General features: G+C 43.7%; 2 protein-coding genes and 2 long non-coding RNA genes across 4 annotated transcripts; all 4 read left to right on the top strand.

Moving 5' to 3' along the window:
- The first annotated feature begins 18,632 nt into the window (after positions 1–18,632).
- Positions 18,633–23,254, top strand: LOC136473920 (uncharacterized). Its single transcript, XM_066471545.1, has 7 exons — positions 18,633–18,751; positions 19,075–19,181; positions 20,781–20,889; positions 20,978–21,139; positions 21,374–21,547; positions 22,065–22,658; positions 22,778–23,254. The coding sequence occupies exons 2-6, from the start codon at positions 19,132–19,134 to the stop codon at positions 22,107–22,109; spliced, it is 540 nt and encodes a 179-aa protein (XP_066327642.1). The 5' UTR covers positions 18,633–18,751; positions 19,075–19,131; the 3' UTR covers positions 22,110–22,658; positions 22,778–23,254.
- A 15,993-nt stretch (positions 23,255–39,247) lies between these two features.
- Positions 39,248–39,918, top strand: LOC136475373 (uncharacterized). Its single transcript, XR_010763169.1, has 3 exons — positions 39,248–39,381; positions 39,472–39,669; positions 39,759–39,918. It is a non-coding gene; the product is annotated as an uncharacterized lncRNA (long non-coding RNA).
- A 6,053-nt stretch (positions 39,919–45,971) lies between these two features.
- On the top strand, positions 45,972–46,658 carry LOC136475335 (uncharacterized). The gene is made up of 3 exons (XR_010763157.1): positions 45,972–46,124; positions 46,212–46,461; positions 46,573–46,658. It is a non-coding gene; the product is annotated as an uncharacterized lncRNA (long non-coding RNA).
- Positions 46,659–66,110: 19,452 nt separating this feature from the next.
- Positions 66,111–68,520, top strand: LOC136470118 (phosphatidylinositol/phosphatidylcholine transfer protein SFH2-like). The gene is made up of 6 exons (XM_066468073.1): positions 66,111–66,140; positions 66,527–66,655; positions 67,199–67,252; positions 67,922–68,023; positions 68,115–68,195; positions 68,334–68,520. The coding sequence occupies exons 1-6, from the start codon at positions 66,111–66,113 to the stop codon at positions 68,382–68,384; spliced, it is 447 nt and encodes a 148-aa protein (XP_066324170.1). The 3' UTR covers positions 68,385–68,520.
- Positions 68,521–70,642: the final 2,122 nt, after the last annotated feature.

The following is a 70,642-nucleotide window of genomic DNA, read 5'->3' as shown; positions in this document are numbered from 1 at the left end:
ACTTGAAAACCAAGAAAGAATGTAAGCTCTCCAATCATAGACATCTCAAACTCCTTCGACATCTATTCAGCAAACTCTTTGTAAGAATAGTCATTTGATGATCCAAAGATGATATCATCACCATATACTTGACAAACGAAGATCTCTCCATCAAGCTTCTTGGTGAATAGTGTGGTGTAGACCTTCCCAATGGTGAAGCCCTTCTCAATGAGGAAATCCCGAAGGCGTTCATACCATGCTCTTGGGGCTTGCTTAAGCCCATATAGCGCCTTGGACAACCTATAAACATGATTAGGATATCTAGGGTCTTCAAACCCAGGAAGTTGATCAACATAGACTAGTTCATTAATAAAGCCATTTAAAAATAAACTTTTAACATCCATTTGATATAATTTCATTTCATGATGCGATGCATATGCAAGGAGGATACGAATGGCTTCAAGTCTTGCAACTGGTGCAAAGGTCTCTCCAAAATCCAACCCTTCAACTTGAGAGAACCCCTTTACAACTAGTCTTTCCTTGTTCTCACAACAACGCCTTGATCATCTTGCTTGTTGCGGAACACCCACTTTGTTCCAATGACTCTTGCACCTTGTGGTCGCTCTTCAAGAGTCCAAACTTCATTGCGGGCAAAGTTATTCAACTCTTCATGCATGGCATTTATCCAATCGGAATCTTGAAGAGCTTCTTCTACATTCTTAGGTTCAACACAAGAGACAAAAGAGTGATGTTCAATAAAAGAAGCAAGTTTTTTAGATCGAGTCATTACACCCTTTGATGGACTCCCTATGATGAGATCTTGTGGATGAGCTTGTAGTAGAGGTGAATTTCTTCTATCAACCACTTGAAGGGGAGGTTGTGGAGAATCAACATCTTGAGCTTGTGCCACCATTTGATCATGGGAGACATGAGTATCTTCATTTTGTACTCTCCCATCTTTATCACCATCTTGTGACACATTTGATGGAGAAGGTGGATCAATCACTTGTACATCATCTTTAGGCTTGATGTCTCCAACCAGAATGTTCTTCATAGCCTCCTTCAATGGTTCATCACCTACATCATCAAGATTCTCATGTGCTCCTTGGGAGCCATTAGATTCATCAAATTCCACATCATATGTTTCTTCAACCAAGCCGGTGGCATGATTAAATACTTGATATGCTTTGGACTTTGATGAGTAGCCAACAAGAAAACCAATATCACAATGTCTTTGAAACTTTCCTAGGTGTTGCCGCTTCTTGTAGATGTAGCTATCGACACATAATTTCATCATGTGCCGAGGACACACGCAGCAAGACAGAAGGGTCCGCTCGATGGAGCAGATCCGCCTAGCTTCAGCGTAGGGGTGGTCGATCCTACGCAATCCTCCCGAGGCGTGCCAGTCAATTTGACCCTGCAATTGACAAGGAGAGAAAGTTTATTAGTAATTAAGGGCGGAACTTGCCGGTGTTGCCAAACAGTTCCGAAAGTGTGGCTCTGAGAGCTGATATGGAAGGAAATCGGCTAAATAGCTGATCCCAGTATATTCATGAGAATAAGTCAGTTAGAGCTCATGGGGTCATGTGAAGAGAATTGGTTATCATTCAGGATAAACATCATTTAAACATCTATTAATCAATGGCAATAAGATATCAATGATGATCGATCCATACTGAGCCAATGATTACAGGTAACCGAACTCCTGTTTATGTAAAGAAACAATTCAACATCACTTAACCATCTAATAAAGATAAATCTAATGAACATGTTAGATCTCATCTATCGCCATGACCAGTGGGGCATGAGGCAGAATCATGCAGGCCGTAGAAACAATAGACTCGACGACCCTAACTCATCACTATATATCAGTGGGGCATGAGGTAGAATCATGCAGGCCATAATACAATAATAAGATCATGGGGCTAACACATCTTTCAACTTATCTGTACTTCAATGATCTCGTGATGTGAGCTGTTCGTGAAAGCATTCGATATCAGCTAAACAGTCGATTCAGGCATAGCGCACAGTTAAGGTCATGCCTTCTCAGGAACGGATCTATCAACTAACGATCTCCACTCCATGGTGCTAACAGTGGGGTGAGAGGCAGAATCCCACAGGCTATGATAACGGGCCATGGAACGGTTCTCGCTAACCAATAGATTTACTCAAGATCGAACATGCCTTAACCGCATGCTGTGCACGATTAAGATTGATATAAAACAGCCAATAAAAACATAACTCATCGTTTAAGATGTAGATTAGATCAGTTTAAGATTAGCAAACGATGGGTTAAATAAGATATAAGGCCGATCCAGATCAATCTCAATTGGACAGAGTGATATTGCTGTAATTAGATAAACAATGAAAGCAATAAGCAATATCGGTAACTTAATGAATCTACCAAAGACTGTCATTCAAAGGTAGAGCCGATAACTTGACCTCGATCTAGTTCAAGCAGTGGGGTGTGAGGTAGAATCACACAGGCCATACTTGAACTAGGCAAGAATCGATAACTAGCCTATACCAGAGTCATAGTGGGGGTCGATCGGATCGATGCAGCCATACGAACAGAGGTATAAACCATGACGGTACTTACAGACAAGCAGTGGAGGTCGACCGGATCGATGCAGCCGTACTCGCTGAAAAACTCATCGAGATCTACTCTACTCCTACTCCTAAGGGGTGGCCGGAGACAAAAAAAGTAATTGACTTGTATTTGATTGATTGGTTCCTCTCTACAATAGCCAGGGTTTGGTATTTATACCCAGAGCCTAAAATGAACCCTATTCGAGTATGACTTAATACAATCTTTGGCATAATGAAAACATTCCTAATTTAAGATAACTTGGACTCTAATCTTTCCCTTTTTGTAGAGTCCATCACAGTCCATCCTGGCGCTGATTGTAGCCTTTGTCCTTATCTACTAGCGCTATCTAAAGAAAGCCGATTATAATTCTTGCATCCGAATCGGCTTGTTCCGATCTACATGTAATTGATTCCTTGACGACATGATATTGGGAGCTTGAGTCACCACGACCTTCTTTCCAAATTTTGGTGTAAACACATGCCCCCCAATTTTAGGATAAAAGAAATTTTATTCCAAAATTACCATGCCTATGTTTCCAATAGGCCCATCGTCACGGGTGAAGAATCTTTGATTAGGGGTCTACTGTCTGTCGCCGCCTATGCCAGCTCATGATCCCACGCTTCAGAAACTTTTATGGAGCCTCATGGGCCTTCAGATTTACCTTCCTGGGCCGGTTATAAAACGCCCATCTGACTCTGGTGAGAGCAACTCAACAACTTAGCCATGCTTTGTTTCCATCTACTCTCTCGAGTGCCTCCAGTTCCGCCAGACCCTCCATGGTCTGCCCTCTTGTTATGAAGATCTTGAGCGGCTAGAAGAATTCTTGTGCATAGGGTGATTGCGTCACTTATCTTAGCGCCCCGTTGAGCAAGAAGACCAGTCATTGCATTTAGAAGAATCCTTGTGATATCACCTGAGTCTTTACTTCATGCTCACGAAGATGTTCTAGTGTTTGCGAGGGCTAGAATGTTTGATCACCTTCCCCTTGTTATTCCTCCAAATGCCCACCGGGAAAGCCTCAGGCTTTTTCCCATAGTTCCTCAATTTATTGAGAAATCTGTTGAGCATATGTTAGGCGGGTGATCTTTCTTTCTCCTAGATATAACTTTATTGATGGGCCGATGTGACTTGGTTCACAATGAATTTCGGCCTTGTGGAAATTTGGACTCCCTTCAATCTAAAGAAGTTCTGGTGAGTTAATCCCTGGTCAATGTATCCACCCCATGATATTTTGTAATTTGGGGAGGTAATAAATTTGAGTCCGTTATCTCTTCGTTATCCGTCCCCTAAATTCCTGGAGTGCTGTTCCGCCTCCGTTTCCAATTCACATCTTTGGCGACATCTATCTTTCCGCGTCCCAGGGCTATATATACGGGTTATGGTTGTGAATCTAACAACAACCCGCTTTGCCTCAAACCTTTTACATCCTTATACAGTTCCTGCTCTTCCGTAGGTTTGAGATTATGGAGAATAGCAAGATGCATGCTATGGAGGGTCTCGATGGATCTGTATCATTGTACCAGCGCATCCATCGTCAAGAGGGCGCATCTTGTGATGCCCTCACTGCCTCGGGGAATAGGGCTGATTCCGTTCGGCCTTTGGGGCCCTCTTCATCGACCGCTCATCGCCAGTTTCTTTGTTGTCAGAGGAGACGGATTGATAATGACGATCTGCTTGCCTCTATTGATCGACATGGCTAGAGTCTTGCTGAGTGTCTATCCCTCGTAGAATCGGCCCGAGCCATGGTTCGATGCCGATCACCTCCTGTGGTTGATTCAGTGGAGGATAGGTTGGCCAAGGCCGAGGCCAGAATTGCGGGTGAGATACTTGTCGTAACCTCTACTTCTTTTCAATTTTGTCTCCGAGACTCTGATCACCTTCCCTTGGAATCTTTTAGATCTATCTGCTCAACTGGAGAGCCTTCGATCAGCTGCGGATCATGTGGTGGGATTTGTCAATGCCAGGGGCGCCGTTCTGGTGGTTCATTTGCATGACATCCCGAATCATGTCAGGGAGGTTGCTCTCCATGGTGTTCGTCATGGTGCTGCCACGGCATTGGCTGCCGCCCAAGCCCATTCGGGCCAAAATCTTTAGCTTCTTCCCCATGGTTTTCTAGACACAGCATACCCTGGGGAGCAGGAGTGCTTGGTCGAGGATTTCATGAGTGCCGCCAATTCTATAGCTTTTAATACCTTGGCCGATGACATAGTGGATGCACACTTGCTACTCCCTTTTTGCTAATGAGGCCTTAATCTTGGATTCTCAAATCTCAATCACCTCACTAGGCTCTTGCTCTCCTTAGCACTATCAAGGGTGTTTCTTAGCTGTTCAAATGGGCAAGAGTGCTCCCTCAAATGAATAGAGGAAGTATTTATACACCCTCATTCAAAACGAACTGTTATGTGCCTCTGCAGGGTGACCGGATGCTCCGGTCAGTCAGTTCTCCCCGCCATAGAGTCGTTAAGTTGTGACCGAACTCTAACCAGAGTCCGGTGAGCACTGATCGGACATGTTCGGTTGCAAAAACTGCTCTCTAGAACCTTACTGATGTTGACCGAACTCTGGCACCTAGCGTTCGATCACTTTGCTGTTCAGTGTCCGGTCAGCAACTAGAACCTGACCAGCGTCCGGTCAGCATTGACCGGACATGTCCGATCAGGATTCTCCCTCTCTGGAACCTTACTGGAGTTGACCAAACTCTGGCACCCAGCGTCCGGTCACTTTTCACTCAGCGTCTGGTTGCATCCAGACGACTTCACTTGATCAAATGAACTGACCGGACTCTACTGCCAGCGTCCGGTCACACCGAAACCAGCGTCCAGTCAACATTTGACCCTCCATTCACTTTTAGCTCGAGATCATATGTGAATGAAGTTCGCTCCAATTGATCTTAGGGCTACTTCGGAGCTACCTAGTGCTAGATTTGACAAGTGTGCACCACACCTAACCTACTAGACTCACCTAGGTCATGCTACTAGTCCATACCCTCCTTAATAGTACGGCCAAAGGAAAAATAAAGTCCTAAACTACTCTAAGTGTCTCTTCAACACCAAACGACACTTAGAACTAGTCCATCCTTAACCTTGTCGTCCATCGTTTGAAAACCAAAATGATTTCTATCGTAGGGGCATGACAACCATGATTGTCAATCATTTGCCATTACCATGACCTAACTTAATTGCCTCTGCAACACACGCGTTAGTCATAGTAATCATGTATTGTCATTAATCACCGAAACCCAACTAGGGGCCTAGATGCTTTCAGCCATTCCTAGGCACCACTGCTCAATGGCGACACAGTCCGTACTCAGCTCTATGCAAGCGGCCACTCGCTGGCAGGAACAACTCTTGCTTTGTGCCAATGCACATCGCTGGCTTGTTGAGATCCTCTGTCGCCTCCCCGCTCAGTCCTTGTGCTGCTGAAAGTGTGTCTATCGCTCCTAGAGGTGCCTCATTTCCAACTCCCACCACCGTAAGGAGCTTTCCCATACTGTGGCCAGCTTCTTCTATGACAACTGGAATGCCGAGCGCCACTTCACCAGCATTATCGATGAACGGCCCTCCTTGTCCTTCTTGCCCTTCCCTCTTGACAAAGTCGTGGTCTGAGATTGCTACAAAGGCATCATCCTCTGTTGGTGTGTGGGATTTTTTTCGCTATGTTGTCTGCAATCCAGCGACCGAGAAATGGCATGTACTGCCGCATAGCATCCATTCTACTAGTGAAGCTCGCTTGGGTTTTGAGCTGATAGTCTCCTCACACTTCCATGTGACTGGATATGTGCAAGAGGAGGGTGCGTGCGTAAGTGTGGATCAGTGGCGGAGGATGAAAATAAATCAAGGTATGGCGAAGTTAAAAGGTAAAGGACCATAAATTTGCCAACTCAATTAAGTAATTATTATCAGAAACCTGAAGTGTCGTTGGGTTAAAGAAAGGAATTAACGAGCAGACCACACTGCAGTCAATGGCAGGGAATAACCAAACTAAGGCCCATATGCGTTCTAGCCCAAAGCCACGCGGTACACAAGGCCCAAAGTAACGGTTCGTTGAGTCAAGTCATAGTTATCTTCTTCCTCAATGCGTTCATCTTCAGATCGCTCGTGACCAGCGTCCATGGCTGCCAGCAGGAGGCAATTGGGTTGGGGACTCATGGCAGAGTCAAGGTATGGCGAGCGCCCTACCTTGCCCTACCGGGTCCTCCGCCCCGGGTGTGGATATCTACTCGTCTAAAGTTGTAACATGCATGGTTTTTTAAGGAATCTGAATAGGGTGAGGGTATTCTACTATGTTCAAAACCAAAAAATGTTTTTCTTAACGGTTTTATACACATGCTTGAGTATAAAGATGACAATGGGTCCCTGATCTCCGATTCCTTGTGGAGAATTCTCCTATTAAGGGACGAGAATGAGATCAATTCCCCCACGAGGATTTAATTGGTAGGAATTCAATCCACGTCGAGTCGGAATGGGATCCGTTCCCCAGTCCCTGATCCCCGCAAACCTGACCCGCTATGTAGTGTCGCAGGCTTAAAGTTAACACCAATTCGGCCCATGTAGGCCCATCAGTGGCTACAGTATATATATACAAACTTGTATCCTAATCCCTCAGTTGTCGAATTCCCCAGCTCCCAGCTAGTCCCGCAGACGCCGCCGCCGCCTGTTCCCCTGTTGGCGCGACCACGCGTCCTCGCCGGTCAACTGCCCGAGCCCCTCCGCCCTGCCCTCTCGTGGCGTGCTGCGTGCAGCTGGCCCTGCGCAGTCGCCACCCTCCCTGGCATCCTGCGCAGGAAACTGCTACTCGGTACCTCGATCTGCAGTGCAGGAAAGATGGTTGTTGCTGCTGTGCTGAATCTCCTTCTTGCTCATCCTGCTAGTGGACAACGGAGTTGTATCTTGCCGTTTTGCATCTATTTTCTCATCCTCCCCATCTACGTGTGTTTGTGTAGTGAGATTTTGTTTGTTATTTGTTTGTGATTTTGGCAGCAAAGGAGCTGTGATTTGTAAACTAAACAATCTCATTTCGTGCGCAATATGCGTTGTGGTGAATACATCTTCTAGATTGTTGATTTGCACAATTTTTTTTCAAGCTTGTATCGCGGCTATGATACTCATAAATAGCAGAAACTGTTTTGACAGGAAACTGTTTTGACAGAACAATATTGAATTTGGTTTTGAGCTTTGTCACGTAGACTATAGAGTGATTACAGTTCACTTAAAATGAAATTTGATTTTTTTTTGTCGGAAAGGAAGGAACACTCATTGCATATGACATGGACTATAGAGAGGTTCATGTCATCGATGCTCGTGTAATCCGCTATCGTAGGGCGTCTGTATATGAACAGACCTTACTATCTTCTTTATGTTCCATTGTTCTTAGGGTCATTAGTAGGGTCATTAGTAGAGTAGTAAAGGTTCATTTGTTGTATTTCAGGTACGGAGTTCCTTTGATTCTATATATAGGCGAATTTTGGCTTAGTAACTAAAGGAATGACATGTTGAATATTATTAATTTTGCTACTTTATGTAGGTCGTGGAGTCCGAGTGTTTTTTCAACAATTTTTCTGTAATGCCTAAGGAATGAAGAGGGGTTCCATGGTGCATCACCTACCAATCTGAAGGATGCACTAGTTATATTCACTTTGCCTTGTAAGCACGAGTGCCACATAGGAGGAGCAGAACTATCTCGTTTTCATTATGTAAGTCTGTAGAGATCAGCACCTTTTTGTGCAATCTATGTACCGCTTGTGTTAGGACATCAGTTCATAAAATTGTTATGTTAGCATCGATTGTTATTGTAAAAGTACTCTTTGTGGACATGATGTATGGATGCAATGATTATATCTATATGGTGTGTGTTCAGTAAGCTATTAAGGCCCAACTGAATTAGTAAATATATTGCGAAAATCGAATGCAATTTTGTCACCATCAGATATGCATTGAAGCGTAGTTGATTGTTTTGTCATCACCGCCGCAGCATCCCACTCGTTGTTGATGAGAAAATGGTTGTCACTGTCGGACTGTACCAATAAAATATGATGCGACGGGGATAAAAAGTTCATCATCGCCAAATTGTTCAGTAAGCCGACACCGACTATATTATCATCAAAGGCAGATTGTATTGTAAGACGACGGTGACCATGACCTTTAAACATATGGTTTATACACACAAGCGACTGTGATGTTAACCTGAACATAGATGAGTCGGACCTCAAAGCGATGGTGAACCCATAGTGTACACAGTCAGGTCGTAGTGCAAGGCGACAGTGACCATGACTAGTACATGGACGGATCATCGACCGTTGTGGTGGTGTTTAGCATCCATCACAGACCACTTATGAAACGGCAATGATGACCTGGACCATCACTATCAACAATTTACTGTCGAGGCCAAAAACTGGCTGTGATGGGGGTTATGAACTGGCTATGATAGGCATGTTGTAGTAGTGAATCACAGAAACAAGTCAGCGCCCATGGGTTTGACATCGATATTCCATTGGAGTCAATGGGAATCATTGAAACAAGTCAGTGTCCAAAATGTAATAGGTGTCGTGTCACTCTCACTCTCTTTTGGTCCGTTGGACTGTGTATTATATTAGAGCCCATTTTAGGGCACATCCAGAAGATGTGTAAGCCCCAAAGACAATATAATGAGTCATCATTGTCCAAGTTATATTTTGGGTTTTGCTTTAGCGCGTGTTCAGTTCCAAAAATAGTTCCAAAAAAGTGCTACAGTACCCGTCACATCGAATCTTGCGATACGTGCATGGAGCAGTAAATGTAGACGAAAAAAACTAATTGCATAGTTTGGTTGGAAATCGCGAGACGAACGTTTTGAGCCTAATTAGTCCATGATTGAACACTATTTACCAAATAAAAACGAAAGTGCTACAGTACCAAAATTCCAACTTTCCCTCCAACTAAACACAGCCTTAGATGAATATGTCATCGAAAAGTTGCCGTCATCAGTTGCGAAACCCCAACTTCGAGTGTGTAATCATTCATCTGCAATTCACTTCGGTTGAGTTGCGTACTTTTGAGTTCTTACTTGTGTTCTTTGTTTCGCAGGCAGGGATTAGCCTTCTTGGCAAGGTCAACCGGATCGTGACATGGTTGATAACTAGGGGAGTTATGGTGCTAAGGTTGTAAGGTTCGAGTTTTTTTTATCTGAAACCGTCTCGGTATGTCGTGCTCCAACCAAAATGAGTGTTATCTCCACCTAACGGAAGATTGGGAACCCCATCCCCATCAAGTGGTAATAAGATCTTTAGGTATACTTTCAAGTTCACATCTTACCCTAGTTTGAGCGTTTTGCCTTTGTCCCACAGTCCACTACCATACTCGCCTTTCCTATCCTAGAACCTTCAGTGCCATAGCCTCTGTATAGTTTAGTCTCAGAGTCTGTCGTGTTGAGTTTGTGTCATAGGTCGAGGTCTTGTTGCTAGTTAGATTGTGTTTGAGTCCAGCTTGTGTGTTTCTCCCACCGCTTCCATCAAACCTAGCCACCGCCTCCAATTTTCCGAACTTTCTTCATGTTTTGTCCTCTTTGGAGTCTATTGGTAAAATAGACATAACTTTCGCATACAGACTCAAAACGGGACCAACATTATATGTTTCAGAATTAGAAAAAAGTTCAGATCCGTCTATCCATCCCATTGGCGGGTTCGCGAATCTATTTTTCTGTAAATTAGCCTGAAAGACCGTCTTTGCAAGCGTGGGAGCTTTTTGTCAATTTTGTGTGCACCTTCTAAAAGTTCCACACGCCATGTTTTTCACTCGTTTGAGCTCAAATTTTCTATGGTTACTTCTTGTGTGCTCCTAAGTCAAGAAAAAAAATAAAAATAAAATAAAATAAATGGTCAAAATTTCCCAAACAAAACAACAACAATCCTAAAATAGAGAAAAAAAAGAGAGGAACAAAAGAGAAACAATATCTAGAGGAACACGTAGATAACACCAAATTGAGTTATGTTTCTCGTACTCTTGCTGCCCATCCTATTTGTTTCACCACCTTGTTTGCCACACTTCAGTGGCGGAGCCAAGGCCCTGCCGCCCTGGGCCGTTGGCCGGGCTCCCCTGCTGCTAGCGCTTTAGGCCCAAGTGTCCAACAAGGTCCAGTGCTGCACTGCTGCCTACCTACAGACGCAGGACGCCGCCGCGGCGGACGCGGAGAGCTAATGGACACCGATAATGCGGGGGCGGCGCCTAGGCCGAGGCGACGCCATCACTCCACGGGGAGCCGAAGCGATGCGTTGATCTCACCCCGATTACATAAACAGATCATACCCAACTCCCGTTCACGTACCTATGTCCCTCGCCTCCACTCCATCTCCATTCTACAGACCAAGCAAATTGTTCCTGCGAGATCCAGTCAGCTGACTGATGAGGAGCCGACGACTTCTGACCCCAAGTCCCCAACCCCACAAGTTCCATCTGCTTCATATCACCACGATCAGTGCTACCACGCCGCCACACCAGGCTTCTGAGTTGCACTTGCACTGAAAATCGCAAATGGCAGAGGAGAGGAAGGCTTTGCCAAACAGGTAAATGGGTTAAATTGTGTACCAATTAGCACTTGAATTTGTCTTTGTTTTTCTTAATTCCGGGTCGCTGTAAACTTGTGTACTAGAAGATTATGTTAGCTTAAAATTTAAACTATTGTGGCCGTCTAATTTTGCTTGTATGTTATATGTTTATATAAGCACTAGTATTTTACTTAGCGTTGTTATTATTAATATGGTATATATTTATATGTGTTCTTTTGCTAGCGTTGTTACTATTAGTATGATCTTCTGTCTCGCACGTGCTCCACAAAATAGTATGAAAATATGTCTCGCCCTGGCTCCATAAAATTCCTAGCTCCGCCACTGCCACACTTGGTACTTGTAACAACTTTAGGCTAGCAACATGGATAAGTATTTGTGACTATAATTCAGTATTGATATCTGTTACTGATTTATGTGCCCCGTACATATTTTTCTCTATGTGTCTTACTAGCTCCACATTTTCATTAGATCAGTACAGAAGAATACCCTTGCAATCTTGGTGCCACTTCCTAAGTATCACGAACCAGCCGCCGGTTGTACCATTCAATGCTTGCATTGATAAGAACTTGGCAAGAACTCGGTAAGATGTGTATGAGAGTGTGATTCTACTAACCTATAAATAAGTTATAGGGCTTTTATGGGATAACTAAACATGCTAGACAATGAGCCTGTTTTAGAAAAGTGAAATGCAGGAACTGCTGCGGCTGATGCTAGCAGAGGTGACCAAGCTAGTGATCTCGATCTGGGTGAAGTCGCAGTCGCCCTTGCAGTGGACGATGGCACCACCACCGGTGCATGGAGGAGGGCGCCGGTGTCGCTGTCGTGGAAGACGGCGCCGCCGCTAGATCCGCCATTTTCTTCGAGGTACACCACAGCCGGGTGAAGGAGAGGAGCCGTCGTGGCGCCGGGTTGTGGGGACGGGCCGACGCCGGGGGCCGCTGTGCCCACAGCTCGGGCTGTGTGCGCGCCGCCAGGGCGGTCCGGTGTTGGGGGCGGTGGTAGAGATGCCCGCCGCCGCCCTGTTGTCCGTGATGCAGACGGGGGAGGGGAGAGAATGAGGAAATGGGGAAGGAGGAGTTGGACTAGGGGCCTTTTGGTTTTGTTCAGCAGCTTTAATACCCTTTAGTCCCTTTTAGGGAAAAAAATTGCATGGGCGATGGGTGAAGCACACTCGCGTGCGACCCCCAGCTAGATTGTAGCCGCGTGGATGCGACTTGCATCGGACGGCAGCTGGATTCAACTCGGCCCTGTGCATCCCAATCGGCTTCAATTGGTAGATGGCTCGGCTCCCATCGACTCAGCCCTCGCTAAAGTCATGTTGAATACGAGACGATGCCCCAACAGATCGATGCCTTGAGCCCTAGACCAGTTGCTCGCCGCCGCTGCCGCTTCGTTGGATGAACCAGCAGCCGCCTCCATGGAAAACGTTCAAAGTTCGGCTAGTCGGCGACTACGCGCGCCTAGTCGCTGGGCGAAGCCTGTCGCCGCGACTAGGGGCATAGTCACGCATCGCGGCGCTAGGCGGCGCGGAGGCGGCGCTAGGAGATGGCTGCAGGGAGAAGGGGGCTAAGGGCACCGCTGGAGCTGCCGCCGGCCGGGCTAGGCGCTGCTGGGGCGGGCTCACGCGAGTGCGGGAGCGCCTGGGCGAACGCGAACAGTCGGCGGTCGCCGGCACACAGGGCGGCCCGCAGGCAGGGGGGTGACGCAGGGTGGCCCGGGCTCGCCCCAGGAATGGGTGGGACGGCACGCACGCTGGAGGTGCCGGCAGCGGCGCGAGAGGCTCGGTGGTGAACAGCGGCGGCGAGAGGGCGAGGCGACCCGGTGAGGAGCGGGGGAGTCCGCCGAGGACGCGTGGTGGGGGATTTTTCTTTCTTTTCTCTTTGCTATTCTGTCGGAGGGAGGTGGGATGGATGAGGGTGACATCCGAGAGTACTGGCCCTCTTTTTATAGTTAAAATGTGTTGCAAGAGTAATCCAGCTGGGAATAAGATATGTCTACTGGCCCTCTTTTTATACTTACTGTGAGTCTGTGACTCGTATATAGTAGTTATATACATATATATAGGTATATACATAATATATATATATAATTTATGGCTATATTGTCAAAACGCCTAGGAAAACGCCTAGGAGCACCTAGGACCGAGTACTTCCGACTAGGCGCTAGGCAATGGGTCAGCGCCTAGATTCTGCCTAGCGCCTAGCTGAACTTTGAAAATGTTGGAGGCCAAGAAGACGGAATCGCAATTGTTGACCTGATGGCATCTTCTTCTCTCATGGAGGATTCACGTGCACTAGAAATTGATGCTCTTGGTGATGGTCGTCGAGAAGACGAACAAACACAGGTTGGTTATCTGTTTAGATCGTTGTGCTTTTTTTTTGAACAAATGATGTTTCTTCTATGCTGTTTGGTTTCTGACATATATTGCGCATATCTCACAGAACACCGCGGTTACCATGGGAGTAGAGACCATCCATTTCACAGACGTCTGGATCAGTGGAGAATGAAGTACCTGATCAGGTAATAAAATATAAGTAACAAAATTTGACAGAATATATGATATTTTTCTTTATTATAGTACACCTTTAATTGAAAATTGATATGTACATACGGTGGTTGATAAAGCTAGGCAAAATTTGATCACTCTTGAAGTTGGAATGATTTTTCAATCCGAGGAACAGGCTTATGAGATGTACAACACCTATGCCGGCAAGGTTGGGTTCAGTATTAGAAAGAGCAAGACAAAGCGCCGCCAAGATGGTAGTATATGTCATAAATATATAGTTTGCAGTAGCCAAGGACATCGAGACAAAAAGTTATCACAAAATGACATTACAAGGACGGATTGTGATGCTCGTGTTCAGTTTAGTATCAGCAAAGATGGGATTTGGAGAGTGCAAAAGGTTGTACAGACTAGACCACAATCATTATCTTGCTAGTCCAAATAAGGCTCAGAAGCTGAGGTCCCAACGACTGGTTATAGAGGCAGATAGGAAATTAATTGGGCAGATACGGGAAGCTGGAATGAAGCTAGTCCAAGTTTATGAGTTCATGAAGGAGTTTTATGGAGGGGAAGAAAACACACCATTTGCTAAGATGGATTCCGATAATGAGATTGGTCGCGAGCGCAGACAGTATTTAGAAGCCAATGATGCACAAACACTGTCAGAATATCTGAGAAATAAACAGTTACGGGATTCTACATTTTTTTATGTATTTCCGGTAGACAAGGAAGATGGTCATATAGCAAATTTCTTTTGGACATATGGTCAGTCTATCATGGATTACAAATGCTTTAGTGATGCTGTGTCATTTGACACCATATTTCAAACTAATAAGTTTGAAATACCTTTTGCTCCGATTCTTGGCTGCAACCATCACAAGCAAACAGTAATTTTTGGGTGTGCGCTTCTATTTAATGAAACTATTAAATCTTGCATCATCATATATATTTCATTGTAGGTGAAGATCTGGAAACGAATGATGTACAAACAAGAGATGAACGTGCTGATCCAAACCAAATAACTGTAAGTCATTAGCTATTTTAACAAATTTTCCCTCACATTCATGATTTGTGAACACTTTCTTATGCTATGACAGGATTTTAATGCTGGGCCATCTTCAGCCATGGGCTCCTTTGGTGCAAGGTGGATATGCTAATTCCACAATGCCACATCAATTTAATAGCAGATCCTTTTGCAATGGCTGCTCCATACATACCAGGAGGATACACAAGCCTCTTAATGGGAGTTGATCAAGATGCTACAGTGCAAAATGCTGTTAGGAAGCTACATTTTGATGGAGTGCAAAATCATCAATCTATGTAATTTTGCTCTTTTGCTGTTAGGAAGTCTCTTTTGCTCTGAATAGGAGCCTGTTCAGAACAATGCATTTCAGAGAAACAATGAGATTATTCAGACATCCAATCCACTGCTGATTTCAAAATATCCAAATATATTTTAGATAAAAAATATATTTTACATTATTCTTGTGAACCACTATTTTCACAAGTATCAATGAACTCTACACTGATACAATTGTTGATAATCTGTCGGTCCTTTCAAAACATCTACATTTATGTACACTTTTAGTTCTTCAAGGAATCCATAGTTCTTGAATCATTTGTCAAATGGGTCACGCTGAAGCACCTACATCCTGTTTCTTGCAAATCCATGTCGCTCCAATGTCCCAGAGTACCCAAACTGCATGCAATTTTACAGTCAGTACAGGAATCAGCAGGGTTGCCGGATGGATACAGATACAAGTTAGTACAGGAATCAGGGGTTCCGGATGACGCGTACCTGGCCCCTTCCGGCACAGACGGATTTGGTGACAGATGGTCGCGGCGGACGGCGAGGACGCCCAGGCAGAGGCTCAGCTCGTCGGCGACAGCAGCGTCGACGGTGACCTACGGCGACGGCAGCGACGACCGCTTAGACCAACAGATCGGCGCAAGTAGAGTAGGGGGCTCGGGGAAAAGGCTCTGGCGACGGCGATGTGCAAAGGTAGAGGCCGCGCCGTGCTCTTCCTCGGCTAATGGCGGCGGCGATGTGCAAAGGTAGAGGCCGCGCCGTGCTCTTCCTCGGCTAATGGCGGCGCGGACTGCGGCTAATGGGAAGAGCCGAAGTGGAGCCGAGCCGTGATTCCTGCGATGCTGAGCCGATGGGATGCACAGGGCCGAGTTGAATACAGCTGCCGTCCGATGCAAGTCGCGTCCACGCGGCAACAATCCAGCTGGGGGTCGCACGCGAGCGCGCTGCACCCATCGGCCATGCAATTTTTTTCCCTTTTTGTTCTATGAAACAAACAGGCTATCAGTCTCTCTTTTAGTCTATGTTTTAGTCTCTAGTCTCTAGTCCATGAAGCCAAAGAGGCCCTATAGATTAGCAAGAATACAAGCAGCTGACTACATCCAACTAGACGGTATGGCAAAGATTGTAAGATTCAGCGAACATATGTCATACATTTCCAGATGGTTAAGAACTGGTTGATCCATCAATAGCAAGGTCATCTTTTCACTCAACAATTTAAGCCTTTAAAAACACACAAAAAAGTCATAGTGAATTCTAGGCACTGAACACACAGTTTCTGGGCAATGTCAACTACAATTTTTATGTGGTGGAACCTATCTGTGAATTGTGTGAAAGATGTAATTTTCAGTTGTCAGGTCTAGGACATTTAGCCTCCAAAGTTTGTTAACTGCATGTGAAGTCAAGGTGACCATAGCAGAGCAGAAACTCTGTTTCAGCAGATATGCAAAAGTCAAGGTGACCATATTCTTCTTGGTTAAATATTATTATTAATCAATAATCTAATTGTTGCCTTTTGCTACCGGGTTAACACTTCCATTGAAATTTGTTGACCTGAACAACAAGCTGTCCTCAACTTGCAGGAAGTGACTTGACTCTCTCTTTTTCTGAGCTGATGCCGATAGTATCTTTCTCCTTGAACCCTGTAACACCATGAGGGAAATGAATGAACATGCACAATAAACCAAAACAGACTGCAATAAAAGAGAGTGAACATGCACAAAAATGGAAGATTTCAGGTTCCATACTTCCATCCTGAATATTTCAGGCGCTGATATTCAGGCATCATATCAGCCAATATTCCTTTGAAAATACGATAAAAATGTGATGTAATATATATCTCCGAACAAATATGGGAGCAAGATTTTGATACCATAAAAGCGCTCATGTAAAATACACTAGGATATGGAGTATTAGAGAACAGAGACAACATCAGAGCTGCATATGAAAAACGTCTTACATAGGCATAATATACTTGACGACCAACAAAACCCAGAGCAAAAGATAAGATAGGTCGCTCCAAGAACATCTCTAAGCTGCAGCACACTTGCCTTTCTTCCTTTGGAGATTCTTCACGTAGAACTTGAGCTCCTTCCCCGCAAGGATGCAACTATCATACAAGGAAAATGTCATTGTAAGTAGCTGCCAACAACTAGAAGCTATCTAAGGCAGCTGAATATTCAGTGCCTTAATCAAGTGTGCCACTGCAGATCATATAGTTTATAGTATTCCTATATGCTACTATGGTAGAATCCTGGAGTGGGCTAACCGAAGGACACTTTCATGGTGGGCTGGGATTGAAAGTTTGAAACCGCCCTGGGCCTGGTGGGGAATGGCCTTAACTGAACAAGGCCTGAAGGAACTTGTGTTCAGGAATCTCAGAGCACATAGTATTTGCATGCGCTGAAGAATTGTGGACTAATTGCCAACTGATTGATTTTGGCTTCCAGGCCTGCGGTGAAGGACTGTAAACCGTCTGCGAATTGAATACAAAGCATACAGAATGAGAATCTTCTTATCAAAAGATTGGATCATCTAGTAACCCATTTGGCAACGTGGCTCTATGCCATCCAAAAGAACTAGCAGCAGCTAAGATAACGGAGGCTGGAACTGCAATTAAAGATATGAAGGCACGCCGAATAGGCGGCCTTCTAGGATGTCCACGTCAGTTCTTTTTACTTGGTGCGTTAGATCGAAATTCTACGGCTCAAATGAGATAGATGAAGATGGACGGTAGCAGAGGACGAGAGATTCTCGACATTGGTGCGGGTGGTCGGCACGCATCCTCGCATGTCACTGGGCCCTTGCTTGCATGCATGCAAAAGCTACCGACACTCACTTGCTTGCTTACTTCACTTGCTTCTTCACGGGATAACCGGCTGTCCGCAGAAAAATATCTCGTCCCCTCCAATCGGCGTCCCGTCGTCTCCTCCGTGGCTGTCGCCCTGCCCTCTTCCTTCCCCTGCGCCGCTGCTCCGCCTCTCACAGCGCCGCCCCTCCCCATCGCCTGCACCAGCGGTGCGCCCTCTCCAGCGCCTGCTCCGCCCCCTCTTGCGGTGGGGAGACGGCGACCCCCTGCGCAGCGCACCGGCGCGAGCACGCCCGAGCGGTTGGTGCCCCTCGGCACGGCGCGGTGGCAGCGGCGCAGCGTGGCCGGTCTGCTTCTCGGCGAAACCCAGCGATGCTCCTGCCCAAGGGTACCACGTTGGAGGTCCGCTCCTCCTCCCGCTCGCCTTCCACGCCTCCGTCCAACTCCTCCAGCTTCCTACTCCGGCTCCTCCTCCTCTTCCTCCTCGCCGCGGTCTCGGCGCTCGCACTGGAGCCTGCTAGGCTCGGGGACATCGTCGTCGTACTGGTGGGGCGCGGCGTGGGAGCGGGAGGTGCGGCGCAGCACGAAGCCGCAGCGGGACGGGGCGCTGTCAAGCCGCCGCCGCCAAGGTCGCCTCCTCCCACCTACGCTGTGGACAAACAGAAACAGACCGCATCTGTTCCTGGTGCCCGTCAACCGCCAAGCCTCGCGACGCGACCCTGCGGCTGGCCCTGCCCCCCCCCCCATCCACCGCCGCAGCCGCGGAAATGGTGGCGGCGGCGCGGGCGCGCGCAGCGGAGCTTGTGGGAGGGCGGTGGCCGCAGCGGCGCCTAGGGACGACGTCCGTGGCGGAGACGGAGAGCAGAAAGGACAAGGAGGAGGAGGGGGCCGGGGCCGGGTGGGAGCTCTCGGCGGCGCGGGAGTACTACGACTACCGCAAGTCCATCTACGGAGACGTCACGCACCGCGCGCTCCTCGTCGACGCCGTCGGCACCCTCGTTGTCCCCGCCCAACCCACCGCGCAGGTCAGCACCGTTGCCCGCCGTAGGACATCGTTCCCCTCACCCAGTCAGCCTGTCCCGCTTCTTTCTGTTCTACCGGCTCGCTGCGTGCCTGTGCGTTAGTGATCCTTACGTCCGGGCTAGTGTCATGCTGTGATGTGCAGTCTGCGTGGTCACTGGGCTGTCCTCTGGTAGCACAATACGTTCTCTTCTCATCATTGCAGCTTGGATTGAATTGTCGGGTCTGAATTTTGCACTGCCTTCATGTGGGTTCTGTGGTTCATGACACAGATTTGTCTGTAAAAGTTTCTATTCTGAATTATTAATCGTGTGCTCCCTTTGTTTAGGTGTATAAGAGCATTGGTGAGAAGTATGGAGTGAAGTACTCGAAAGATGAGATCTTGATGAGATACCGGCGGGCATACGAGAAACCATGGGGTGGATCACGTCTCAGGTATACATTTCTGGTATATAAACGTTGCCACTTACTGACAATTTATCGAATCTGGTCTGTATATCTGTTTATTGATGGTAAGCATAGATCTTGTTGTGCCATACTTTTCTGTTTCCTGTCTACGTGTTATTTTTGGCTAGACGCAGCGAGTGCTTGGTGATTTGATGCAAGCTCATTAGCTGAGAGGTCAATTTGTTGACAATGGAGATTTCTCTTTTTTTTAATTGGTCTGACTTTCTCCAAGATTCTATGTCGTCGACTCCATATGAATCTGCATGAACATTGGTGTACGGTGCCATTCCTGTGCGCAAAATGACATTTTACACGTGCTGATTCCTAGTGCACGACATCCTTGTCACTTGTATAAATAACGTCTCTCAGTTCAACTGTTACTTATTAGAAGCCCTAGATTTGCAAATGATGACAAATTGGGAAAAATGGGAAGATTGAAAATAGTGGCGCAGTTAGTTGAGGCGTGCTATTGCACTACTTTGTCATTTTTCTGGTTTGCTTATTTTAGTATCAAGCTGCATATTTTAAGGTCGATTTTCACACACAAAAAGTTTACATCTTGAGGCTTCCATATCTTTACGTCTCCGTGCACATATAGACATATAGTTAGGCTTACCTTTCATGGATGCTCAAAAAAGCTCTGCAAAATTATTTTGTTTCCAAAAGAAATTGTATAGTTGGTGGAGTAGTCAATGCTTGCGTATTAGAACAAGACTACAGTGTTGTTTAATCTTATTATTGTTATGTTCTACAATTGGAGTGGAGTTATGGTTTGATTTGTTTATTATTTGTGCACTAAATCACTCACTTCACATATTTCTTTACTTCTATGCCATATTTTCATGTTCTCATAATAATTCATGTAAACACATGTGTTTGTTGTGCTCCCTAATAGATAGTGTGATCAGAACTTTACACTAAAGGTGCATCCATAACACCAATTTAATCTGGCTCCATGTTCTTTTCTTTTCCCCATACTTGGTACTATATACTTATGTACATAGGTTGTTTTGTTGATAAATGTGCCCCTCTTCAAAATTACCATGAGATATCGTTTGAAGAAACTGAACAAATTTGGATTTATCCTTGTTTCGATTTTGTTTGTCCAACCATGAGATTATTTAGAAAAGTATTGACTTGCATATTGTTTTCTTTCCACTGTCTGCTGTTGCCTTTTATGCTAATTTGAACTGAGAAGCTTGCTTAAACAATCAAGTTGAAAGCCACTCCTATGGATATTAGGGAGTTGATTGTTTGTTTTCACAAATCACACTTGTTTTGTGAAAACATGGGTTCATTTTTTCGTCCTGTGCTCATTTTTTCTTTTGCTATTACTTATGGCAGTACCCTTGTATTTATAAACAGAAATCATGCGCATATAATGCTATTTATTTACTCTTTTTGTTTATGTTATCTTCGTGAACCCATTCCCTATTATCGTTATCCATGTTGTGCTATCCATGTTGTGCTGTAGTACTTTATACTCCTGATATTTCTCTCAAGTATCTTTTTTTCCCTGCTAGAATGCCTTCTATATATTATCATTGATCCATTTCGAGATTAAGTTACTATACCAACATTGACCAGGTATGTGGATGATGGGAGACCCTTTTGGCAGCACATAGGCACTTCTTCTACAGGCTGTTCCGATGCACATTACTCTGAGGACCTTTATCAGTACTTTATGACAGAAAAGGTTAGATTAACTGTGTAGTCAGCAGAAGAACATTCTTTGTTGTCTATGACTTCAGCTGGACTAATGAGAAGCTTTTTATGCTTGCTAGGCCTGGAAGTTTGTTGATCCTGATGCTAAAAATGTATTTAGAGCTTTAAGGAAAGCTGGTGTTAAAACTGCTGTTGTCTCCAATTTTGATACCCGTCTACGACCGCTTCTGCAGGTCTTGAAATGTGACCACCGGTTTGATGCAGTTGCAGTCTCTACAGAGGTTTGTTTACATGTCTTGTCATTTCTTCTACTTATGTTAAAAACAGATGGCTTCGTTGCAGAAATCTTGTGCTTGTAATTCCAAGTTATCATGTTTGTATTATATACTATTACCTACTGCTACTGTAATCTAGTGATGTAGTGCTTCTTTTTTCTATAAAAAAGGTGGATGGATATTCAGTTTGATATTTTTTTTATATCTCATAATGCGATTGTTTCCAACCTATACTATCAGGTTGCAGCAGAGAAGCCAAATCCAATAATATTTTTGAAGGCTTGTGAGCTCTTAGGTGTGAAGCCTGAAGAAGCTGTGCATGTTGGTGATGATCGTAGAAATGATATATGGGGAGCCAGAGATGCAGGCTGTGATGCTTGGCTCTGGGGCAGCGATGTTCGCTCCTTCAAGGAGGTATTTCTATTTATTCTTGACACCTTTGTTCTAGAGGTCTATCTTGACAGCGAGCTAATAGATTCCAACATCAGAGCATGGTCATGATCGGTATTGAACTAGTGACAGGAAGGATAATTGTGGGCACGCTGCGCTGCACTGCACTGGCGTGTGCTATGTGGGTAGCATTGATTGCTGGAGGTACGGCAGGTCTGTCATGCGCCATAGGGGAAATGGTTTGTGGTCTAGCACGCCTGTCTGTGGCCAAAGAACAGTCCAGAACGGATCGACACGTCAAAATGTAATTTATGTTAGAAAGAACGGACATTTTGTGGCATGTCTCCATCACTTGAAATGGATGCTTCCTGGTGTTCTTGGGGGTGGGCATTGTAGATTTGTAGGTTTGGATAAGACCAGCCGCAGCAACGCAGCATGCCAAGAGCTGTGTCCCTCCCTTATTACCTATTTTGTTCTTTGGGAATGAGCGCCGACTCCATCATGACCTCTCTTTTTTGCTGGTGCGCTCTTCTTGATGCAGGTCGCCGAGCGGATCGGTGTTGAGGTGACGAGGCGAGGATGGTGAATATACAGAGGCAGTACCAAGGATCGCGGTCGTGAAGCCAGTGACCCATCCACGTGAATTGTGTGCTGCTAGAGTAAAAATTCCCGGGCTGGTTTGTAGGCTTGTAGCTGTATGAGTAACGTATATAAGGGTTTGGTTGAACCCTTTACTAGCCGTAATGTTGGTGCCTGAGATCTGCTCGTCCCCTAAATCCGGATGATCTATTGATTGATCGGTTATGCGTCTCGGTCTGTTAGATATCTGACTGTTTCTGTTTGCCCACTGGTATCGGTTACTCTCGTTGGGTTTGAGTAGCAAAGCAGGCCGTGCACATGAAAGTTCGTCGGCCACCGGGGCTCTTGTGGCCCGTTCGCAGCAATTCAGTGCTTCACGGGCCACCATGTTGGGCTTCGCCAGGCCTTCCCTTTGGTTCGTGGCTTCGTGCGGCCTCGTGGGTGGAGGCGACCTTGGCGGGAGGAGGCGACCTTCGCAAGAGAGTCCAAAGGCAAAAAGGTCACACTAGCTTGAGCCTTTCCTTGGGCAATATTGATGTGCTGCAAAAAATGGACAGTAAGGCAGCACTCTTTATGGTCTCCATCAGTTCTCAGAAATTTGAATTTGCTGAGCATTTTGATGAACTACTTTTCATTATACATCAGACACTAATCTGGTTATTATTATCTGACCAGTGGCCCACATGAAAGCTGCTAACTGGTGTACTTACCAAGTCATGCCACGTGCAATCATTCGAAGAGAAACAAAATGTACAAAGAAACCTTACAAAGGGTCACTTGTGTTAGTATACTTGGATGGGGCAGGGCCATTGGAGGGACCTGCAGGTGGTCGAAGGTGCTGCAATCAGGGTTTCATAGCACTTGTCACAAATCCTGTACGGCGGTGAATAGTAGGAATAGAAATTCGAAGAGAAAACACGGTAATCCTCGGCTGTTCTGTAATTAATGTTATGATGAACGATCTGTTTCTTAACGTGCAGCAGTCGTCTTAGATAGATCATAGATGTGCTCGCCTGCTCGGTGGGGGGCTCTAGCCAGGGGATAAGCTAGGGTTTGCAAGGAGAGGGTGTTGATTTGGTTACGTGGGCAATGAGTGTGATTTGTGGTGATACTGGTGCCGCTTAGCTTGCTGAATAAGCACCATTTGGTTTGTACGGCTGGGCTGCATGCCCCTGAAACCTTTGGCTACGTACCGAATAATCACCATTTGTTTTTTGGTGATACTGGAGACACTTAGCTCTGCCGAATATAGTCTATCATAGCACCGGTGGAATTGGCAAAGCCTGGCTTAGCCATTGGTACCACCACTCGGCGCACTTTAGCTCGCTTAGCTTTTCCTTTGAGCACCACTGGCCTTTTGTAATGGTGGACTAGTCATTGGTCCTGGCGCAGTCCACTATTTAGTCTGGTGCGGAGACCAATTAAAGGAAAGCGGCAGGATATTTACGCACAAGAAACGAGCAGTGTCCGAAGCCATTCCCTAAGGTATCCAAAAATTCACTAAGTAAGTTTGAAAACACTGGACATCTTCACCTACGCAGGGTGGGTCGACAGCAGGTGAACACATTTGATGCCTCTCCTTCATGTTACCATCAGATAGAAACAGATCGGGCAGGTGGACACATTTAATGCCTCTTCTCCTTACCATCAGATAAAAATGATTCACCGACCATGCAGGACCATTTGTACTTACACATGCATCCATGCATCTAAGACACGGCTTGGGTTGTGTGCACGTTGCTCCCGAGATGGTCGGTGGTTGGGGTTGGTCGCCATTACTACAGCTACGATAATTGCATCTGCATCCATGCTTGCAGAGGCGCTCGTTCCTTGTGGCTTTGTGCTTTGCGTCGCCTGCGGTTACGCCTACCATGACCCAAGTCTCCCCGCACTCTTTTTTTGGCTCTTGTCAGAACCTTGGCTTGTAGCCATATTAGTCATTAATGGCCTCAGACATCGCTCACCTCGAACGCATAGGACATGTATTAATGCATAGCCTATTTGTGCATTGTTGTGCCATATTGCTGGCAGATACGCCATCCATAGGTGTCACGCGTGTCGTAGTGTGCATGGCCTACTCGTGCTTGTTACAGAGTTAGGTCTCCACTGTGGCTTTGTGCTCCGCGTTCGCCCATGAGTCACGTCAGTAGTGACCCATGTCTTCTCTTACCCCTTGTCTACGCTCTTGTCGGACCCTTGCCCTGCAGTCGTACTACTCAGTAATGGCACCGCACGTCACTCGCCTCAAACGCGTGGAATTTGGTCGATTCGTTCGTAGTGATCCCGCGCAGGAACCCTGGTGAACCGCGCTAGGACCACAGCCTGCTCTGCCTTTATAAGCAGAGTCTGGCTTAGCCATTGGTACCACCACTCGGCGCACTTTAGCTCGCTTAGGTTTTTCCTTTGAGCAAGCTTTTTGCTCAGCCCATCTTTGTAGCCACCGCCAGAAATGGCAGGAGCCTGGGTTAGTAATTACTTCCTGAATGTTGAGGGTTTTCCTAGAATCCTGCATGCCACCCTGCAAAAGCTCAGAGTCAAAGATCGTCCCGAGTATGAGGGCCATGAGTATGAGAAGCATGGCACTGATCGGTTTGAGGTTACCGTCTACATTGGGAAGAGTGAAGAGTTCCTCGAAGCCTGGAGTGTGACCGCAACCGGGTTTAGCTTCACCGACACCTACCAGGTTGTGGCCCGCAAAGCCTTGCGGTACCTTTGCCAGCTCTATGAAGAGCCAGTTGCCCGTACCCCCATGAGGTTCTTTCCACCCTTGGATAGGAATCGGCGGGCATGGAGGGCTCGCATGGAGGTTTTGCAAGGGCGGGATGCGCAAGAAGATAGTCCTACCGTGGTGCACTTGACCACGTACCTGCTTGCTCTGGATGAGCAGTATGACCGACAAGCCTTGGAGCTGAGGACGTGCCTCCGACGCGTCGAAGAAGCTGAGATCTTCACTCGGATGCTCTAGGTGCAACTCGCCGAAGCACATGCCGGTGCTGCAGCTGCTGAGAGCCGGGAGACTGCCATGTCAGAAGCTCTGAAGGAGGTCAAAGATCGGCATGTTCATCAGCTGGGTGAGGCCTATCTGTTCACTAGGACCAAGCGGAGGACGCTGGTTGATGAAAGGCAGGATGACCTGATCTTGGAGGGGGTCCCTATCCACCCGCCTGAAAGAAGGAGAACCGGTGATGTAGAACCGCCAGCACCTCCACCTTCGGAAGTGTTAGACGTAGAACCCTTACTTCCTCTCACTCAGCCATTGCCACGAGAAGATGCAGATCCATAGCTAGGGCGGTAGAAGAATCCACCGAGCACAGAAATAAAGATACATGGTTCCAAGGTAGATTAGTTGACTTGGGATGCTGTACTCGTAGTAGTAGTGCTTTTCGTCGCTGTCCTCCTGTATTGTACTCTTGTCGTTGTTGTCGTCCGTAGTTGTTGGATGCGTGTTATAGTTTCACCTAAGGAGAGTGAATCCTAATTCACTTTTTTGTAAACCCTCGCGTTAGGAGAAGTACTTGTGTTGTAGTTTTTGCTATTTTCACCTATAATGTAATCCTATCCAATGTTATACTTTAAATCTAAGTGTGTTAGTTGCTTGATCCCAACTCCATCAAATACTTCTTTCCACTAACATGTTATTAATTTGCTGGCCTAGAATAGGCATCATGTAATGATAACCAACCTCTATGTTCGTTTACAATATTGAGACTAACCTTCCGTACCAACACGATGAGAAAACATATTAGACATATGAGCCATATTTCTTAAATTTTTTCCTATACCAAGCACATCACCCGTAGCGAAGCGCGGGCAACAATGGCCAGTAAGAATGAATTCTGTGCAAAACTCTTGTAGAGGCCATAATAGAATTTGGTTTTCTAATAAAAAACTAAAAAAATAAGTTAACCTGTACTATCTACAATGGCATGCTATAGACTACCTGGCTGCTCCGTCTAACAAGTAACAATGGTTACTGCTGCAATGGGATCATAGTTGGCTGTTCCCCCTTGCCATGAGTTGCGCGTACTGATGCTGGATGTACCCAGGAGAATCTGTTGCAGGCAGCCAAAAGTTGTGATTCATACTCAACTTCAGAGTTTAAGCCTCCAACCGATCAATGCATAGAAGCCATCTGAATTTCACAAATCAGCTTGTCATGAGACTTGCCACGGAGGGAGGTAAATCGAACTACTTTGATAATTTAAAGAGGTCAATTAGACTTCAAAAAAGTTATAAAAATATCAAAGTACCTGGTCATCCATGAACTATCAAAGTGCATTTTAGTCCTTAATCTTCTCTTTTCAGCTCAACTTCATCCCTTGTCCTACATGGAACACCACGATGTCGCATCTGGTCAGCTCTAGGTCCACCCGTGATTTGAGATGGATGGTCATCGTCAGGTAGAACTGTCCCTGGCATCGTCCCCAGCTACCGAATCAGATAGCATAGTTCTGATATTTATATGCATATTTTAAAATTAATATAATTTCAGATCTTTTTTTTTCTCGAACGCACAGGAGAGCTGTGTATCTTTGTATTAAGAAGAAAAAAGGGGCAAGAGCCCTTACAACACACACCCAATATCCTCAAAACATGAATAATCGGATCCGATATCATATCATACTGTTCAATTATAATTTTATTTTTTACATTTCAATAATTACATATTATTATTAGTTATGGAAAACATATTATTTTTATTTGCAATTGGTTATTAGTCGAGTATGACACTGAGATAGCTAAGGAAAAAATATGTAGATGTTCTAATTCATCCATACGTTCTCAAGGTAGTACTAAATAATGTTCGTAGCAACTATCACCCGGTTCGCTTGTTGGTTTCAGCCAGCCTAAACCAGTCAGCCAACAGTATTTTTCTCTCACAACAAACCAGCACCAGCCAGCTCAAACCAACCCAGAAACCAACCAGCGAACATGCCGTATAATTACTCTCATAGAAAACAGTGTAGTAGTATTACAAGATAGCATTTAAAATAACACACAAGGTAGCGTGCTCGTGCGTTGCTACGGGACAACTAAACTTTTGTACTAAAAACACATGGATCGCACGATTAAATAACAATACTGTGAAATTAAATACCGATGTCCATATGTAACACCAATCGTCACTATTATATTATTTTTTATAAAGCACGAATAACTATAATATATTTTTAGTCTTAACAAGAAATCAAAACAATTGTTCAACTATATTCCTTACGACTATCTGGTCCGTACACTTAAGGCAGTATTTTAATCCTGTAGATTGAAATTATCCTAAAATTTCCGTCGTAAGCCAATAGCTAGATAACCAAATCATTTTGCATTCTTTGGCCATCTCATGCAAAGTCAGATATAATTTAAGGCCAAAGATTAGACAATGACATAGCTACATAGGTTTGCTTCAACCCATCGCTCAGTCTTATCTGTAAACTTCATTGAAAACATTATTCAAAAGGAAACCTAATGATTATTCAAGATGATTTATAGTAATGCACTTGAAACAAATAATTGCACTAAGCAGTTCCCCAACTGCAGTAACAAGCAAATTTCAGAACATGAACAAATGATTAATCCATAAAAATATCTGAAAACAAATAGAGGCAAAAGCATTTACATACAAATTTCAAGCTTCTATTTGATAGTAAGACAGATGTTTCGGTCATATGACCTTCTACAATAAGCATTGGTGAAACTCAAAATATTTATGTTCACTAAATTAGCCATGTTGAATGAGTTTCATACCTAGTGCAACATTAAAAAGTGTCAAACTACATTTTATTTTAATGGGGCTACACAGGTCTGGGTCCACCAGCAGTATGTAGTTTTAAGGAGTTGTTGAGCACTGAGTGTCATCGTCAACAGCCCCTCACCTTTGTCACTGTCGTTGCATTTGCCGCTAGTGGCATGGAGGTCTCGAGCCCCAACATAGCAATGAGCTTGGCAGCCAAGGGGCAGCCCAATTGTTGATAGCGTGTTCATGGAGCCACTAATTTCCTTTATTTGCAATTATACATTCTCCCAGGAACAAAGTTCTCAGAGATCTGTTCAAACAATTTACAATGACATGTTATGATGCAGTAGCAGCTAGATTTATAAATACACTATGCATCCGTAAATAATGCGCTGAAAAGGACATGCTAAAGAAATCTAGAAAAAAATCCTAAGGAAAAAAAAAGACTTGCAACAGAGCATCCACAAGGTTTCTTGGCTCTAGTACAAAAAGAAAAGTAGCTTCAGCACATAAAAATAATAGTAAATATTTGAAATTGGAGTATATCAAACACAAAACTTCTATACACATCAATTATTAAACTTCCTTAGTCAACTGATTCAACAACTTAGTTACTGAATTCAACCTAAGAAATAAAAAATTAAACCATTTGAAAGATTTATTGGAAAAAATTCACTAAGATTGAATCCAATACATATGACCAGTCAAAAATTAAATACAATATCAGAGAGGACAGAGACAAGCTATGGTTAACATTGTTGGTGAATGGGCAAGTGGCTACCTTCTGTCCTACAGTCTCACCGGCAGTCCTTTCTATCCTAGCCAAACACTTCCTCTATTGTGAGTTCTATCGAAGCATGTTAGTGCTCAAACATCTGAAATAATTATCATAGGAAAAATAAATTGGCTCCACACCTCTACCATCCTTGAAGGATTGCTGCTCTCTCATGAAAAAACTGATAATGTGAACATGGAATTTTACTTTTCAAAGCAACGCGACCCGGTGGTATGTAATTTCTAAGCATGTAGGTAAAGTAGACATTAATCTATGTCAACCTGGGCAACATCTGAAAAAAGTTCCCCACATGGAAAGGGATTACAATATCTGCCATCACTATAGTTTGTAGCTAAGCTACCATCATAGATGCAATACAACAACACAATATCTCCACGCATCTTCACATGTCACTATGTCAGTGGCAAGCCCATACGAAAAATGGAAGATACAAAATGTGGCTCACCTGCTTCCCTGGGTGGAAACTGGAGAGGGGTCGGACATCAAGCCTGTCAGTGACTCCTGCAAGCTGCAGCACTGTATGAGAAAAATTATAAGTTGATTTGGAATCAGGAATCAAGTTCTCACAAGAAATGCAGTACCATTTGGAGGGTCATGATTGAAACCACCTGACTCCATAGCTAGCAAAAACCTTATGTTTAATGTTATTTTTCCTGTATATCAGTAAGTGTTGTTCAGAGAAAGTCCATGTTTCAAAATTAATCATAAACTTCAATAAACTCAGCATATACAGTGCTCTAGCATAGTGTTCATTTGCATAACTGGAGTGCTTTTATCTATTGTAAATTTTGCCTTAAGTGGGTGCATAACTTGATACAATGAGAGCGGAAGAGTTTTAATTTCACGATTGCGGACAGACCGACCCTAGAATACAAATCGGATCAAATGATTCAGAGAAGGGGGAGGAGGATTACGCGAGGTGGAGCATGAGCGGGGCACAGTCCTTTTGGTTTAATGAATAATACCTAATCCATAACTCCACGCCTAATAATGCAATTGCAAGTTTTGATTGAGCCTGAGCACTTGTTGGCGCAGACGCTCTTGGGCTTGTGCCTGAACAACACCTTCTTCTTCCTATGCAAGGTGTTCTCGTTTCTCAACGGTGAGCACGACCTTGCCTGGCTCGCTAGCACGGGATGCCTCCTCACTGGATCCCATCTTCTTGCCCCTGTGTAGGAACCATGGTCCGTTGGCACAAATTCCTCCTTGTAGTTCACATCAGCAAGCAACAGTAGGTCCCATGTCAGGGTTGCAGCAGCCTACAACGAAATGGCTGTGTCAACAATCCAATTGGAACATGAATGCCTTCAACACAGTCAATAAAATCAGAATTGGAGGATAAAGTTTATTTCATGAACAGCACTATTTTCATACTTGTAAGTGGCAAATTACGGAAGCAGTGCTAGAATCCCAATTTTAACCCAAGGAAACATCATAAAGAAAAAAAAATGTACTAACTGATTTTTTTCTTATCCTGAACAAGATTACATATAACCTTATCATGTGCCACACAATCTCATTGATAATAACAATATATCAATCGACGACATGGAATGAACTAATATTTGCCTAGAGAGTTGTTCCAGTAATACATCTGCCGATATCCATAGAGACTCTTCACTACAATCAAAGAAATAAATTAAAAAAAATATGCATCAGTGACCATGGTAGTACAATACCTGATCTGCCAGTGATATTGCAATATCGATTGCTAGCTTATTACTCCTCGCATATATGAAAATTCTTGTCCTCATTCTCTTATAAAGAGCAATAGCAATAACAAAAGGAAAAAGAACACCCCATGAAAATGTTACAAATCTAGCTGCATTCATAAGTTTGGCCTAGTTAATTTACAACACCCGATTGGTGTACAGATCATGCATATTACATAGTTTGACCAGTATGAAAATTTACACAAGGACTCCTTATATGCCACGAGGTCATATGACATGCATACACAAATGTTGATCTCTCTGTTTTAATGTGTTTGAACCAGATTGACATTAGCAAAGGATACCAACATGATTGAGATTGGTTATGAAACTTGAACCTACTAAACACGAATTTTCAACACCAATTTATGACATGAACAAACAATGAATGACCAGCCTACTGACTGAACCAAGCATCCGAGAGATTTCCACTCAGCAGCAGGGAATTTCATCAAACACCTTACATGCATATCTCAACTGACCAAGAGTGCACAATGGCAGACAGAGAGAGGGCAGGGTACTGACGCACCTATTCCTTGTGCGCGACCAGCACATCCTCATGCGTGGTGGCCCTCGTAGATGATTGCCTCCATGCACTTCGCTAGCGCCCTCCTCGACTTAAACTGTGCCACCACCGTGTCTCCGCCCTGCACTCCAGCCTGCGAGGAAGAGTGAGAGAGGAGGAAGAGGGAGGCCGGAGGCATGACAGTAAGAGGGTGGACAGAGGGCTCATCACCTCGATGGTGGTATGGCCGGGCGGCCGCCATCCATGCCGCAGTGAGCCCCGCCCCCGACCAGGTCCTTGCCTACCAGATCGAGCTCCCCATCATGAAAGACACCTTGGCGGGGGCGGGGATAGGGAAGCCGGATCCAGGGCTGGTGCTCGGCCACCTCCATGGCGCTCCAGCCCCCTCCATGACGGCCTCCGTCCGGCGTTGCGACGCGCAGCCGCGACTCCTCCATGGTGGCGTGGCGGCGCGAGGGCAAGGAGGGAGAGGAGGCGTTGGCTTTCACGACTTCCACGACTTTCCTTCTAACTCGATCGCGGGGAGGCGATCACACCGCGAGGCAGAGCGACGTAGGAGATTAGGACGCGCGGTATCGCAAGGGGCGGACCGACGGAGCGATGATTGTCACACGAAATGGTGGTCTTACTCTTTTTTTTAGTTATATAATAGGAGAATAGGAGATAGGAGATTAGAATAATTAATGTCCGCTAAAGAGTAATTAGACCGTTCACTAATAATGTTTTTTTTTATCTAGATATTATTATTATTTTTTATCTCCAATCTGGGTGGTGCTTGAGATTACTAGGCACGATGGTGTGGCGTTCCACGAGGGATAAAGTTGAGTTACAAAAAAAAAGGTTTGAGGACTAAAACATACTTTCATAGTTCATAGATGAAACTGAGCCTAAAATCCGAAGTTTGAGAAATGAAATGTCCACTTTGGTGAAATTAAGCCCAAAAGTAGAAACAGTTTGTATTCTTATCCATAGCCCCACTCGCCCTCCCTTCCCTCCCGTCGATCCATCGCCCGCCCCTCCACTAATCACGCAAGCGCTGATTGCGAAACGCTTCCTCCACTCGAGTCCCCCGCGAACCGTGCACGTCGGCACGTCGCACGATCATCGGATCCTCAAGTCTCCACCGACGCGGCGACGCCCCTTCTTCCCTAACTCTGGCTGGCTACCTCCATATCCGGCGCCCTCGGGCACACGCCGCTTGGCCCATCCGCATGCCCCCGCGCCCCCACGCGCCGCACACGTACAACTCCGGCAATCATGGCTCACAATCCACCGTGATCCATCAATCCCTGCTGGTCGTCAATCTGTTGCTGGCCGTGGACTCGAGCGCCGACAGCCATCCAACGCGGACGATAGCGCTTCATCGTGGCAAACACATCACCACACATCCTCACGCAAGACGACTTCATTGTGTTGGCAAGGCCGCCAGGGTCGGCGTGGGCGAAGGCATCTCGGCTCTCAGGTCGCCCGTCGCCGTCCGTCAAAGTGTCGCTCCGCGCGACGCCGCGAGGACCTGCAGCACATCACGTCCTCCCCCACCAGCACTTGTAGGACATCCTGGGCTCAATCAGCGCGTGGGCTCCCTCAGGTTATCCTTCTTCCACAATGCTTTGCATGACTGATGATTGGCTCTTTAGCTATACGCAGAACATGTATAGGTGGATGCAATTGGCTCACCGATTTTTTTTCTGTCAAGATAAATTTCGTAACAATTAATACACCCAAAAGTGTTTGCACTGTCTGACACCAAAAGACATTTTTGGCTATTCATTTGCATTTTCAGCCAATGTTTTGTGCCAGTAGATTACATCTGAAAACCGTATGTGGCACAATCCTCATCTGACATTTTCTTTCAATTTATTGAGCTATGGCAGTAGTCTATCGTTTGCTGCTCTTGAACATGCGCATTTGATTCCATTCAGGAATCTAACACAAATTAGCGTATGGCACAATGCTCATCTTCATCCTCTTGATTGTTGTATTATTGAATCATGCATGCATCACATAACTCGTAGCGGATTTGATGTATATAACATATATACATAGATAGTTCTCTTACTTACTTGCTCTATATTTATGCAGAAACCTCCCTCTTGCTTTATATGGGTTTAAGGACGCATCATGGTCTGACAAATTCTCGATGTAATGCCCCTCACCTCTGCAAACTTCCCACTTGTCAGATTTAAAAAAAGGACATTTTGTCCAATTATATTGCTTAAGTAAGCATAATGGTCATTTCCTTCATTAAGATTTTCAGGATTATAATTTCCTGAAGATTAAAGTTGTGCCATTAAATCAGGCTAGTGGTGTTCTAAGCTATTCTTTAGTTCCACCACGCCATCGCCCCATAGAAGTAGCAGGTATTCAGAATATTCTATCCCTTTTAAAAAAAAGAAAGAATATTCACTACTGGAAACAGAGACTTTGCCGAGTGCAAAATTCTTTGCTGAGTGTCCCATATCTGGCACTCGGCAATTTTTTTTTGAAAAATACTTTGCCGAGTGCCCGCACGGCACTCGGCAAAGATTTTTTTTTTAATTTTTTTATTGAAAAATATTTTGCCGAGTGCTCATGGCACGGCACTCGGCAAATATTTATTTTTTTAAATGTCTTTGCCGAGTGCCCACTCAGCAAAGAGGAAATTTTTAAAAAAATTCAAAACCCTCTTTGCCGAGTGCCTTATTCGTGGGACACTCGGCAAAGATTTTTTTTTTTAAAAAAATTAAATCTTTGCCGAGTGCCTCCCTGATCCGGCACTCGGCAAAGGGCGGTTCTGGGACTTAAGCAAATTCGGCCGGTCGGGCAGTCAAACAGACAGCCAGCCAGCCCCCGCACCCACGCCCGCGCCGCCCCCGCCCCCGCGCCGCACGCCGCGCCCACGCCGCCACCGCCCGCGCGCCCGCGCCGCCCGGCCACCCGCGCTGCCCGCGCCGCCCGGCCGCCCGCGCCCTGCCCCCGGCCGCGCCCTGCCCCCAGCCGCCCCAGGCCGGCCCTACCCCCCGGCCGGCCCTGCCCTCGGCCCGCCCGACTCCGACGACCCCGACTTCGACCCCAACTCCGACGACCCCGACTTCGACCCCGACTCCGACGACCCCGACTCCGACGACCCCGACTTCGACCCCGACGCCGCCCGCCCCTACCCCCGGTGCCCGTCAGGTATGCCTTCTCTCTTGTTGTTGTCATGGTAGTGATAGTTGTAGTAGTATTAGTTGTACTAGTAGTGCTAGTGGTAGTAGTAGTATTAGAAGTAGTGGTAGTAGTAGTAGTACAACTAGTGGTAGTAGTAGTAGTAGTAGAATTAGTGGTAGTAGTAGTAGAAGTAGTGGTAGTAGTAGTAGAACTAGTGGTAGTAGTTGTAGCAATAGTTGTGGTAGTAGTAGAACTAGTGGTAGTAGTAGTAGCAATAGTGGAAGTAGTAGTAGAAGTGTGGTACTACTTGGATATATTCTTCTGCATGGATTGATATCCAAATTACATGGCTTCTCTTGAGACATATGTGCTTGTCGGCCATCGTGCCGCTGTTTTTTGTAGGTTTTGGAAACCTCACCGTGCAGGGGAGGTTCTGCCGATTTTTTTTTAAATGATAGTATTTTGTTCCATTTTTGTATAGAAGAGCACGTCGGAGCCGAGTCAGAGTTCCCGTCGCCGTGCCGGTCTGCCTGCACCGCGCTGCCTCGCCACTGCACCGACCCACCATGGCCCTGCTAGCCTGACTCTGCCGCCACCCTAGGTATAACCCCTCTTTCCGTATCATGGTCATAGATCACGTAACCTAGTTAGGCATCTTCCGTTCGAAAGAGATACGGTTGGAGGTATGCAGATCTTTGCATATCTATGACCGTATCTGTTTCGGATAGTCCACGTTTTTTGGACAGCCCATGGATGCGTAGATGGGTTAGTTTCCATGGTCTGCTCTGGTCCGAGATAGAGTTTCGGCATCACCTCCCTGTTGTTCTTTGGATACGCACTCTTCTTTGGCAGGACGTGTATCTAAAGAACAGCGGGGAGGTGATGTCGAAATTCTGTCTCGGATAGGAGTAGAGCATGGAAACTAACCTCATCTACGCATCCGCGGGTGGGATTAGGACCTATCCTCACCTATTAGATAGTAGGAACACCATGTAGATGCAATTGATGGTTACATTACTCGCTGATACATATGTTAGAGGATGGATGACCGTCAATGGATGTACACGGGCTGGAGAAGTCAGAGTGATTACACCACGGAATGGATGAACAAGACCGATGCTTTCTTGAATAGTGCATTTGACAAGGCTGCTAAAGGACATTGCCTAGTTTTGTGTCCCTGCAACAAATGTGGAAACAAGAGGAGGGTAAACAAGGTGGAAATGGGTAAACATCTTGTGAAGAATGGATTTACGCTGGACTACACCTGGTGGGTCCACCATGGTGAAGCCCATCGTATGAGAGAGGAGGTGGTGAGACCATGGGTGGAGGCTTTTGATGCTGATGCTGGGGTACCAGACATGTTAGATGACTTTCACCAAGGACAGTTCGATGAGGGACGTGAGAAGGAGGATATGGAGGCAGCCGCACAGGCGTTCTACGACATGATGGACTCGGCACAAAAACCCCTTCATGATTGGTCAACGGTGTCTCAACTGGATGCCATTGGACGCTTAATGGGGTTGAAGTCCGAGTTAAACTTGAGTCGACCTGGCTTCGATAAGATGTTGGCCGTGATTGGCACCCTGCTTTCGGAGGGCCACATTCTGCCAAAGAGCATGTACGAGTCACAGAAACTCCTTCGAGCACTTAAGATGCCGTATGAGCAGATACATGCTTGTCCGAAGGGGTGCGTCCTATTTAGGAAAGAACACGAGCATGCAAAGTTCTGTCCAAAGTGTAAATCCTCTAGGTACCTGGAGGTAGACTCTGATGATGGCCAGAAGAGGCAACTTACGATCCCCGTAAAAATCCTACGGTACCTTCCGTTCCTACCGAGGATCCAACGGCTATACATGACCGAGGAATCCGCGAAACAGATGACATGGCACAAAAAATGGCAAACGGTATAATCCTAACAAGATGGTACATCTATCCGATGGTGAAGCTTGGATCCGCTTTAATGACAAACATCGTGACAAAGCAGATGAGGCTCGTAATGTACGTGTCGCGCTTGCAACAGATGGGTTCAATCCTTATGGAATGATGGCTGCCCCATACACATGTTGGCCCATCTTCGTTATCCCCCTTAATCTCCCCCCCCCCCCGTGTCTCCTTTCAACGACATAACGTATTCTTATCATTGATAATTCTTGGACACCCAGGGAGTAATATGGGTGTGTTCATGGAGCCCGTGTTTGATGAATTGGTCCGTTCTTGGGACGAAGGGGTATGAACATACGATCGAGCTACAAAGACAACCTTCAAAATGCATGTTTGGTACCACTACTCCCTGCATGACTTCCTGGCATATGGGATATTCTGTGCCTGGTGTGTTCACGGGAAGTTCCTATGCCCAATATGCAAGGAAGGTGTTAGGTTCATTTGGTTGCAGAAGGGTGGCAAGTATTCATCGTTCGACAAACATCGTCAATTCCTACCTCTTGACCATCCATTCAGACAAGACATCAAGAACTTTACGAAAGGTGTCAAAGTGACAAACCCTACACCGTGGATGATGACTGGTGCCAAGGTTCATGCTCAGATAGATGCTCTCGTGCCTAATGAAGAAGGTGGTTTTGTGGGATATGGTGAGCAACATATGTGGGCTCATATCTCGGGCATGACGAGGCTCCCCTATTTCGATGACCTTCTTCTGCCACATAACATTGATGTAATGCACACTGAAAAGAATATCACCGAGACACTTTGGGCAACACTCATGGACACTGAAAAGTCTAAGGACAACCCTAAGGCTAGAGTGGACCTAGCAACATTGTGCGATAGACCAAATCAAGAGATGCAGCCTCCTAGTCATGGTAAGACCTGGAGAAGGCCTAAGGCCGATTTTGTCTTGAAAAAGGACCAAAGGAGGGAAGTACTTGAATGGATCAAGATGCTAATGTTCCCTGATGGGTATGCAGCGAATCTAAAGAGGTGAGTGAACTTAGGCACTCTGCGAGTAAACGGGATGAAGAGTCATGACTACCACATGGATTGAGCGGCTTCTTCCGGCGATAGTTCGAGGCTATGTCCCAGAGCATGTCTAGCAAGTGCTGGCAAAGTTGAGCTACTTATTCCTCCAGCTTTGTGCCAAGGAGCTATCTCGGACTGTCATTGATGACTTGGAAAAAGCGGCACCTGTATTGCTTTGTAAGTTGGAGAAGATCTTTCCACCCGGCTCCTTCTTGCAGATACAACATTTGATTGTGCACCTCCCGTATGAGGCACGGATGGAGGGGCCCATGCAGAACCGTTGGTGCTATCCAATCAAGAGATGTCTGAAGACTCTTCGCAAAAAATATAGAAATAAAGCCAAAATTGAGGCTTCCATTGCAGAGGCATACATTCTAGAGGAGGTGTCGAACTTCACTGAGAAATACTACACTGAGAAACTTCCTAGCGTTTATAATCCACCCCCTCGTTACAATGCTGGTGAAAATGAATCGAACCTCAGCCTTTTCCAAGGGCAACTCAGAAGCGCAAGTGCATCGACCGCTAAGAAATTGAAAAATGAAGAGTGGCGCAGTATCATGCTATATGTGTTGACCAACCTTGTTGAGGTGCAACCGTTCATTGGGTAAGTTCTGAACGAACTTGTTTCATTTCGCTGTATGTCCTTGTTTCTTCGTCCAACCCCCTTGTTTCTCGTTGGTACAGGGAATTTCTTCATCAATCCTGGCATGGATCAAGGCAACCTACCCCACAAGAAAATGATACCCTTCTTTCACGGGGTGCAGGACCAGGGAGCCCCAATTTCATTTGTTGGTTCAAACAGAAAGCCCAAACTGATGCGTCTATATGTGACGAGCTAAGACAGGTTGCAAACGGCTATGTCATTAGGGTCAAGTCATTTACCGGTTATGATGTGAATGGATATCATTTTCACACAGCAAGTTACGAGCAGAGTCGGTCCAATCGAAAAACCATAAATAGCGGAGTTGTTACGTCCGGCACTGATGAACTCGACTATTATGGAAGAATTGAAGAAATCTATGAACTATCATTCTATGGTTCCAAACCTCTTACTCCTATCATATTCAAATGCCACTGGTTTCATCCTGGAGTAATGAGATGGACCCCTAAGCTTGGGCTAGTAGAGATTCGATAGGATTCCGTCTATCTAGGAAAAGATGTCTATATTGTGGTTCAACAGGTCGTCTAGGTTTATTATATGTCATACGCGTGCAAAGACATCGAGCATCTTAAGGGTTGGTCTATTGTGCACAAGGTATCGCCACACGATAAACTACTTGTCCCAAACGATGAAGATTACAACTTCAACCCAAACACATATGATGGAGAGTTCTATCAAGAAGAGGGACTACAAGGAAGGTTTGACATAGACTTAACCAAAGAGATAGGAATGGAAGTAGACAATGAAAGGGATGATGACGAGGACGCTAGAGACGAGGTGCGAAATCTGAAGGACATACAAATGCTTGAGCGATTATGTTTAGGCAATGACAATGAAGACAACATTCCTCCTTCAGATAGTGTTGATGAGTTGGACAATGTTAATAGTGATGACGAGACCTATGATCCAGCTAATCTCAATCATGAAGATTATTTCTAATACATGTAATACTATATTTTTTGTAATTATGTTTTGTTCATTTTTGCAAATATTTCTAATACATGTAATACTATGTTTTTTGTAATTATGTTTTGTTCATTTTTTCACCTATTTCTAATTACGTCTTGTTTTTCTTTTTTGTTGCAGGTGATTGAACAAAGATGGCGGGCGACCATCATAGGTCCGTGAACTCAATATACCAAAGACCACGCCGGCTGCAAGAGGAGGTGGAGGGGCGGCGGAGGGATCGGACAGGAGGAGGAGGAGGACTGCCAGATGCAGGAGGGGGCCATCTCCTCCCACGCCGCATGAGGAGGAGCCGGAGGAGGAGGTGGCGCCCATGGACGAGTCAGACGATGAGCTGGTTCAGCAGACGGACGAGGAGGAGGGGCCGCACGAGGACGATGAGTTGGAGGCGGTAGGCACGGGTTCCGCTTCCTCCGACTCCTCTTCGAGTGTCTACTTGCGAGGTCCCACGAGCCTTCCACATGTTTCGCTTCCTCACCAACGCCCAGTGATTCACCCCAAAGGGCAAAAGTAAGTAACTTTATATGTTATCACCACTACTTCATATGATATGATGAAAAAAACTAATAATTTTTCTTAATCACTTGTGCAGGAACTGGGTGGTTGTGTCGGGTGGTAACATACGGCTAGTCAACGGCATCTTGGGTCTTCTGTGCAGGCAACACTTCCCTAGCATTGTCACGTATGCATCGAAGATGGAGCCAGCCTACTCGTTTGACCACTACGCCATCGCCACCGATGCGGAGTACCCCAACAAGGCGGTGTGGGTGAAGGCAGAGCTTTGGGTAAGTCTCCCTCGCACAACATTGCTCAATACGTCGCATTCATTGGACTTTTCTTGAAATAATGAATCGATACATCGCTTTTGTATGCAGACTTATTACAGATGCGAGGAGGGATTTGAGGCCTGGGCGGAGCAGGTGACTACCAAAGCCTGTAAAAAACTCGTCTCCGACATGCATCACGAGGTGCGCATCTAGGCCATCGTAACCTACTATGGGTCGAAGCTTGGAGAGAGGAAAACCAAGAAAGACGCAAGAGAGATGCAGCTGACCCAGGAGCAGTACCTTGAGGTAAATGAAGAACATCAATATTGATTCATTTTGAGATTAAGTTGGTTTAATTTGATCTTCTTATATGTCCAATACTTGATGACATGTAGATGATTCCCTGGTGGTGCCAAGCGTATCCCGAGTGCTGGGCGATGATGGTGGACAGGTGGTTCACGGAGGAGTACCTCAAGATGCACAGGGATGCCCAGGACCGTTGTTTGCAGATGCAAGGTCCAGCACACCATCAAGGCAGCCGCAGCCTTGCCGGATACAAACAAGCATGGGTACGCGAATTCATTTATCTATTGTGACACTCAGTTCTGCCTGATTTCTAATCATCATGCTGTCTTTCTCCTAGTCGGCGTCACATAGTGGCCAGGCTTGCTCGGACTTCCAGGCATGGTGTATGGCCCACAAGGGCAAGGCGACGTCCGATGTCTCCTTCAACCTGGAGGACTAGCTAAAAAGTCCTAATGGCTAGAGGGGGGGGTGAATAGCCTAATAAAAATTTCTACAACAACACTTAATAAAAATGGTTAGATAATTATGAGGCGAAGCAAGTGTTGCGCTAGCCAACTCAAAATGCAAGCCACCTACCACAATTCTAGATTAGATAGTATCTATTCACACAATAGCTATGACACTACCCTATGTTAGTGTGCTCTCAAAGGCTAACTAAAGAGCCACACCAACCAAGCAAGCAAGCTCTCACAACTAGCTACACTAAAGAGCTTGACAACTAGTTTGCGGTAATGTAAAGAGAGTGATCAAGAAGGTTATACCGCCGTATAGATGAAGGAACCAATCAATCACAAGGATGAGTAATCAATGAAGACCAATCACCTCAGAATCAAATGATGAACACAATGATTTTTTTACCGAGGTTCACTTGCTTGCCGGCAAGCTACTCCTCATTGTGGCGATTCACTCACTTGGAGGTTCATGAGCTAATTGGCATCACATGCCAAACCCTCAATAGGGTGCCGCACAACCACCACAAGATGAGGATCACACAAGCCACGAGCAATCCACTAGAGTACATTTTGGCTCTCCGCCGGGAAAAGGTCAAGAACCCCTCACAATCACCACGGTCGGAGCCAGAGACAATCACCAACCTTCACTCGATGATCCTCGCTGCTCCAAGCCATCTAGGTGGCGGCAACCACCAAGAGTAACAAGCAAAACCCGCAGCGAAACATGAACACCAAGTGCCTCTAGATGCAAACACTTAAGCAATGCACTTGGATTCTCTCTCAATCTCACAAAGATGATGAATCAATGATGGAGATGAGTGGGAGGGCTTTGGCTAAGCTCACAAGGTTGCTATGTCAATGAAAATGGCCAAAGGTATGAGCTTCAACCGCCCATGGGGCTTAAATAGAAGCCCCCACGAAATAGAGCCGTTATACCCCTTCATTGGGCATAACGCGGGCTAACTAGACGCTCCGGTCAGTTGACCGGACGCTGAGCCCCTAGCGTCCATTCGCTCGCAGTCAGCCACGTGTCCTGTCTTCAATGGTCATCAGTCTTGACCGGACACTGCACCTGAGTTGATCGGACGCTGAACACCCAGCGTCCGGTCATTTATAGTAAGGTTCCAAAACCGATTTTTGCCGACCGGACACGTCCGGTCATGCTCGACCGGACCCTGCCAGCGTCCGGTCACACTATGACTTCTTACTGTGCTGACCGACAACACGACCGAACATAGCCCTTCAGCGTCCGGTCCCTGAGCGACCCATCGTCCAGTCAGTTGACCGATGCCAGCATCTTTGCGACCAACTCCATTTCACCTCTAACTTCTTCACCCTTGCTCAAATGTGCCAACCACCAAGTGTATCACCTTGTGCACATGTGTTAGCATATTTTCACAGACATTTTCAAGGGTGTTAGCACTCCACTAGATCCTAAATGCATATGCAATGAGTTAGAGCATCTAGTGGCACTTTGATGACCGCATTTCGATATGAGTTTCACCCCTCTTAATAGTACAGCTATCAAACCTAAATGTGATCATACTCACTAAGTGTCTTGATCACCAAAACAAAATGGCTCATGCAATTTATACCTTTGCCTTGAGCCTTTTGTTTTTCTCTTTCTTCTTTCCAAGTCCGAGCACTTGATCATCACCATGGCATCACCATCATCATGTTATGATCTTCATTTGCTTGACCACTTGGAGTGTGCTACCTATATCATGATCACTTGATAAACTAGGTTAGCACTTAGAGTTTCATCAATTCACCAAAACCAAACTAGAGCTTTCAATCTCCCCCTTTTTGGTAATTGATGACAACCCTTTCACAAAGATATGAATTGAAATTCAATTGAATCCATGTTGCTTGCCCAAGCATATTTACCATGTGTAAAAGGATATGGACAAGTTTCATGAACTGCAAATGGTAGCAATTGCTCCCCCTACATATGTGCTAAGAGTTTGGATTGTAGCTTGCACATATGCTTAGATAGGAAATATATGAGACAATGTCTACCAAATGATGCTAAGGTATAAAAGATGGACCTTTGAAGCGTGATACCAATCGGAGTGCACCATTATACCATCCCTAGCACCATGGTTAGCTCTATACCACTTGGAAACATACTTGGAAAAAATACCACTTGTAAAAACTTACTTGAAAATGAAAGTTATCTAGTGATTTTATTTCATCATTCAATCTTACAACTAGCATATATCACACAAGTATGGATATTTTGAATTTTAAAACTTATGCTATGCAAGCAAACATATGAAATGCACATCCAAATGCACCATTCAAGTTCATGAGCTTGCTCCCCCTACTTGTGTGCTCAAAATTTTAATTGATCCCTTTCCTTTGTCATATTTCTCCCCCTATGTCAAATTCTCCCCTTTGGTGTCTATTTACTATCTTTGTGCACTATTTCTCCCCCTTTGTCATCAATGACCACAAAGGTTTAAAAAGTAGATAGGTTAGGATTATCAATGTCAATCAATGGGGTGAGGATCATATTCCCAAATTTGGTCCAATCTAGATCATTTGCCAAAGATATTTAACTCGGTTTGATCTAAGGACAAGCTTCTTCACACCTCCAAATAAGGGTTATCTTATACCATGTTAAGTTAAACACTTAGAGCTCATTTTCTAGATCAAACACTAGGTTTACAAGCCCATAAACATGTCATATGCTACTACTAGATCAAGTCAAGCATAGAAGTAATAGTGGTACCATATAATCATTAAATTCATTTGATTTTCATGAATGAGCCTATTAAACATGAAAAGATGTCTAGATGCACTAAACAAGTCCGTAGCAAGGATGTATGCCATGCCAATCAACTTTTACCTTAGATTGCTCGAAGGAGAGGCATGTCATATAAGTGGGGGGGGGGTGCATCAACACATATTTGAGAAATCCAATATGTTCAACTCATTCCTTAGCTTGCAAAACCTTTTCTCATCCAATGGCTTGGTGAATATATCGGCAAGTTGATCTTCGGTGCCTATACTCTCAATACAAATGTCCCCTTTTTGTTGGTGATCTCTTATGAAATGGTGACAGACATCAATGTGCTTTGTTCTTGCATGTTGAACCGGATTGTTGGTCAACTTGATTGCACTCTCATTGTCACATAGCAATGGCACTTTCTTGAACTTGATTCCAAAGTCACTCAAAGTGGCCTTCATCCAAAGTATTTGTGCACAACAACTACTGGTGGATATGTATTTGGCTTCGGCGGTTGATAATGCAACACTATTTTGCTTCTTTGATGACCATGAAACAAGTGATCTTCCCAATAGTTGACATGTGCTTGAGGTGCTCTTCCTTTCACCTTTGCATCCCGCATAATCCGAGTCAGAGTAACCAACTAGCTCAAACTTTGCTCCTTTGGGATACCACAAACCAACATTTGTTGTATGCTTCAAGTACCTCAATATTCTCTTTGTAGCCTTCAAATGACTTTCTCTTGGTGAGGCTTGAAATCTTGCACACATGCATACACTAAACATGACATTCGGCCTTGATGCGGTCACATAGAGTAGGCTTCCAATCATAGACTGATACAATTTTTGATCCACCATATTACCACTTGCATCACTATCCAAGTTGCCATTTGTTCCCATTGGAGTACTAATAGCTTTGCTATCACTCATGCCAAACTTCCTGATCATGTCCTTGATATACTTGCCTTGACTCACAAATGTACCATTCTTCAATTGCTTGATTTGAAGACCAAGAAAGTAACTCAACTCTCCAATCATGGACATTTCAAACTCATTAGCCATAATCTTTCCAAACTCATCACAAAAGTCTTGATTGGTTGATCCAAATATGATGTCATCAACATAGATTTGCAATACAAATAGATCTTTTCCAATCTTCTTGATGAAAAGAGTGGTGTCAACCTTGCCCATCATGAACCCTTTAGAGAGTAGGAAGTCCCTCAATCTCTCATACCATGCTCTAGGTGCTTGCTTCAAGCCATACAATGCCTTCTTCAACTTGTACACATGGTCGGGCTTCTTATCATCTTCAAAACCGGGAGGTTGCTCAACATATACTTCTTCATTGATATAACCATTGAGAAATGCACTCTTAACATCCATTTGATAGATCTTGATGTTGTGGGCACAAGCATAGGCTAGCAAGATTCTAATTGCTTCCAATCTAGCAATCGGAGCATATGTTTCTCCAAAGTCAAGACCTTCAACTTGTGTATAGCCTTGTGCTACCAATCTTGCTTTGTTCCTTACTACTATCCCATCTTGATCTTGCTTGTTTCTAAAGATCCATTTGGTTCCAATCACATTGTGTCCTTTTGGTCTCTCTACTAATTCCCATACTTGATTTCTTGTGAAGTTATTCAATTCTTCATGCATAACATTCACCCAATCAACAACCTTCAATGCTTCATCTATCTTCTTTGGTTCAATAGATGACACAAATGAGAAATGCTCACAAAATTATGCCAATCTTGATCTTGTTTGTACACCTCTAGAAATATCACCAATGATAGTGTCTAATGGATGATCCCTTGCAATATTGGTTGGTTGGATTATTGGAACTTGATTGCTTGCACTTGCTTGATCATTGGATTGAGATGATGTACTAGCCACTTGATCTTGTTCATTATAATGAGATCCACTTGTACTAGCTTGAGTTGTATCATCTTGCACATTTGAGTTAGAGAGCACTTGCACAAAGATGATGAATCAATGATGGAGATGAGTGGGAGGGCTTTGGCTAAGCTCACAAGGTTGCTATGTCAATGAAAATGGCAAAAGGTATGAGCTTCAACCACCCATGGGGCTTAAATAGAAGCCCCCACGAAATAGAGCCGTTATACCCCTTCACTGGGCATAACGCGGGCTAACCAGACGCTCCGGTCAGTTGACCGGACGCTGAGCCCCTAGCGTCCATTCACTCGCAGTCAGCCACGTGTCCTACCTTCAACGGTCATCAGTCTTGACCGGACACTGCGCCTGAGTTGACCAGACGCTGAACACCCAGTGTCCGGTCGTTTATAGTAAGGTTCCAAAACCGATTTTTGCCGACCGGACACGTCCGGTCATGCTCGACCGGACCCTGCCAGCGTCCGGTCACACTGTGACTTCTTACTGTGCTGACCGACAACACGACCGGACGCAGCCCTTTAGTGTCCGGTCGCTGAGCGACCCAGCATCCAGTCAGTTGACCAATGCCAGCATCTTTGCGACCAACTCCATTTCACCTCTAACTTCTTCACCCTTGCTCAAATGTGCCAACCACCAAGTGTATCACCTTGTGCACATGTGTTAGCATATTTTCACAGACATTTTCAAGGGTGTTAGCACTCCACTAGATCCTAAATGCATATGCAATGAGTTAGAGCATCTAGTGGCACTTTGGTGACCGCATTTCGATATGAGTTTCACCCCTCTTAATAGTACGGCTATCAAACCTAAATGTGATCATACTCACTAAGTGTCTTGATCACCAAAACAAAATGACTCATGCAATTTATACCTTTGCCTTGAGCCTTTTGTTTTTCTCTTTCTTCTTTCTAAGTCCGAGCACTTGATCATCACCATGGCATCACCATCATCATGTTATGATCTTCATTTGCTTGACCACTTGGAGTGTGCTACCTATATCATGATCACTTGATAAACTAGGTTAGCACTTAGGGTTTCATCAATTCACCAAAACCAAACTAGAGCTTTCACCCGCCCAAGGCATACACGAACACGAGCGTCCACTGTCGCATCAGTGAGTACACTGAGGTGGCGAGGTCACTCCATGGGTCAGATCATGATCCGAGCACCTAGGACTTTGATGGAGAGGCCGTCATGAGGGCGGGGCAAGGCAAGAAGCATGGGTGGTTCTGGCTTGGCGATGGCGTCATCGACACGGCCTCTACTCCCTCTCTCTCCCAGATCTGAGCACGGAGCATGAGCGAGAGCCCGGCCATTCGCACACAGCCGACCGCTGCACAGCACCGGGTCGACGCACTCGAGGTTATTCCTGTTTTACTCGTCACACATTGATCTTTACAGACCTTAATTAGCTTTGCATTACTGAAACATTGGAGTGAAATATTGCAGACCCGGCTGGAACAAGAAACGAGGCAACGTCTGGAGCTGGAAGCCGGGCACTAGAGGATGGCGGCCTAGCTGGAGGCCGAGCGGGCCGAGCGGGAGGCCGAGTGGGCCGAGCGGCAGGCCCAGGCGTAGAGGCTGACGGACATTACGGAGTTCCTACAAGGACTTGGGCAACGTGTGGGCTTCTCTCTGCCACCTGGGCTGTTGGTTCCACCTCCGCCTCCACGTCCTGTAGCTACAGCTACTCCTATGAGTATGAAAGTTTTTTTACTTTCGCTTATGTTTTGCTTGTATGGCCTCTACCTTCCTAGATTAACTATCCAAATAATCTTGTCTCACATGCAATCTTTTCTGCTTTGTGCAGTCTCCATCTGATGGTGGTTCGAATAATCCACCTCATGCACCTCCGAATGATGAAGCTGGGCCTTCACCATAGTCGCCTTGGCCGAGATGAGTGCATGTTGTATTTTTTTCATTTGTTGTTCACTTTGTAATATACTTGTGATGCACTTGTGGATTTTGATGGACTTGTGGATTTATTTGGATGGACTTGAGCACTTATTATTATATATGTGATATATATTGTGATGGATGTGATATGTGCGGATGAATGTGTGATGGATGAGATATATATGTGATATATGTTTGTATGAATTTATTTGTCATGATGGAATGTAAAAAAATAAAAAATTGCAGTTTTGGGTCACTTTGCCGAGTGCAATGGTCACAGCACTCGGCAAAGCTGAAAAAATGGGTGTCCAGAAAACTATTTTTTCAGTTTTGCTGAGTGCTGTGACCATGGCACTCGGCAAAGAAATTTAAAAAAAAAATCAAACTTTGCCGAGTGCCGGACAGAAGGCACTCGGCAAAGAAATTTTTTTTAAAAAAAATCAAACTTTGCCGAGTGCCGGGCAGAGGGCACTCGGCAAAGAAATTTAAAAAAAAAATCAAACTTTGCCGAGTACCGGACAGAGGGCACTCGGCAAAGAAATTTTAAAAAAAATTCAAATTTTGCCGAGTGCCGGACAGAGGACACTCGGCAAAGAAATTTAAAAAAAAATTCAAACTTTGCCGAGTGCCAGACAGAGGGCACTCGGCAAAGAAATTTAAAAAAAATCAAACTTTGTCGAGTGCCGGACAGATGGCACTTGGCAAAGAAATTTAAAAAAAAAATAAAAAAATCTTTGCCGAGTGCCTGAACGTTGGCACTCGGCAAAGAAATTTTGTAAAAAAAATAAAAACTCTTTGCCGAGTGCCTGAAGGGTTGGCACTCGGCAAAGAATTTTTTTTTTAAAAAAATAAAAAATCTTTGCCGAGTGCCTGCATGGTTGGCACTCGGCAAAGTGACCATGCCGTACTTTTTTCAGCCAACGAACAGTATTTTTCTCTCACAACAAATCAGCCAACGATACTTTCAGCCATGGCTTATCAGCCAAGCGAACAGAGCATGTAGCTGATGCAACAAGCCCTAACTCTTTGCTACATCCCAATGTGTACTAGTTGCTACATTCAACTGGAACAGATCGGTTGATGACTTGTCTGTGAATTTGACTCCCATTAGCATCCCTAAGCCATGTATCTGAAGTACATATTTCTCTATACCTGTGAATTATTCAGTTATTCAGATTAAGATTGGTGATGAGATTTATGAAGGCTAAAGGCAACTTGTGATCATGTTAATACTGCCTCACACATGAAACGAAAGAAAAAACAGAAACTTAACATTGCTGCCGAAAAATGAATAATGGAATTCCTTATATAATTTGTTCTAATTTATGCCTTCACGTATTATTACCTCGACTTCTATTTGTTTAGTGGTGTTTTAAGACACTTTTATGATGATTTCCTTACATTTACAATGCATGCAGAACTTTTCTTATCAGATAAGAAGCTAGAAAGGAAAAGCTGATCTCTAAGTGTAGCAATTGTTTCTTCTCATCAAAGGTAATTCTTTATCCTTTATGCATGTTTTGTGATGTCAATTCTTCTGTTGTTAGAAGGGCTTCATATAAAATAAATAGTATATGAATTGAGGTAGAATACGAGAGACATTGCTACAAATTTTTTTAACCGGCCAATCAGACATGGTTCAAATTATGTCACCTTAGAAGAAATAGTTCATAATTGAGCTTCTAAGTAATGAAAAATAATCATCCTAGGCTTTTCTAATTGCTATTTCACAGTGATCTATTAAGTTTTTCAGAATTGAGCATCTAAGGAATGAAAAATTAATCACCTAAACTTTTCCTATTGTTATTTCACGTTGATCTATTAATAGCGAGGATGACAACAACTTCATATTAGCCCAGCCATGTTTACCATGCTTATAGTTGTTTTGATTTGATCTACTGTAGCTTCAAACTAAGATTATGCACATGCATTGCAACAAGAATAAATAATAGTAATACTGTGGTATACTGTTTCCAAAAGATATTTTGAGCGTGATGATGTTTGCGACATTTCGTTTATAGTCAAGCATCACTATTATATTAGTCTTCACCAAACATGAACAATTAGAATCTAATTCAAGTTTTGATGTGAAGTCGAAACAATCTAGTTCATACCATAATAATAGCACATTACAAATTAAATTATGTGCATGACTGAGACTAAGAGCGGCAAATGCATTTGTCCTAAGTATATCTTGTAATGCGCAAGGGTATTGCACACCCGATAAGCACCGACAACTTAGTCACATGTAGTTCTACTAGTTGTGTTGGAAGTATCCAGCATATAAGCGATTAGTCAATATTTAAAGGTAAGCTAATGTTGATCCAGTAACATATTCAAACAAATTTAAAAACAAATAATAACAACAAACAAGTCAAAATGAACAAACTATTTTTTTGAAGCATAAACATTTACAAATTAATAAAATACTATATTAAGCCAATGTGACAAACAATTTTTTGAAGCATAAACATTTACAAGTTAAAAAAATACTATATTAAGCCAATGTGACACACGAGAGACATTATCTCGTTCTATGGAGTTAGCACCTATTTATATACATGATATTCTTCATTTATATACCATTTACCGTGTTAATGTTAAATCTTGCTATGATCCTTCTCAACAACTGTCACAACCAAAATCATGATGTTAGATCTTGCTATGGCCTAGATAGTGCTACACACAATTGGTCCTGTGAGAACACCGGTTTCGGCAAGTACACTCCAAGATAGTGTGTGCCTATCGAAAAGTGAACATATCATCATTAAATGGGCAATAAGTGTGTGCGATGCAAAAAAAAAAACTACTTTCCGACAAGTTGCCCCAAGACAATTTCTTCATTGATAAAGACTGTTTCTTAAAGATGAAGTAAATAGTGATATAGATTAAGATTCATGCCAAAAGAGATTCATTATGAGCTATCATATTGTTTAGTCCATAGCAATTAATTGTACAATGTTTTACCAAGTACACAAAAAATTGTTTACTCACAATTGAAAACAGTGGTAATCTAATACCATTCCACAAGCGCATAAAGTTGATAACAAAAAAGCCTATCAGCTTCTTGCAGATGGAAAACATTATATATATATATGTAAAACTAATTAGTAGTGTCCAAGTAGTCTCCCGTTCTTGGAACCCATGTTGGCAATATACGATGCCATATATAAATATTGTCATTTTCATATAGGATTGACTAATTCCATGGCCAAGTTCACATTGTTGGCAATATTTTTAATTCTATGCACATGCCATAAGCTTCGAGGTTTACCCTTAAACTCTATAGGTATAGACGACATCGGGTCCATTATAGAAATATTTCTAGCCTCCTTGTTAAGTATGAAAAATGTGACCTGACCCATAAAAGAGTACGACAGTAGAATTTGCAAACAATCTGTTCATGTTAGGGCAACAAAATCCAAGATTTATAGAGGACGAAAGAATATAGCTTACATTGCTGCAATATATTCAATATCATACTCCATGCCAAACCACATTCAAACAATTTTGCCAACCGCTTGATATCTAGCTTCACACGATAGGGTGGGCCTCGAGCAAAATCAGATATGGACTGTTTTTTATCATTAAAATATAGAGTTTTAATGAAAATTCTATATGGCTACAGATAATAACATGAACTTACATAAAACTGGAGGTTCGATGTAGTGGTATTTATCTTCTAACCACAACAAGCCCTCATTGCTTGTGAGCATCCGAACTGCCACATTGAAGCAATCAATATCCATCGGCTTAAGTTTTTTTAGACTTGAAGAAATTGGATAAGGCTAGGTAGTCTGAATCCATTCTTTCCTATTAAATGATTATTCCGTTGGTTAAAGGCAGGGAGCTCATAAGTGATCAATATTCACCATGCATATAATATATTAAATAATGTATTAAATGGAAAATGACTTACTCTAAAGATTCTTCATGGTCTATCGACGTGATATACGTGCAAAGTGCATCTAATAGTTCTTGTGTGTTGATGTTACTCCAGTGGAAAGAACACATGGAATTACATCTAGTTTTGATTGTTTAGGCGCTTCAGCTGGAGTATCGATAATTTCAAGATCACTTGGACTGTCTTTGTCATTTGGTTGTTCAAGTTCTTCTTGATACCCGTTCTTTATGTTTAATCTCGAATTCCACAAGATTGCAGGTAGCTCAAACATGAAATTCATTATATAATCCCGCAAAGTATAAGTTATAATAAAACATTATTGTGTTCAGATGATATATATAAGTTACTACACAATTTGCAAGATCTCTATGAATCACCCGAGTTACAATATCAGATAGGGAAGATCCGGTCCAATATTCTAGAAAGTTTACAATCCATAGACCGCATAATGTCCTGTACATTAATTGAAAAATTTCATGGAGTTGCTCAGTACATGAAAACAAACATAATCATTTTTGTAAAATTTGTCACATGGCATGTACCCATCTGTTTGCATTCGCTCTTGGATCTTCTCTATAGCAGACCATGTTGAAACATCACGGTCCTTCCGCAGCCTATATAGGTGAATCCATGGAAGGTCATCATTGAATTAACTAGTTTTTGAAATAGTCTTTTTTTAGCTTAGCCCAATTCATGCATGATTCCGGATAATCCTCTTAGTTGGAAAACTAAATAGTTCGAAAGGCGTATGAATATACAACCTAGAGTTGTAGGAGAGAGAATAGACTATATTATGGAAGAGGTAAAGTATAGTCTCGTTTAAGCTCTTTATTATGTTCCAATACAAATTTAATCTGGCTTTCTTGGCCCTTTTAACTGTTGTGATAATTATATATAATTTTAGGATTAATAATAATGTAATAAGAAAACATTTCAAAAAAGGAATAATTACTCACTATAGTTTTGAGGTATCTACGGTCCAATAGTTGTAGTCCCATTGAATCGAGTACATGTACCTAACATACTTTAGCATTGACAACTCCTAGGTACCAATGGCATTTTTATGTCAATTGGAAGGAAAACCTGCATCAAACATTGACATTTTTTAATATTAACCATCAATATATCTCCACTATAAAGGAACAGTCCAAATACATTATAAATGACAGGTTTAAGTTTCACCATGTCAGCTTGTAAATAGTTGTCCACTTTTTTTATCTATGGTTTCTGTCTTATAACTTAATGTCACCTCACGGTCACCATCACGCTTAAGCAAGCTGCAAAAAAATGCATTCTCCAACAAGAGCTTTCCACCTTTTCTATGAAGTAGATGTTCTTCATCCCTGATACAATGAATATATGCACTTAAGACATGTATAATAAAAGAATACAATAGGTAGATCATATAGGCATGTTTAATTATCAATAATTTAAAGTATACCCATGTACTTACTTCGCCATCCAATTGCATGTTATCTTGAAACATACATTCCATATCATTTCTGTCTAGCCATGCACTGTCGATGTTCACTAAAACTCTTTTTTCGGGTGCTAATTTCAGGTATTCAATAATCTCAACATCTTCTTTGGTGCAATGTAATTGACAGCGAAAAACATTATTATACTTTTCTTAAATACCTGAGCAAAACAATGAGAGGCAATAAAGTAAGAAGAAACACTTACTACCCTGGGGAACAACTTGGGCTCTGCTCGATTTCTTTGGTTTGTTATGTTGTGATATTCTAATCGTTGTCTGCAACTCATTTTGTTGAGGGCTTGATGGGTTACCAATTTGTTCCAACATCTGTTCATCGGAGCAAATGTGAGTTGATTCATTCTGAACCTTCAAATATTCCATCACTGTCACATCTGTATGCATGAGTGAGAGATATAAGTTTATTATCCTATCCTTTCATAATATCCAGTATGCAAGCAAAGAGTGATAACAATGTTAATTTCTTGACAAAAATGTTAATTTGGTTGGTACTTAAAAGCTGAATTGGAAATATAGCCACTACCTGCCACAACATTGAGCATAGGTTCTCCAACATTGCCAACACCGACGTTCACTTCATCTCCTTCTATATCCATGGCAACTTGATCTATAAGCATTTTACTGAAACATGAGTTTTCTGGACACAAACAGTAGTTTATAATATTGATAACAATGCTTACCCTTTTGTTGTGTGACATCAGTTTTGGCTGGCACTTGAACTGAACTGGAAATGCAGTTGCGGCCTGCAACAACTTTGATCAAATGATCTACATAATTGTCACCACTGACATTTGCTTCCTCCCCTTTATATCCATGGTGATTTGAGTTTTGGATATACACAAGTGGCAAAAGATGTTAGGAATCAACACTTTAGCTCTACTAGCATTAACACGGGCATACTACTTGTTCTGTCTTTTGGGCGGGCTAGCATGAGAATATATCACTAATATTCTTCTTCATGAGTAGTGCTTAACGGTGGATTCCTAGCATCTTTTGCCACTTGTGTACACCTAGAACTCAAATCACCATAGATATAGAAGGGGGAAAGGAAATGTCAGTGTTAACATTTCTGTAGATCCTTTGCTCGAAGTTGTTGCAGGCAGCGACTGCATTTTCCATTCAGTTTAAGTGCCAGCCGAAGCTGATGTCACACAACAAAATGGTAAGCACTGTTATCAATATTACAAACTATTGTCGAGAAAACTCATGTTTCGGTAAAAATGGTTACAGATCAAATTGTCATGGTTATAGAAGGAGATGAAGTGAACGTCAATGTTGGCAATGTTGGAGAACCTATGCTCGATGTTGTGGCAGGTATTGGCTATATTTTCAATGCAGTTCAAGTTCCAACCAAATTAATGTTTTTGTCAAGAAATTAACATTGTTATCACTCTTTGCTTGCATACTGATGAAATCACCTTGGATATTATAGAGCGCAGGATAATAAACTTATTATGTCTCCCACTCATGCATACAGATGTGACAACGATGGACTATTTAGAGGTTCAGAATGAATCAACTCACATCTGCTTCGATAAAAATGACATTGGAACAAATTGCTAATCCATCAAGCCCTAACCAAGAAAACGAGTTGCACACAATGATTAGAATATCACAACATAGCAAACCAAAGAAATCCAACAGAGCTCAAGTTGTGCCCAAGGGTAATTAGTGCTTATTTTATTGCCTCTTTTTTGTTTTTGCTCGGGTATTTAAGAAAAGTATAATGTTATTCGATGTAGATTACATCACTACTACATTCAGACCTATCACAAGCGGTTCGTAAAGCCCATCACTAGCGCTTTTTGGTCTCGGCAGTAAGCTGTCAGTGGTGATGACATTCTTATCATAGACGGTTTGCAACTAGCGGTGATAATAGCTTATCACAGTCGGTTCGTATTACTAGCCGACGGTGATTTAAATTTTTAAAATTTCCAAAAACAGGCCAAAAAATAGTAAAATTTTTTGTTTCAATCCTAGGAAGCCCCTCCCACTAGCTCCAGCTTCATGGTACCGGGAAGCTGCTCTAGTTGCAGCTCCAACTCTACGCTATTTTTCATGGTACACGGTGCTATGATTCAAACCTGAGACCTTTGTTCTTTGCTCCTCTAACCACTCTCCTCTAACCACTCCACCCCTGAGTCACTTAGCATATTCATTTTCCTAGTATTCACTTTTCAGGATTTAAAATAAATATTTAGAACACTAAACGGCTTTGGATGAAAAAGTCATGAACTACAAATTTGTTGTTCTAATCGAGATCTACAACTTTGATTTTGGTTGTTTCGCCGTCCGAGGTCGTTTAACAAATTTGAATTTTAAAACGTCAAAACTTCAGCTAGACTTTTGGGACCTCAAATGATTTCAAATGAAAAACTTATCAACTACGAAGTTGTTGTTCTCATCGAGATCTACAACTTTGATTTTGGTCGATTTTCCATTCAAGGTTTTGAAAATTTTGGTTTTTTAAAATTTTAAAACTTCAGATACAAATTTGAGGCTATAAATGATTTCTAATGAAATAGTTGTCAACTTTAGTTTTAGTCATTTTTCCATCTAGGGTCGTTTGTACAATTAAAAAAAATTGAATTCAAAATTTGAACGCTTTAAACAGAATTTTGGGACCGCACATGGTTTCAAATGAAAAAGTCATCAACTACAAAGTTGTCGATTGCATCGAGATGTACAGATATAAATTTTGTTTTTATCTAACTTTATTTGAAAAAGTTATGAATTTATTTATACTGTAGCATGGTTATCACCGCCGTATCATACAACGAGCTGGTGGTGAAAATGTCTTCATCGCTAGTTCATATGGTGAGGCGGCAGTGATGAGGAGCACATCATCACCATCGGCTGGTGGTGCAAACCGGCTGTGATGATGGACTATCACCGTCGGTTGGTAAAACAAAGCGACGGTGATAGTTATCGACCCAGACGTTCTTACGAACCGGTAGTGATACTCTTATCACCAACGGTTCATAGTACGGACCATTGGTGATAGCTGCCACCATCGTTTTTAATGATACCGACGGTGATAGATGTGTTGGTGATTGGTCAATCTGTAGTAGTGCATGTTTAACAGAGAAGATGTTGAGATTATTGAATACCTGAAATCATCTCCCGTAAAAAGAGTTCTGATGAACATCGACATTGAATGGCTAGACAGAAATGATATGGAATGTATGTTTCATGATAACATGCAATTGGATGGAAAACTAAGTACATGGGTATAATTTAAATTATTGATACTTAAACCTACCTATATAATCTACATATTGTATTCTTTTCTTATACTGGTCTTAAGTGCATATATTCACTATATTAGGGATGAAGAGCATCTACTTCATAGACAAGGTGGAAAGGTGGTCTTTTTGGATAATGCATTTATTTTCAGCCTGCTTAAGCGTGATGGTGACCTTGACGTGATATTAAGTTATAAGACATACCATTGATATAAGGGTGAACAACTATTTAGAAGCTGACATAGTGGAAACTTAAATCTACCATTTATAATGTATTTGGACTGTTCCTTTACAGTGGGGATATATCGATGGTCAATACTTAAAAATGTCAATATTTTCCCAAAACCATGGTGTTTTCTAATTCCTCAAAAACTATTGGGAGTAATAAATAAGACAATCTCCAAGAGTTTCCAATAATTCACTTCTAAAACCATATTCCAATCATTGAATGGCATTTTGCATAAATACGATCATCTTCTTCCTGAGAACAAGCACATACATGTTGCCCTCCAACATGGTCACCTGGATGTCAGACATGGAGAGGCCAGGCATGAGAGGCTGGGCACGTCGAGCACAAAGCCGTGAACATGTACTCGCCGGGGGTCTCCACAATGTCCACCGACAGCACGGACGTGGGCGGCCACCGAACGAGCGCAGGCGACTAGCGGCCAGGCCGCCGGTGTGCAACACAACGCTGTCGCTGGTGGTAGGCGCGGTGCGCATAGCTTAAAGGTCCTAATATGTCTAAAGGGGGGTGAATAGTCTATAAAAACTCTACATGATCATTAGAGCAATTTGTTAGTATGCTAAACAGCGAAATACAATTTTGCTCTAGCTCTACAAGGATTGCAAGCCACCTACCCAATAATTCTAGTTGCTATGATCACTAATTCACACACAAGCCTAGGTTGCTACTTGCTAAGCTAGTGAGCTCTCAAAAACTAACTAAAGAGCCTCACTAACTAAACTAACAAGCTCTCACAACTATCTACACTAAAGAGTTTGACACTAGACAAGAATGTAAAGAAAGTAATGCAAGAGAGAGTAGGGTGATTATACCGCCATCGCAAGTGTGATGAACCAATCAATATGAATGCCAATCAATCACCGGGAGAAATCTAATCACAAGATGACACACTATTTTTCTCCCGAGGTTCACATGCTTGCCGACACGCTAATCCCCGCTGTGTCGACCAACACATGGTGGTTCGGTAGCTAATAGGTGTTTCACAAACCTAGTCCAACAAATGGATATCGCAAGAACCTACCCACAAGTGAGGTAACTCAATGACACGAGCAATCCACTAGAGTTACCTTTTGGCTCTCCGCCGGAGAAGGTACAAGACCTCTCACAAATCACCGGGAGATGGCCACGAATAATCACCAACTTGTGCCGATGCTCCTCCACTGCCAAAACCGTCTAGGTGGCGGCAACCACCAAGAGTAACAAGAAATCCGCAGCCACAACGATCCCCAAGTGCCACTACACCATAACCTACTTTTCCCTACAGTTATGTGTTGGTAAAACTAGCCTTTTGACAACACATAAAGTGTCGGCAATGATATACCTTTTTTAGGGTCACCTTAACTGTCGCCAATAATAGTGTAAGGCTACACGTTATGTGTCGGCATTTGTCCTTCCAACCTAAAAAGTGTCAGTGAAAGTTATAAGACAAACAAACTGTCGTCGTAGCCGAAGCAAACCACTATCAAAGTGTCGTCGAAGGCTACGCGCCGAAGCAAATAAGATGATAGTGTTGGGCGGGACACCGCGCGCCAAAAGAGATGCTAAATGTTGAGCCCACTAAGACAGGCTGCCTCAGAACCCATCCCCATTCGTCTCTCCTACTCATGCGACTCGGGGAAAAAACCCGGCAGCACCGACACCGTCGGCCACCAGCAGATCCTGACTCGGCGCGCCACCAGGAGGGCTCCTCCACCGGGCACCGCAGGAGGGCTCCGCGGGCTAGGCGCCGTCAGTAGCCACTGCCGCCGTCTCCCAATCCCGCCGCAGCCGAACTCCCTGGCTGGAGCCCCGCAGCCCCCCCTCCCCAGGCCCCTGTCGCCGAATCCAACGACGTCATTGTCGATGCGGGACCCACAGGATACCCCGCAAGGAAGAGAGAAGATCTAGTCTAACTAGGATTCTTCCCATGTAATCCTAGTAGTAATACTACCCTGTAATCCTACTAGGACTCTACATTGTAAACCGACTAGAACTCTGGCCTCCTGACTATATAAAGGAGGGCATGGCTCTTTGGATCGGGGGTCAGAGAAAAAAATACTGTACGGCACTTGATAATCAATCCAACGTAAAGGCTAACACTGACTGGACATAGGGCTATTACTCGATCACAATCGAGGGCCTGAACCAGGATAAACCGACTGTCTCTTGCGTTTACCATCGAGTTCTGCATACGCTGAAGCCCGAACATACTACCCCGGGTACCCCGTGGTAGGCTATCGGTGGTCAAACATCGACAGCTGGCGCGCCAGGTAGGGGTTTTCGACGACTTTGCATCCGAGAGCTCGACGGACCTCGACAACATGATTTTTTCGAAGGGATCAACCTTCATCTTCGGTTCATGGATCTGCGAGGCAGGTGACGATGGCAAGCTCCAAGACCGTCTCCTCAAAGATTTGGATCATCATCAAGACCTTTCCATTTCGACGACAACGATAGATCAACTTGCCGAAAGATTTGCATAGCTCATGATGTCCAATCCAACTCAGATTCCGTGGCTTCATGCATCTGATTCAAACTCAGACTCCGCTTCCGAGACAGAGTCTTATCCGAGTTCTTTCGGAAAACCGAGTTCTTTTCCGACAAGGCTCCAGAACACGACATCAACCTATCAAGAATACAACTCAGAGTACACTCAGAGTACTTTAAAGAAGACGGGTCCTTTTCTGTTTGGTCTCGACAACATGGCAACGTCTTATCAGGCATAGCTTGAAAGATCTCTTAATCCAGTGTTTGGAATACCACTGACAGGAGCTCAGGAAGGTCTTGTACTAACCGTAACATCTCAAGACTGCATCATCCACTGGCTAGGTTCTATTCCTAAAGATAGCAGTACCCGGCTAGTTGACACAACAATGACAATAGCTCTACCCTACCAAGAAGGAGACTCGATCTGCGACCTTGAAGCCTCTACTAAAGTTATCAACAACTCTAATAGTACGGAAACCAATGCTGATGATAGAACAACCCACGCACGAGAAGTATTCATGATTCGCCATCCTCGATCACCATTGGCCCCCTAGAAGCACCCGACATCAGGTCATCAAACGAATCTGAATCCAACATATCACCCTTTATCCAAGGGCACGATGGTGAGACCGAAAATCAAAAGCAAGCCAGAGAGAGAAAGAACAAATTGAAACAAGGACGTCAACGCCGTGCTAGGCAACGCAAGGAAGCTTGGATCAGATATAAGTCAGATCTAGCCGAGTACAATAGAAGAAAATTAGAGCGAGAGGTCGAAGAAGGATGAGTGGCGAATACACCCTACGATAAGATCCAAGAAGCACTAGAAGAACTCAGGGTGACTTCACATCCCAGTGAAAAGCAAGAACAGCTCTGGGACTTTCTCTGATCAATAGTCCTAAGGACGCATGACGGAAGGACCCGCTCAAGACTACCTACCAGGTCAACATCTCATGAGCAGGAAGATCAAAATCAAAGGAAGTCTACTTTCAAGAGACTTGGACCAAGTGGAAGTCACAACAGAAAAAGTAGAAGAGACCATACTCAAAACGATCGAGTCGAACAACCAATAAAGGTCAGAAGCAAAGCACCTATTCAGACAGCCATGCAGAACTACTCTCACCAAGACAACAGTTGGCAAGAAGGCGGTGTTGAATCAGAATACACAGAAGCCAGAACGCACAATAGATTCCCCTGCTTTGCAAACAGACTCGCTTCAATACGACTACCTCACAAGTTCAAGCCGTCCAACCACTCTAAATATGATGGCAAGACCAAACCAAGGCAGTGGCTAAGGATTTACTCGCAATCGATTGAACTGGCCAGAGGAGACGACGATATCAAGACCCTATTCTTTCCCATGGCCCTAGAGACCATGCCCCTCCAATGGTTTGACAAATTGAATCCAGGATCAATCAGAAATTAGGAGGACTTGCAAAGAGCTTTCTGTGAAAATTTCGTGGGTATCATTACACACCCAATCACCCACGCAGAGTTAAAAGGACTCAAGCAAAAAGGGGGCGAAAGTCTCAGAGATTACTATCGACGATTTGGCGAACTACGTGCTCAAGTACATGACATCACCGAACGAGAAGTAATCGAAGCTTTCTCTCACGGAATCATGGTTAGATGGCAATTTTAGGACTTCTGCAAAGAAAATTCGAGAAACAATAAAGAATTCAGACGCATAGTAGAAAAGATGATTACTACAGAGGAGAAGACATGAGAAAGGTTCCTGGATAGAAACAACCGAGACAACCCAGACAAGCAAAATCATCGAAACATCGACAGCTGGCGCGTACAAGTTGATAACTGAAGATGGAAAAGAAGTCAACAATACATGGCACATCAGCCAACTAAGAAGACTCTACGCATGAAAACAACTCAAGGAAGAATATATATACAAGCCATAAGAGATCAACGTTCATGATCAATGAAGATGGTGTTCCTCGACAACATATGTCTTATTATGGCTTTCCCCCAGTTGTTTTCACTGAGCATACCGGCCGAGAGCAAAAGAGCTGAAAAGATGCTTGAGCCCACCGATGAGGGTAGCTAATAAGCTAACACCCGAACCAAAAAGCAAAATGGCTAAAAATATGCCTGAGCATACCGGCCGAGAGCAAAAGAGCTGAAAAGATGCTTAAGCCCGTCGATGAGGGTAGCTAATAAGCTAACACCCGAACCAAAAAACAAAATGGCTGAAAATACACCTAAGCATACCAGGCGAGAGCAAAAGAGCTGAAAAGATGCTTGAGCCTGCCGATGAGGGTAGCTAATAAGCTAACACCCGAACCAAAAAGCAAAATGGCTGAAAAGACACCTGAGCATACCGGCCAAGAGCAAAAGAGCTGAAAAGATGCTTGAGCCCGCCGATGAGGGTAGCTAACAAGTGAACACCCGAACCAAAAAGCAAAATGGCTAAAAAGACGCCTGAGCATACTGGCCGAGAGCAAAAGAGCTAAAAAGATGCTTGAGCCCGCCGATGAGGGTAGCTAACAAGCGAACACCCAAACCAAAAAGCAAAATGGCTGAAAGGACGCCTGAGCATATCGGCCGAGAGCAAAAGAGCTGAAAAGATGCTTGAGCCCGCCGATGAGGGTAGCTAATAAGCTAACACCCGAACCAAAAAGCAAAATGGCTGAAAAGACGCCTGAGCATACCGGCCGAGAGCAAAAGAGCTAAAAAAACGCTTGAGCCTGCCGATGAGGGTAGCTAATAAGCTAACACCCGAACCAAAAAGTAAAATGACTGAAACTAAGCCTGAACATAAATCAGAGAAATTTCAGACAAGACCCTCTAGCTCCTTGTTCCAAATAGCAAGAGGCTCGGGGGCTACACTCACTCAGGAAAGCGCTCAGACAATGCTTGTACCTACTCAGCAGGACATGAAGGAACAAGATGAGGCTTCCAGAACTCAACCATGAAGTACTCGGGGGCTTGTCGATCCTAGGATGTTTTTGCAACCAGGGAAAGGACCAGATGCTGACCACATTCCGAGTTAAGCCAAAAAGAAGAAGCTGAAGATGTCCTAAGTCTTTTTAGTACTAACAAGAATATAAAGTTTGTCAAGACAACGATCTATACCAAGTTGTTTACAAGTCACAAACGAAAGCTAGACAAGCACTCGACAAATCAAGGAAGTCTGTCAAGACATCAATCTACATATACCGAGTTGTTTACAAGGCACAAACGAAAGCCAGAAAAGAACAACGATCTATACCGAGTTGTTTACAAGTCATAGACGAAAGCCAGACAAGCACTCGATAAATCAAGGAAGTCTGTCAAAACATCAACCTACATATACCGAGTTGTTTACAAGGCACAAATGAAAGCCAGAAAAGCACTCGACAAATCAAGAAAGTTTGTCAAGACAATGATTTACCTAAACCGGGTTGTTTACAAGACAAAGAAATACAGACAAAGAAGACATCAACAAAAAATAAAGAATCTCCATTCAATCTTCAAGTATAGTGTTCTATTACAGAAGCTAGAATACAAAGGTCGATTACATCAAGCATTGTCATCAGGAGAAGAAATATCAATATTGAGATTATCCACGATCCTCCTGGCTAAATCTTCGACCTCAAGCTCTGTAACGTCCTGCCTCTCCGAGGCCGGGCCCGCTTATATCTGACAGCTTCTCTAGGATATAGACTGCCCTCACAGACCAACACAGGTCTTTTCTGCGCACTTTGTCCTCACTCGTGCGCACCCGGGAAGAACTTCCCGGTCGGTCACCCATCGCTCCAGGCCAAGCATGCTTAACCTCGGAGTTATTTGCAGATGGGCTTCCGGAAAAGAAGTTGCAACTTATTGGTATGAGTATCCTATTAATCCTGGTAAGCCATGGGCCGGGATGTTACAGGCTCCACCTTTTCAACGGCATCCAGATATTCTTGACTCTCGGCTTCCTCTGTAATCTTGGACAAAGGCACCTCTGGAGCAAGAACTCAAAACTAGGAAAGAACATTTCTGGTACATAGTAAGGCGTACCTCTTCACGAACTCCTGGAAATGGGTCAAAACTTGGGGAATAAACTGATCCCAAGATTGACCATCATCTGTTGGAGTCCGGAGAAGATCGGCTACTAACCGAAATGATTTCCACAAAGCATTCCAGTTCTCAGTAGCCATCGCCAACTTGCCAGTCAAGACTTCAACAGTTTTTTGGACCTGCATAAGATCCCTATTAGCTCCACGCCTAATCAACTTGGCAAGCATGAGTTCTTCTTCAGCACGAACCAGGCACCAAAAAACAAGTCAGTAGAAAGGGAAATTTGAACACAAAAGAAAACAAAAAGAACCTGCAAGGGTATTTAAAGACCAAAGAAGCGGTGCACATGGACCGGGAGCACCAACGAAACAAACCTAACAAAGGACACGGTGAAAAGACATAATTCAATGAAAGAGGACTCAGGCGTGAAGGAACAGTACTCAAGAACAAGCATATTTGGAAGAATATACCAACACTATACAACTCGTGAACAAACAGCATTGACACTCAACCACCACCATACAACTACATCTGACAAAAGCAGACTACCAGAGAATATACCAAGATCCAGTTCTTTTTGAATAAAAGAACCCAGATATATGCTCGGGGGCTACAATAGGAGAGGGAGCCATTTTCTAGACCACGTCATCAAATAAGGAGCTCGCCCACCGCTAGCTGCCTTACTTGGCCACTACTTCATTGGGTAAGACACACGACCCGCGCTGTCTTACTCGGTTGCTGCTCTACAAGTCGTCAGGATGTCCGACTACTCGACCGCGGTGATCGACTACTTGGTTGGGGTGATCAACTACTCGACAGCTAAGGTCGACCTTGTTGCAGTGATTTGGAAATTCTAAGGTGGGGGTGATACGGGGTCTCCGGTGAGGGGACTGCCCACCCGAAGCCTTTTGACGGATTATCTAGGTTGCCTTACTCGGATCGGATCATGGTCGAACGAGAAGATTTTGCGTCAGCAAGATGAGCACGAATATGAGGATGCACGTGCATATTTATATGTACTTTCATTACTAAAGCGAAACAAAGGAAGAGGCATGACATACAGCAGCATGCAGGAAGACATCAAGCACGCAAGCTAATTATGGAAAGTACTCGGTGGCGCAACTGTGTTGACTTGCAATGGTATATGGATAGCCTACTGCAGTTCGCTGGTTACTTGGATACACCCTCGAGAATGTCTACAAGATCCAACATATCCTCAGAAGAGGTTTTCAGTTCTTTGAACAACTCAAATTCAAGACCCTCCAACTTTTTGTTCCAAATAGCAAGAGGCTCAGGGGCTACACTCAGTGAGTGTACTTTTTTCTTCCAAAAAGCACACATCACTCAAATTCTTCAAGACAACGGTTCAAGACCCTCCAACTTTTTGTTCCAAATAGCAAGAGGCTCAGGGGCTACACTCAGTGAGTGCACTTTTTCTTCAAAAAAGCGCACATCACTCAGAAGACTTCTTTAGAACAGGAATTTTCAAACAACATAAAGATTCAGGAACCTCCAACTTTTTGTTCCAAATAGCAAGAGGCTCGGGGGCTACACTCAGTGAGTGCACTTTTTCTTCAAAAAAGCGCATGTCATAGAAAAGACTTCTTCAAGGCAGACCACTTCAAGACCTTACGACAAAAAGAACCCGGACCGAGCCATATCCGAGTTCTTTTTGACATTCAACGAAGAAACAGAGCAGTTTCAAGACAAGATCCTCTAGCTCCTTGTTCCAAATAGCAAGAGGCTCGGGGGCTACAACCAGATGTATGAACTTTTTTCAAAAAGCACACACCACTCGAAGATCCAAAGAAGCGCTACATGGTTTCACTCAAGAAAGCACTCGGACGACCCTTGTTCCTACTCGACAAGAGGAACAAGACGAGGCTTCCAGATTTCAACCATAAAGTGCTCGGGGCTTGTCGATGCGGGACCCACAGGATACCCCGCAAGGAAGAGAGAAGATCTAGTCTAACTAGGATTCTTCCCATGTAATCCTAGTAGTAATACTACCCTGTAATCCTACTATGACTCTACATTGTAAACCGACTAGGACTCTAGCTTCCTGACTATATAAAGGAGGGCAGGGCTCTTTGGATCGGGGGTCAGAGAAAAAATATTGTACGACACTTGATAATCAATCCAACACAAAGGCTAACACTGACTGGACGTAGGGCTATTACTCGATCACAATCGAGGGCCCGAACCAGGATAAACCGACTGTCTATTGCGTTTACCGTCGAGTTCTGCATACGCTGAAGCCCGAACATACTGCCCCGGGTACCCCCGTGGTAGGCTATCGGTGGTCAAACATCGACAGTCTCCACCCTAGTCCCTAGCCCTCCGTTGCCCTAGCCCGCCGCCTCCCAAGCCCGCCACCCCCAAGCCCGCCGCCTCCCAAGCCCGTCGTCCCGAAGCCCGCCGTTGCCCTAGCCCACCGCCGGCCAGTAAAAAGCGGTGCCGACGCCTCATCCCCATCTGATCTGGGGTGTCGGCTCCTCCTTCCGCAGGCTTGGATTCTCCACCATCGGCGACCAACCCAGGTACGGACAATTCCTCCCATGTTCTTGAACGAGGAACGATTCTAGCTGCGTGTTCTTGATCCTTTCCCATCGGTTTGAGCGTGCTGCTGTGGCGGCCGTGACCAGCACCGGAGATCTTGGCGGCTGTGATCTTGGAACGAATCCAACTCCAAGGTGAGATATTCGATCTGCCATCAAATATGCCCTCTTTAGTATGTAGTTTTGCTCCAACAGATGTGCACTCTCTATTAGATGTGCTTTGTGTTTTGCAAATATCTATTTGTAGGGATTACGCTGAAGATTGAATGCAGAATGGATTTTTTGAAATATTGCCGGTGCTATATAACATGGTATGCCAGTGGAGGGGTCCAAAAGTCAAACCTTTTTTCAGAATTTGTTGGGATCTGGGTAGTTGATTTTATATGAAGTTTTTCTATAGTTTATCTTGCTATGTACATGTAGTAATTGGACATATTGCAGTCTTCCTTGAAATGTCTGTTTGCGAGGCGAGGTTAATTATAATTAGTCAAGAGTCTTATTTGCAATTGTTTGAGTAATGCAATGATTAGTTATAAGGTATGACTCTGAAAATCCTAAGAACTGGTACAAAATACCAGCGTTACAATCTAGTATAGACGACTGTCTTATCTGTACTGCTGCATATTTTTTTCTTCAGTTAAATAGCTCATCATCAGATTCAGAAGCACTCAGTTCGCACTCAGTTTCAGTTTCCTCTGTTTCTTCAGGTGAAATGATGTCATTTTGACTAGTTCAGTAAATTCTTGTACATGGCATTCTTGTTTTGATTAGTGGTTTGGTCTGGCATTCTTGTACATGGCTTGCCACTAACACCCTTCCCCAGATTCTTGAAACTCCTAAGGAAGAAATAGTTTTCCTAGAAATTTTCGGGTGAGTTTATTGTCCAAAAGATGCACTAATTATGTCGCTATGTTTTTCACAATCAAAGCAATTTTCATCTTAGTTTTCATTTCAAGTGGAATGTCTAAGTACACTAAGAAATTACTCTGAGCTTGAATACTTAAACTCTCTCATGCAGTTTCCATATTATAAAGATATAATTAAATGCAATACAGTTTCCATATTATATTTAGCTAGCAGCAACACTTATATTCACTTTCAGATTAGACCAAAGGTGTGCTATTATTCTTTTGACCACTAAATTAGGAGATTGTTGTGATAGCTAGATCCATCAGTGCAATCCAATGAAGCAGAGGAAGCCATAACTATTTGTTAATTGCATTGGTTGGTGCGAATTCTGAGTTTTTAGATAAGTGAAAACTCTGCAGTAATTGTAGTTCCTCTGCTATCCTCGTCCATGTCTTTTTGCATAGGGTGATCGTGATTCTACAAATTGCATTGGGTACTGTGTGGGGTGGGGCAGGGTCAAAACTAGACAGACTTGTGTACTAGATTTACATGTAGTTATGTTGTTGTTGTTTTATTGCTACCTTTGCTTCAGTGTTGTTAGATGTAATACATGATTATTTGTTCATCAACTTAATCTGTAACTTGTTGAGTGATTCTGAGAAACAATATGAGCATATCTTCATTTATTTCAGAATATGCACCAGGGCTATCCCAAAGAAACACAGGTGCGTTTCCTTAAGGCTAGAGAGTGGAATGTATCAAAGGCTCATAAAATGGTAACATTTCATACAATTTTCTCAACAGTGGGTGAAGTGATCACTGAACTTAATTACTGTATGTTCTTGCTTACAAAATATGTTTGTTTCTATAGATTGTAGATTCTTTGAATTGGAGGATTCAAAATGAAATTGATAGTGTGCTGGAGGAGTCATCCTGTCTAGGATGTAATCCTTCCAGATATTACTGTATATGTTAATCAGAAAGTACCGAAGATTCCCTTAAAGTTCTACGATTCTGGTCTTTCCCTAATCATTTCTCATTTTGATTATTTATTTTATTATTGCAGCAATATCACTCTTAATCATCTACCTATTTGTGTATGTTTGTATAGAAAAGTTCTTCATCTTTTTTCCTAATCAATGTTTGCACTGTCCATCTGCAGAGACCTATAGTCCCAGTAGATTTATACAGATCAATACGTGATTCACAACTTATTGGCCTGTCAGGATACACAAAGGAGGTATAGCTGTTTACTTCCAATAATAAAATCTGTGTTGGTTGAACCATTACCCTATATATGAATTGATTATGAACCAGTCATTTGTGTGTTTGAAATAGACATGCCTTTTTACTGTTAGTATTCTAAGGCTACCATATTCTTGGACTTAATTTGTCTATGTCCTCGGTTGAAATTCTTAAAACAGAGTACTTTGATTTTCAGTTTTCACTAGGAAAATTAAATATGCTGAATGAAGATAGTACTGAAGAAGTTAAAGTTTTAACTTATATTGATTGTCAAACTTTCACGGAATGATGTGCTACTAACAGCAAAGTGGGCTATTAAGGCCTGTAGTTTCAAAGTATGATATGGCGTCATACAAGTTGTACTTGAACTGTTGAGGCTCTTAGTTCCTCGAGGCTCTTAGTTTTTTGTAAAAATTAAAAAATATTAGCAAACCTTCTACCACAATTGTTAAGTTGCATGTGGTAGTTGTTATAGTAATTTCCTTCTTTCTATCTTTGTTTCGATAATTTTTTCTGTCTTTGTTTCTCTCATTGGCAGGGTCTCCCAGTTTTTGGCATTGGTGTTGGACATAGCACATATGACAAAGCTTCGGTAATTACTCTGATGCTTGCTATTTGTTTAGTAGGCTACAGCTACAGGCTGCTTAATCATGAAACTGGCTGCTTTTAGCCTTTTACTGTATGTTGCGGAAACGTTTTTCTTTCAGAGGTTGATATAAGCTTTGACTGTAGTAGTTAGTGACCCAAATAGTGATCTTATTCAACTAACTTCATTTTATTTGTGGCCTCGTGCTTTTTCTACTGAATTCTGTGTGTCAACTAAAAATAGAGGTATTTTGTCTCAGGTCCACTACTATGTGCAATAAAATGAGTTAGTATGGCATTCACCTATTTTATCCCCATTAGACTATAAACTAATGAGTTAGTATTATTGTATGAACATGTATAATAATAACTTCAATAATCCTTTTTAGTAATTATCTAGGGATAATAGAATATTAGAATTAGCTTTATCTAACCTCTTGTGTTCAAGAGGAATAGCTTAACCCTTGAACTTTGAGCTGTCCACTGTTCAATTCATCTCTGTTGCTCTGTATGGCATTCAAGCAGAGTGTTAACGTTGAAGTTCAGAGAATATTTTTTCACTTATTATCCCATATTTTTGTTAAAAAAATTATGTGCTGTGTGCATTACTTGTGTTGCTTCTGGGTATTGATTGTGGCATGTTATTTTGTTAATATAGTTTTAATATGATATACAGATCTTGACTTCCATATCAACAGTTGATGATCTGAATTACCCTGAAAAGACAGAGACCTATTATGTAGTCAATGTTCCATACATATTTTCTGCTTGTTGGAAGGTACTATCAATTACCACTGATATTCAGACGTAAGGTTTTTTAGTAAGTTTTTAGTAGAAACTGATGACAGTTAATTTGAGCATGCTGCTAGGTTGTGAAGCCCTTGTTGCAGGAGAGGACAAAAAAGAAGGTTAAAGTTTTGACTGGCTGCGGGAGAGATGAACCTCTGAAGGTAAATAACTGGAAACATATTCTTCCTTGTTGGCTGTCTTTTTAGTTAGATCCTTCATTTCTGGTTGCAATACTATCCGCATTTGTGAACGTGCATTTTTTCCTTCAGTAAAACAGTTGTGATGCTTAACATTTGTAGATTATGGACTACTCGTCACTTCCCCATTTCTGCCGCCGGGAGGGCTCTTGATCATCAAAGCATTCATCTACTGACGTCGACAACTGCTTCTCCCTTGACCATCCTTTCCACAAAGAACTTTACGACCATATCAAAGAGCAAGCGTCGTGCAGGGAGCTCATCAAGATGGGTTCACTGCATGTCAGCATTCCCGAGCCAGACCCAGATGACGTGAAGATCGTCGAGGTCATCCAGGCTGAGTTCCAGAAGATCGATGAGCAGGATGAATCCCCCAACGGCAACAAGGATTAGCATGCCCCAAGGATGGTCATCTACGGACCACCTTAACCGGTGCCGGCGGTGATCTTTGATGAAGTTGATCACTGCTGCTCGTTTCTATATTTCTATATTTTGGTTGACAGGCCCCAGTTGCCTGGGGAATATAGTGGCAAAGTCTTGCATTTGCATGACGCAAGCTTGAGTTTATAGTTGCAGAGGCTGAGAGATAAACCAGTCAGTGTATTTATAGTTGCAGAGGCTGAGAGATAAACCACCTATTTTCTTCTCTTTGGAGATGGCATGCTGCTATTGTGGACGCAGTATACTTGCAAATATCTTGGTATTTTTTTTCCAAATATCTTCGTATTTTGTTGCAGCGTAAAGAATTACAATTTTTAGAAATAGATAGGATTGACGAGCAGGGTGTATGTATGGAAGATCTAATATATTATTTATACAAAAAATCAAGTGAATTTGTTCAATGTGATGCCTTCTATATGAGCAAAAGTGGATTTATCAAATTATTTTAATTGTAATTATATCTATGCAGTTTTGCCGACAATTTTTTTTGGCAGGGTATGGTTTGTAAAATACCTTAGAAATGGTTTGGCTAACATATAAACTGTCGGGAAAGGTCTTAACTGTCGGCGTAGGTCTTAACTGTCGGCAAAAGGTTAACTGTCGGTAAAGGTTTCAACTGTCGGCGTAGGTAGACCGTTTACCTACACATAAAGTGTCGGGGATTCTGTTAACTGTCGGCAAAAGTTTCGCCGACGGCTTCTAGCGCGACTGTTTCTAAACTATCGGCAAAACTTTTCGCGGGAGGTTATCTGTCGGCAAAGGTGCCCTTTGCCTACAATAGAAAGTGTCGGCAAAAGTATGTTATGTTATAGTGTGCCACTAGATGCAATCACTCAAGCAAATGCACTTGGAATCACTCCCAATCTCACTATCATAATGAATCGGTGAAGGAGATATTTGCTTAGGCTCACAAGGATGTATCACAGGTGAAAATGTCCAAGAGGGTGAGCCCAAGGCATCCAACTTTTATTTATAGAGCCCCAAAGACTCCACTAGTCGTTAAGCACTTGGGGCCAACCGGACCGTGGAACCGGACCCAGGTCCGGATCATCTATAGGGCGGGTCCGGTTCACAGGATTGTGCCACCGGTCCCTCCATTCAACGTCATCCGCTCATCTCCAATGGTCAAACACGCGCGCACACAACACCTTCGAAACCGGACCCACAACAATACAACCAGACCCACGCGCACCCTGGGTTCAGAAGGATCCAGAGACATCCAGAGAGGGAAAAAGCCTCTATACCCGGTCCACTCCTGGCATCTGGACCACACATAGTGCAGGTCTAGAACACCTCCTCGTGCCACATTGCCCTTCGCGCCGATCGCCGCCCAGCCAGACCTAGCAGCCGACAATCCGGACCTGCTACGTGCCTGGGTCCGGAACGCATGCCGCGCAACGCTGCCCTCGGCATTCTTTGTGCTGTCCAACCAGACCCATGGGAGATGGTCCGGAACACCTACCGAGCAGGGTCCGGTTCTCTTGTAGCCGCCCGAATGCTAGGGTATGAGTCCAGACCGGACTTACCCCTGGGTCCGGACCCCCTACGCTAGCAGGGTCCGGTTCTCACCTCCTCCTTTTCTTTTTCTAACTCTTCAACCGCTTCACCCTTGCTTCCCAGTTGCGAACCACAAAGTGTAAAAATTGTGTGCATGTCATTTTAAAGCATTTTTCAAGGGTCAAATGTTAGCACACTAGGTCCCTAATACATATGCAAGAGTCATGTCACCTAGTGGCACTTGATAACCGTTTAGCCAAATATTTCCCCTCTTTATAGCACAACTATCTATCTTGAACACACTCACACCCTCTATGGTGTCTTGAGTGCCAAAACAAAAACCTATTTTATATCTTTGCCTTGATCTCCTTAGTTTTTGTTTTTATCTTTCTTCTTTTTCAAGTTGGAGCACTTGATCATATCTTGTGTGGCCATCGTCTTTTCCATGACCATCATCTAGCTCCACCACTTGG

This window comes from Miscanthus floridulus, chromosome 8 (assembly GCF_019320115.1).
Source record: "Miscanthus floridulus cultivar M001 chromosome 8, ASM1932011v1, whole genome shotgun sequence".
NCBI classification, from domain to species: Eukaryota; Viridiplantae; Streptophyta; class Magnoliopsida; order Poales; family Poaceae; genus Miscanthus; species Miscanthus floridulus.
This window is presented reverse-complemented; position numbering and strand designations above follow the sequence as displayed.

Bases quoted from the DNA above. Each gene is read 5' to 3' on its own strand.
- LOC136473920 (XM_066471545.1), top strand. From the start codon at position 19,132: ATGAGATACCGGCGGGCATACGAGAAACCATGGGGTGGATCACGTCTC. The intron at 19,182-20,780 runs GTATACATTTCT...AACATTGACCAG, and splicing joins TGGGGTGGATCACGTCTCAG to GTATGTGGATGATGGGAGAC. The intron at 20,890-20,977 runs GTTAGATTAACT...TATGCTTGCTAG, and splicing joins AGTACTTTATGACAGAAAAG to GCCTGGAAGTTTGTTGATCC.
- LOC136470118 (XM_066468073.1), top strand. From the start codon at position 66,111: ATGCACCAGGGCTATCCCAAAGAAACACAG. The intron at 66,141-66,526 runs GTGCGTTTCCTT...ATGTTTGTATAG, and splicing joins GCTATCCCAAAGAAACACAG to AAAAGTTCTTCATCTTTTTT. The intron at 67,253-67,921 runs GTAATTACTCTG...TATGATATACAG, and splicing joins GCACATATGACAAAGCTTCG to ATCTTGACTTCCATATCAAC.